The sequence below is a fragment of the Malania oleifera genome, chromosome 12 (assembly GCF_029873635.1).
Source record: "Malania oleifera isolate guangnan ecotype guangnan chromosome 12, ASM2987363v1, whole genome shotgun sequence".
NCBI classification, from domain to species: Eukaryota; Viridiplantae; Streptophyta; class Magnoliopsida; order Santalales; family Ximeniaceae; genus Malania; species Malania oleifera.
The window spans coordinates 64,317,199-64,389,027 of NC_080428.1; the positions used below are offsets into that span (position 1 = coordinate 64,317,199).

General features: G+C 36.3%; 6 protein-coding genes and 1 non-coding gene across 9 annotated transcripts; 4 read left to right on the forward strand and 3 right to left on the reverse strand.

The window, feature by feature from the left end:
• Positions 1-237: 237 nt before the first annotated feature.
• Positions 238-11,519, forward strand: LOC131144413 (probable leucine-rich repeat receptor-like protein kinase At1g35710). Its single transcript, XM_058093048.1, has 11 exons — positions 238-629; positions 984-1,131; positions 1,391-1,462; positions 2,848-2,919; positions 8,636-8,707; positions 8,808-8,951; positions 9,044-9,124; positions 9,208-9,279; positions 9,399-9,470; positions 10,983-11,054; positions 11,149-11,519. Exons 1-11 carry the CDS (start codon positions 542-544, stop codon positions 11,237-11,239), a joined length of 984 nt encoding a protein of 327 aa, XP_057949031.1. The 5' UTR covers positions 238-541; the 3' UTR covers positions 11,240-11,519.
• On the reverse strand, positions 11,476-13,563 carry LOC131144412 (pentatricopeptide repeat-containing protein At2g20540-like). The gene has a single exon (XM_058093047.1). The coding sequence runs from the start codon at positions 13,331-13,333 to the stop codon at positions 11,708-11,710; it is 1,626 nt and encodes a 541-aa protein (XP_057949030.1). The 5' UTR covers positions 13,334-13,563; the 3' UTR covers positions 11,476-11,707.
• Positions 13,564-14,958: 1,395 nt separating this feature from the next.
• Positions 14,959-15,032, forward strand: TRNAT-AGU (transfer RNA threonine (anticodon AGU)). The gene has a single exon. It is a non-coding gene; the product is annotated as a tRNA-Thr (tRNA).
• Positions 15,033-15,163: 131 nt separating this feature from the next.
• Positions 15,164-18,460, forward strand: LOC131144596 (heparanase-like protein 2). 2 transcript variants are annotated; one of them, XM_058093326.1, is made up of 10 exons: positions 15,164-15,224; positions 15,386-15,688; positions 15,774-15,810; positions 16,371-16,554; positions 16,634-16,788; positions 16,887-17,120; positions 17,213-17,402; positions 17,529-17,654; positions 17,748-17,847; positions 17,941-18,460. In XM_058093326.1, exons 2-10 carry the CDS (start codon positions 15,476-15,478, stop codon positions 18,274-18,276), a joined length of 1,575 nt encoding a protein of 524 aa, XP_057949309.1. In that variant the 5' UTR covers positions 15,164-15,224; positions 15,386-15,475; the 3' UTR covers positions 18,277-18,460. The 2 variants fall into 2 exon arrangements, with proteins under 2 accessions (XP_057949309.1, XP_057949310.1); XM_058093327.1 differs by having other exon boundaries at positions 15,164-15,688.
• Positions 18,461-18,961: 501 nt separating this feature from the next.
• Positions 18,962-25,946, reverse strand: LOC131144247 (uncharacterized). Of its 2 annotated transcripts, XM_058092775.1 has the most exons (3): positions 25,613-25,946; positions 24,562-24,618; positions 18,962-19,554 (listed from the first exon to the last, which is right to left on the reverse strand). In XM_058092775.1, exons 1-3 carry the CDS (start codon positions 25,617-25,619, stop codon positions 19,379-19,381), a joined length of 240 nt encoding a protein of 79 aa, XP_057948758.1. In that variant the 5' UTR covers positions 25,620-25,946; the 3' UTR covers positions 18,962-19,378. The 2 variants fall into 2 exon arrangements, with proteins under 2 accessions (XP_057948758.1, XP_057948757.1); XM_058092774.1 differs by lacking the exon at positions 18,962-19,554 and having other exon boundaries at positions 23,111-24,618.
• LOC131144246 (remorin-like) lies at positions 19,264-21,524 on the forward strand. Its single transcript, XM_058092773.1, has 6 exons — positions 19,264-19,541; positions 19,778-19,872; positions 20,097-20,354; positions 20,422-20,731; positions 21,052-21,133; positions 21,219-21,524. Exons 1-6 carry the CDS (start codon positions 19,516-19,518, stop codon positions 21,408-21,410), a joined length of 963 nt encoding a protein of 320 aa, XP_057948756.1. The 5' UTR covers positions 19,264-19,515; the 3' UTR covers positions 21,411-21,524.
• A 23,510-nt stretch (positions 25,947-49,456) lies between the features above and the next one.
• On the reverse strand, positions 49,457-50,354 carry LOC131143719 (nodulin-related protein 1-like). Its single transcript, XM_058091987.1, has one exon. It carries the CDS (start codon positions 50,105-50,107, stop codon positions 49,670-49,672), a length of 438 nt encoding a protein of 145 aa, XP_057947970.1. The 5' UTR covers positions 50,108-50,354; the 3' UTR covers positions 49,457-49,669.
• Between the last annotated feature and the right edge of the window lie 21,475 nt (positions 50,355-71,829).

Sequence of the window (71,829 nt, forward strand, 5' to 3'; positions counted from 1 at the left end):
GAGGAGTAAAGTAGTATTTTTAGGCTCAATCCATTAATTTATATAAAGCTCTTTATATATTTTTAAAGCTTTAGAGAGAGAGTGGACATTATATATCTGAAACCATGTTAACGCAAAAAAAAATAGAAGAAGATGTCGGGTTTCTTACAAATAAAAGGAGATATATATATATATATATATATATATATATATATATATATTTTTATATATATGAGTATCTCGGAAAAGCATTATGAAAAAAATATATTAAAATATACAAAATTTATGAGAAATAAATTTTTCTTCCGCGTCGCGCGTTGGCTCACCCCGACTCCTCTCACCGAAAACCTGAAAGTTGAAACCAGGGAAGGAATTATAAAAAAATAAAATAAAAAACTAATAATAAATAGAACTGGAAGGCAGATCTTTATTCGTCACTCCTCGTCTCCTGATCCCTCCAATGGCTCTGCAGCCTTAAGATCTCAGTTGCTGAAACGAATTTCTCCCTCCCTCCATCAATTCTACCGCCGCCGCACTACCTACCTCATCGCCGCCCCCAAAAATGGCCCGCCAGTCTCTTGCATTTTGTTTCATCCTCGCAGTCTCTCTGTTATCTAACTTGATTCTCTGCAAGACCCTCAAACGAGACGGTAATTTTCTGGCTCCTTAGTCTTGTTCTAAGTGATTTTAGGCTTCAACCGGGCTCAAACTTTTCTGGGTCAGTGTAGATCTGAAATAAGAAAAGAGTACTGGTGTTTTTATTTACTGGGTAATAATCGTGGTTTGGGTAATCAATTACTTGTTGGTATTGTATTTTTTGAAGTTCTTTACTGAATTTGCGTACACTTTTTTTTTTTTCCCGTGATTTGAAAATACTGAGTAAACCGTGTGTTATGTGGCATGTGATGCCGTCTAGCTGGTAAAGTAATGGGTGTAATTTGGATTCTGAGTGACTGGAACACTGTTGGAATTCATAACTGATGGTGATTTGGAACTGATTGCAGTTAAAGCTTTGAATGAAATCAAGGCTTCTCTTGGATGGAGGGTGGTCTATGCGTGGGTTGGAGATGATCCCTGTGGAGATGGTGATCTGCAGCCTTGGTCGGGGGTCACTTGCTCCACACTTGGAGACTATAGAGTTGTTACAGAATTGTAAGCCTTGCAGTTTTTCTTCTCTTTTTCTGTTGTTTGAAGTTCATTTATCAGTCTATTAGTCATGAATTATGAAAGACCCTTTTATGGTTAGTCCTATTTTTTCAGATGCTAGTTGTGCATTTTGTTACTTTTTTTATGTGTTAATACGTCATTTGTAAGTCTTTTAGGGACTAATTTTTTGATTTCGAAATGATTGTTGATAACTGAGGTTTGGTTTAGCATGTATTTACATCGGTTATTTATTAATTCTTGGCAGGGAAGTCTATGCAGTATCAATTGTGGGGCCTTTTCCAACTGCTGTGACCAATCTTTTGGATCTTACTAGGCTGTAAGATATCTCAATTCTTATCATCAAATGAGCTCATTAGTGTAGCAAACCTCCATGCTAGAATATGAGATAATGTGAACATTTGTGCTAAGTAACTTCTAGTTTCAAAATTTCAGTTTCTTTTTTTTTTTAAATGATAGAAAAGGAATGAAAGTAAACTTAATTCAATGCAGTATGCTTAAATGCTCAAAAAGTGTTAGTGGCATCTCCTTTCCCCTATGCGTAAGTTTACGTTTTGTGGTCACTGCCACTGCGTTAGTAATTTGTTTGTTAATAGCCATTGGTTGGTTTTTGTCCTGCATTCATCATGGTATAATTTAATACTGAATTTATGCTGTGAAATCAAGTCTGCTAACTTTTATCCATTGTTATGTGGAAGACATCTGTTCAATTTGTAGATACAGCCTCTCTGCTTGGGGCAAGGCTTGTCTTTGTTTGACACTCCCTAGTTACCTCTTTTGTAAGAGCCTCATGCACTAGGCTGCTTTATCATTGTTACCGTTATTTTTCTGAATCTGATGCTGTGACTGGGATGCATGGCTATGAATGTTTTTAGTTTTAAATAAATTTTTGGGTCACTCCACTAAATTATTATGTAGATTTCATTAATGTATATTGTGGGACAGTTGTATAGGGGTATAGGCTTTTGAGAAATATGTATGCTAATCATTTTGAAAGCAATCATATGTTTTTTTATGTGTTTATTTCATTAATTTTTTTAAAGAAAATTGCGAACATTGTAAATATTTTGGGATGTCTTAGCAAGCTAGCAATATTCTTATAGAACAAAATGCATTCAAAGCTCTCCACACTCTTAAATGAAAGTCTTTCTCTTCTCATTTTGACTATTATTATCTTTTTCATGCATATGATTCCCGGAATTATTGCCGAATTTTGTCACTGGAATTCTTTTATCTTTTTCCTGCAGTATATATCAAATGACCCTGTTTTTTGTGGAGCTGAACGATTCTTGGATCATGAATTTGTTGTTATGATCATGTATTATGTTCTTTTAAGTTTATATGATGACTACATTTTGAGATATCTATGAGGATATGCATTACTCATTCATTGTGCTTTGTCATATTTTGATGTCAGTTATGCAAGTAGAAGTCATTTTCCCATTTATTAGAAGCTGTTTCATTGTACAAAGTATTGTTTGTGGTTGTTTGCCAACAACCATATTCTTCATATAGTGAAAATATTAAGTTGGAACATATGATTGATGACAAATTAATTCATTATAAAATTGCGATGCTAACATTTGTAATTGCCAGTGCAAAGAATAAGTGGAAAATGTTGTTGAGCTGCTGGAAGCTTCTGTTTTAGTGCACTTTTTCCCTTGTCAGATGTTTATAATCTGAATGACTGTGTCCACATGACAGGGATCTTCATAATAACAAGTTGACTGGGCCAATTCCTCCCCAAATTGGACGATTAAAGCGTCTTAAAATACTGTATGGTCCTTTACTCCCTAGTTGATTGATGTATTGATGTTGGTCCTCCTATGTATATCATTTTTAAGTATTTGAATAATGCACATTTGGTTTCTATTCTGTAAATTCAATGTGCATCTAGATTTATGGTAAAGAGAATGCTTGTTTCGGGTTGCACTTTAATGTGGCTAAACTTTTGCTTCTATTTCTGAATTTGAATGATGATTTTCGATGCTGATATTTCAAGTTGTATTTCAAGGTTACTTTGGAATTTCATTTTTACATATTTGTGGTTGCCTGGTTGGCTGGGAATGCTCAAAGAATGTGAGAAGGAGGGTGCATTTAGTATTTCATAAGCAACTTCTGATTGTTGGCTTGAGGTCTAAGAGGCAAATATCTTTTGCGATATCATAGGTGAATGGACACATATTAAAATAAGGAAGATTTCTGGCATATTAATATATAGTAAATTATTTCTAAAAATTTTAATGGGAAAATAGTACATAAGCTATTCTGGTTATGATGCTTCCGGTCTTGGAACAAAGCAATGTTACTTAGGAAACACAGAATGTTTTGATTCATGAAACAGAAACATGAGTGTGGTACAACATTTGCTTTAAAATGTGGTCCACTAGGGTACTTATATGTAAGTGAAGAATGTATTATTAAGAGCTGTGATATATTTAAAAGAGGCAGTTGAAAAATATTTCTAAATTCTGGTCCGGTTATTTTGGCAGATGTTGCTTTCTTTGATATTCGGCGTGATTGGTTGGCTTTGTTAGCCTGAGTTTTATGCTTTCTTATTGTATTTGATTCTTTATTCTTTATTCTTCTTTTTATTTTTCTTCTTCTGTGTTGTCTCCAAGTCCAGGATTTCTCATCCTCCATGCATATTCTTTCAGTTTAATAAATTTCTTTTTCTATCAAAACAATGTTTCTAAATTTAAAAGAGATTTTGTGTTCTAAAGTAGATTAATAATGACTCAGTAGAAAACTATAATGTGATAACACTTGTGGTTGGCGTAATGTCTTCTGTTTTTGTTTTTTTTAAAATCTTTTTTTTTTTTTTTGAATTTTTCTAGGATGATCCTCCTCATTGTACTTCTCTTTTTTCTTAATAAATCGTCTTTTTCTCTAAAAAAAATTGTTATAACAAGCCATTTTCATATATAAAAAATGTATAAGTTCTGGAAAATATTTAGTTAAACTCTGGAATGCTAGGTTTAGTGTTCCAGAGTGAAAATATTCAATATTTTGGAACATTTGTATCAAATTGCAAAGGTATTAGCATTTTTTAGTGACTGGACTGAAATTAAAAACTTGGTTGTTGTAATCATTGTTAGGCATTGAAGAAAAGGCAAAAGTATGCCACTCACCTCCCTCTACTTGTTTGGTTCTCATATTTTTCTTGTTTTTCCTTCTTCTCATATGTTCTGTTTTTGTTCTAAAGGACCTCTCTCCACCCTTTTTGTATTTTTTCCTTACTTTCTAAACTAAAAACGAAACACTGAATGCAGTTATTGTGTTTGGTTTGTACAGGACAAATTAGCTTTACAAAAATTTTGATTTTTGAACAATTTTTTAAAATTATTCAGTGCAAAGAATGCACATCCTGGAAGCATTATTAGTTAGGGGTAACTGAGGTTTTCGGTCTATATTTTATGATGTATATTATTATTTTTTATCTCTTATAATGCTCGTAGTAGTCTAACACTGCTTCAATGGTTTATATAGGTGGGCGGAACTTAGGAGTTTTTGAATCTTGTAGTCTACACTTTACAGCTATATAAGGGCTATATAGTAGCTGTTTTCTTGCTTACATAGAGACATAGGTGAATTATCCATTGTAAAAACTTCCACCAATTGAGACCTATTAATAGTAATCCAGGCTTATAGATATAAACTGTGTTTATTTGTTTTATGTGGAATCATCAATACAATGACATGATAGGATCTCCAAAATTATGTGCTAGAGAATGGAATGAAAGAGACAAAAAGCTTTCTTAAATCTTCTTTAAAGGTGGTAGTTGTGGTTGCTCGCCTCCAAGAATGCATACACATACTGACACGTATGGATGCTCAAATTTTTGACATAAGTACATCAAGGAAAAACCTTGTATGCTTGCAACTTACCCCGTAATTCTTTCAACTCTGGAACCCATTAATTCCAGCTCTAAAGAATTGTAATCACACACCCAACCAAATTCCCTCCCCCATTTTTCCAGGTTGCACTGATAGTAATATTTTAGGAATAGGAAACAGACTCACAAAATGTTGTAAGCATGTAATTTCTCTGCTGGTGATTGTAGTTATTTTGTTTTGCATTTTAAGATGAGGATACCAAGTTTTGCTTTCAGGAGCGGGGGAATGGAAGCAGTACTTTACATAGACTTCGAAAAATTGAGTCACACTTTTGCACCTTGAATTGTTAGACTGCAATAATCCAGTAAAATGGATAATGTCCTGTCAACTGGGAATAGACTTATCTCCTTCTTTCTTCCAGGAACAAAAAGGTATCCATATGAGTTTCTAATGCTGGAGCTATTAATTGTGCCATAGTTGCCTGAAACTCATATAGGGACTCGGATTAAAAAAAAAAAGGGACAGCCTGGAATGCCACATTGAATAATAGTTCAATTTATTTATGTAAATTTTTTTTTTTTTGGATAGAAAAAGAAACTCATTAATAGAGAAGGGAGAAAATTACAAAGAAAGTTGGACAATTTATCATCCTAAAACAAGCAAAAGCAACAAAAAGCAAAAACAATTACATTAAAGCCCCTTTCCAATCCCACTGAAGATCCGACAACCAAATTCCTTGAAAGTAACTCAAGAATGAGCCAAAAAAGAAGCTAGGAAAAATAAATGGTCACTGGTCTCCAAACAAATGATACAATTATCTGGTTTATGGCTTTGTAAGGCCTCTTCACCTGCTGCAAATAATTGGTGTTAAGCCTATTAAGAGCAAAAGTCCACATAAAAGCCCTGATCTTGAAAGGAACCGGAGCCTTCCAAATAAAATATTTCAAAGTAAAAATAAGAAGGGCTTGGAATTTTCAACAAATGGGAAAGAGAAGATTTTTATGGAAAATGAACCAGAAGGATTCCCAATCCAAATCCTCAGATCTCTACCCATTTGAGGAACAAAATACTCCAGCACATGCCACAACATGGTCATATCCTCAACTTGTTGCTCATTATCATTTCTGAAAAAATGAAAATCCTAGGAGAGAGAGCCCCCCTCAAGAATAAGAAACATTAGTTAGAGCATTATGCAAAGAGACAATGTGAAAAGATGATGGAACAAAGATTTGAATGAAATCTCACCCACCCTAACATCCTCCCGAAACTGAATAGGATTCTATTCTCAGCTCAATAAGAGGAAAGAGGATAAAAGAAGTGAGCAACTTGAGAAATAAATTTCCAAGGGCTAGCTGTAGAAACATTACCATACCCTTAGTATCACAACTGTTCGTATGCAAACTGTACTTGCAAAACTAACCGTATGCCATAAGGAATCAACCTCTAGGGCAAATCTCCTTAACCATTTACCATTTGGGGAGATGTTTCTAGAGACCTAGTTCCCGAGGCCTGGACCCCCCCCGTAGACTTAGGTCTTCTAACCTTCTCCTGACTAACATGATGATCTCTCTTCTCTTCTTTGATACCTAACCACAAAAAATCTCTCATAATCCTCCCCAAGGCAGCAGCCACCCCTGTTGGAACTCTAAAAAAGGAAAGAAAATAAATGGAAATAGTGGAGAGAATAACATTGATAAGAGCAATGTGACCCGTAAAGACAAACACACCCTCTTCTAACCTTCCTATCTACTACTCACTCTCTCCACCACTGGCTCCCAAAACATAGTAGAATTTGGATTTCCACCAAGGGGGAGAATTTTGTCAATGTGGCATTCATCCAAGACCAAGAGTGTATTGAGGGAATTAAATGAAAAATGTGGTGGAGAGGATCCCAATCCCTCTTATAGAGGGTTGGAAGCTCACTTCACTTGGACTGTTCAACCATGGTCTTAAATTTCCATGAAATTGTTGAAATTTCTGCCAGAATTTTCCTTCAAAATGGCTGTTAATTCCACTTAAAAAAATTTCTGTTGGAATTTCTACAAATCATCCAAAATATATTGAAATCTTGAAATTTCAGCAAAATTTGTTGAAGTTTTAAATATATAATGAAATTTCCTTGAAATTCAAATTTAAGGTTCAAAACCCAGACTGAAACCCCTCAATTTATCTTCTTTTTTTTCTTCAATTACTTATTGTAATAAGGACAAGAATTATAGCTTTTCAGATTTTTGAAAGTATATAAAAAACTGAACATAGATAAATAGTTTCTAATGTTTCATTAAATAACTCTGTCCTTTACTACTTCTTTCCATCATTTTTTAAAATCAAAACTGAAATTAACACTGGCATCAAAGTTTCCATGGTAATTTCCATATTTTTGAAACATCAAAATTTTAGTCATAATCAAAATTTAAGACCTTGCATCCAACATGCTTCTCCTTACAAAATTTCAAGGAAGCATGCTTCTAAACCACCTAGGGTATGCTCTTTTTTTTTCACTTGATTTCATTCTTCAATTTGTAGATTTTTCTTTGGAAAAATTTGAAGATCTTATTCTCTATATTACTTTGTGCTACTGAGGGTATGAGAAGGTCCTCTTTCTCTTAGCACTATTTGTGAATGATGCTTGTTTACTGGTCACAATAGAAATTGTCACTGATTGATAAGCTAATGATCGTTGGTATTTGCAGACGTGCAACAACAAAAAATTGTTCTTACACTCACATTATGAGCAATATAGTTTATGGGCAGTGTTTTTTTCTGGATTATAGATTTCTTTATAGTTCCGTGTTCCATCGTGTTGCTTGCAAATGCTTTATATGAAACCTAATCCATGTTTCCATCACATTAGCTGCCACTTCCAGCTGATTAATATTGCTCCTTTTTTCTTAGCTTCCTCAATTAGCAATAATTCTCCTTAAAAAGGAAAGAAACTAGAGACTTGTCCTTGTCAGATGGCTTTCTTTGCTCTGTTGCTTGGAAAATTTCAGGCCATCGACCAAGTGTATTAACATATTCATGCATGTTTTATCCCGTGTATCATGATTCTATTATTTTGTGCTGCACTTGGATGTTTCTATGTTGTCCACTCTATATAATGTGCTTCAGCCTATTCAAATGATGTTTTTGCCATGTATGTGGCAGTGTTAAAGTTTAACCTTGAAATGGGCTATATAGGGTGTTATGGATACTATCATAACTATAGCATTTTTGCATGATTTAGCCACTCTTTAATTCTCTAACCTATGGACTTGCAATTTTCAGCCAGAAGTTTAGCATTGTGCCATACAATGCATGGCCTGATTAAACAAGTAGGATTTATTTTATGTTTTTTTAGTCCTAATAAATGGTTGTAACAGTTTTTAGTTGGTCACTGACATCATCTCACGCTCATTGGAAATTTTCTTCCTTTTGTTCCCATGCCAATGTATTTTCTGAGCACACAATGTTTTAAGAGTGCTCTCTTGCTATGTATTTTCAGGAAGCTCCTTTAGGCTATAATGCAAAAGAAAAAAAAAATATTTTTGAACTCATTTTATCTTCCCTCATATTAAATTATAGCGCTCATGACTTATGAAAATCTCATTCATTTTGAAATCTTCAGTTTATTTTCTCGATCATTTGTTGCTCACTGATTTGTGGTGTTCCTCAGCAATTTGAGATGGAATAAGCTACAAGACGTCATTCCTCCTGAAATAGGTGAACTAAAGAAGCTAACGCATCTGTGAGTTATTTCAGTATATGAGATTATTTAATTTTATTTGGATCTATTTCCGCATTATGTATCCATTTAAGTTGAAAGATTATTAATCGGGTGTCTGCAGATACCTGAGTTTCAATAATTTCAAGGGAGAAATTCCAAAGGAGCTTGCAAATCTTCCTGAGCTTCGATATCTCTATCTACATGAAAATCGTTTCACGGGGCGAATTCCGCCAGAATTGGGCACTCTGCAAAACCTTCGTCACTTGTGAGTTGCAACATTCAACCATCATTATGTTGCTAGATTAGCATTTTTCTTCTCATTACTGTTAGATCTTATTATAATACCACATTTTGTAGAGATGTTGGAAACAATCATTTGGTGGGTACTATAAGAGAACTCATACGTATTGAGGGATGCTTTCCATCTCTTCGAAACCTGTAAGTAATCCCAATTGCTGGATTTGCAATTATTCAGTTAAGGGTATGACTAGATGCTAATTCTAAGCAACTCATATGTGTAGTTATCTCAATAATAATTATTTTACGGGAGGCATTCCATCTCAGCTTGCAAATTTGACTTACTTGGAAATCTTGTAAGTATTGTTTATTGATGTAAATAATATGGGAATGTGAATACATTATTTCCTGGCTGGAAATCCTTTTTTATTGTCTGTCATAAATTCAGTGAGGTTGATTGCTTTGTGGGTCACAGGTACCTATCCAACAACAGAATGGCTGGAACAGTCCCATCTGCACTTGCTCATATTCCTAGACTAACTTTCTTGTGAGTTCTATTTCCTACCAATATATTTGTTTCATTTGAAAGGGCATATGCAGCAAGCAGACTGGCAGTCTGGACACATCTTTTTCGTTGGATCATGTCTAAAACTAGCCAATTGACATGTTCTTGTGGATGCTAGGATAGGACAAATGATGAATAAAATGAAATTATATACTAAATTGGATTATTCTAATGCTACCTCTTAGTGCCCTATAGTTTGTGTAGCTGCTAGGCACAGAAGAGTTCCCTTAGTTCTGTACTTCCTAAATTGCATATGTATTCTTGACTTAAACTGCATCTAAGAACAATGCAGTTGCGCTTTGTGTTGTATCTTTAAAACTTCCCCTCATTGTTGTATCTTTAAAACTTCCACTCATTCTTTTCCCCTCTGATATTGTTTGAAGATGATCTATTTTCATCTTTCCTTTGTGGTTAAGTGGTTTGGTTCTGGGTTGTTGTGGATTCCATCTATAACTATAACTTGCTTTGTTTTTCCTCCTGATTCATTGATAGCCAGCCCTACTTGGTGGGACTTAAGGCTTTGTTGTTGTCATTCACTGTTCTCGAGTTCAGATTGGTGAAGAATTTATTAGGAGCATCCAAAATACTGCCATGGGCATATGCATGGATAATCAATGTCTTGTTTGCCATAAGTGAGAAGTGGAACACCAATATGTCACTGTCATTGCTTGTTGAGATATGGGCTTCTCTCCCTCTCTCTCTCTTCTCCTTTTTTTTTTTTTGTTTTTTGTTGGGTCCCGCTGCTGTAGGAAGCCAAGGTTTTTTTTTTAAAAAAAAAATTATTTATTTATTTATTTATGATTTAGACTTGTGAGAGTGCATGAGAAAATAAGAGAAGGGCTGGAGGTTGTGTGTGGGTTAGGGTTGGGAATAGAAGATGTGAAAGTGGATCTCGACTGTTACCCTGCTTTAAATTTTTAAACAATGGGATGCTCAAAGTAAAATGTAAGCATGGGTCAGTGGAATTGATGAACTAAGCCATGCAGATAATCATTAGTCACCTTTTATAAAAACAAAATTATATTTTATGCTTTTCTCCCTGTTCTCTAGATCAAATGGCACCTGTAGCAAATTTAGCTGAACTCACCAAAAAATTCTTGACTTGCTTTAGAACAATACTGTTACCTAAAACCTAAGACCTACTTGTCTTTACTGGCAGATAAATATAAATGCAGATATTTGTCATTTCATGAACAGACAAATTTCTAATCAACATGGAACTTTCTGGAGAAGGTTCTGGGATTTAATAAAATACTCCAATGAACTCCTGCAAATCTTTATTGGCAGGCATTTAGGACCTCATTTTCTCATTATACTATTACGAGTTTATAGTACCTGTACTAGTAAGAAACCATAATTGTATTATTTCTCTGCATTGGTTTTTGTATGCATGAGAAATTTATGAAAATTTTATCATTTCCACACATGTTCTTATTATTATCATTATTTTTAAAAGCTACATATGTTTTTAAGACTTACCTTATTGGATTACAGGTACTTGGATCACAATCAGTTTTCAGGGAGAATTCCTGATGGCTTCTATAAGCACCCTTTCTTGAAAGAAATGTGAGCTTTCTTCATTGATCCATGATACTTACTGTATCTGAAACCATGTGTCATCTGATTAAGAATATTAACAATAAATTGAATGTTGCTGCAGGTACATTGAAGGGAATTCATTCAGACCTGGTGTAAACCCAATTGGTGCTCACAAGGTCCTTGAACTTTCAGACTCAGAGTTCCTGTTTTAATAAGAGATCAGCCCATTCTTTATTTGTTTAGTTGGCATTTTTATGTGCCTATATGGGGGTTCATCTGATTCCCAGGATGGACAAGGAAATCAATTTTTGTTCAGCTCATTTTCTTGTGTTTGTGAGAAGCTGGCTATGATGTGTATAGTTTCACATTATAAAATAGATTTTGTGTTGCTAAATGATTTGTAATGACTTCCACTGTAACTCCAGTATGGATGTAAGAACTCCAGAAATTATGAAAAAAGGAAAATTTATAGCTTATATTCCATATGAAAAATAGTACCTTTTGATGACTTTGTCGAATTCAAATACATAGTACAAATTCAAACTTAGAAACTACAAATCAATTGCAATACAGAATACTTATTCGAAAGAATCAAAACAATGGAGCAAGCATGCTTCCCAAACAATTGCTGGTGCGGGAACATGGAAATGATACAAGATGAGGCAACCAGTTTGGTTATATTATACAACAGCCTGGAGAAATGATGGGACTGAATAATCCAAGTGGTTGTTTATCTTCTCCAATAGTCTATTTATTTCATCCATGTGTGGATGTGTTTTCTCTCCTGCAACAAACTCATGAACAAACCCATTAATCTTGATGGAGCTGCAACCTGGCATCTTATCCACCCCTCTTTTTCTCATCATCTTCCTTATTCTTCGGGCATCATCATGCTTCCCTGCAGCTGCATATAAATTTGCAAGTAGAACATAGACGCCACTATGATTTTCTAACTGCAAGAGTCTCTCAACTGCAACCTCAGCCAAATAGATTTGTCCATGATCACAGCAAGCACTCAGTAATGCTCTCCAAGCTATTGCTTCTTCAGAGAGACTTGAATCGGGTATTATTCTGATGATTTCCTTTGCTTCTTTAAAGAGCCCGGCACGGCCTAGAAAGCCAACTATACACCCGTAGTGTTCACTCTTGGGTTCAATATTGTACACTGCACACATCCTGTTTAACACCCTGAGACCCTCAAATGCCATGCCTGAATAACTACAAGCGGAAAAAATGGCGAGGAAGGTAATGTCGTCTGGCCTCACCCCAGCCTTTTCCATCTTCCAAAACAGCTCGAGGGCACCCTCTCCATCACCATGTGTTGCCATTCCCGAAATCATAGCATTCCAACAAATAGCACCCCTTTGTGGGATTCCATTAAACACCCTCTTGGCCAAATCCAAACTCCCACACTTGGCATACATGTTTGTAAGAGCAGCTCCCAACCGCGAACTCATTGCCAAACCAAGCTGATCTATATGCCTGTGAATCCAAATGCCAACGTCCAGAGCTCCCAAATGTGCACTAGCACAAAGAATGCTCACAAAAATGGGCTCATCAGGAACCAAGCCAGCTGATTGCATCAGACGGAACATGTGCAGACCCTCCTTAAAACAATTATTCTGCACATACCCAGAAATCATGGAACCCCATAATCCTACATCCTTCACAGGCGGCGGTGCTTCATCAAACAGCAGTTTTGCCGCATCAACATTCCCCTGCTTTGCATACCCAGAAATCATGACCGTCCATGCCATAGACGTTTGCTGGGGAATTTCATCAAACACATACCGTGCCAGTTCCATGTCGTCAAATGCAGAATACATGAAAATTAAAGCATTACCCACAAACACATCAAACGAGAGGCCCAGTTTCAAACTGTGCCCATGAATTGCTTCCCCAAGATAAAAACTTCGCAGGCTTGCGCAAGCCTTCAACACATAAGGAAAGGTGTAGTTATCAGGGTCGAGGCCATTTCTTAACATCTGGGTGTAAACGTTCAGGGTCTTGGAGAATTCACCCTCGAGAAAAAAAGCTTTCATCATTGTGTTGCAGATGATAATGGTGGGTAGGTCGATCCGTTGGAAGAGTTTCCAGGCATGATTGAGGCTTCCGTGAATTGGGTCTGAGCAAAATGCCAGAATCCTGCTGAGGGCAAAGCTGTTCGTCCCAAGCCCACATGTGATCACTTGCGCATGAGTTTGCTTCAGCTGCTTCATGCTCTTGCATTTCTCCAGCACTGAGAGGCATCTCACACTGCTTGACATAGGGCACCCACCACCAACTTCTTTCAATTCAAATTGCATGGATCAGCAGGAAATTCCCATTCTGGAGTCTGCAACTAATGGGGAAGATGCATCTCTCAGACTCTTAACATCAAGTTTGCCGTATGGGCGTATTTAATTGGGGTCAATAATGAGTATGAGAGTGGGATATTCAAAATAGACTTCACTCATAACTGCTGATTTCAAAACTCGGCTCGAGATTAATCCATCCCAAATTCGAACTAACTTAGGTGCAAGTCTTAAAACTCAAGTTTGACGATTTGGTTATGCTTTAATATTATATATATATATATATATATATATATATATATATATATATGTATAAAATATATTATCATTAACTTCGACACAATTTTAGAATTGTTTTCTTACTTGGCATTCTCTCACACGACTCATCAACTATGAAATATTATGTTAAGACTTGAACCTAGACCAAAAAAATATATAGTTTGGTATGTATCCTAATGATACGAGACTTATATTATTTTAGTAGATCTAAACATTAATACAACATTGATTAGTTTTAAATTATATATTGAGAAAATATCTCTCATAAATAATTCTTTACCGACTAACAATGATCTAACTAATCTAACTAAGTATTGTCACCCTTTTAACTATTTGATGGATCAAAAGAAGAAATGAAATTAAAAGAAGATTTTTCTCTCTCTTTACGCTTGTTTCTTATATATTTTTTTCATCTTTGAAGCCCCTTTAACAAAACAATAATATTTGAGATAAGCCTATACAATGACTCCTAAAAGATAGGGTTTAAACATATAGCCATATAGGTGTCTTCTCTTTTGGGAGCCATTGTACATGCTTGCCGCTTGGCTCTTCCTTTGTGCCTTTGTGGAGGGCAAGGGAGGTACCATCAAAATGGAAAGTATGACAAAATTGAAAAAAAAAAAAAAAATTAATGTTAAAAGGATGTAAGTTCATGAACATCATAGACCTATGTTATAAAAAATGACTAGATGAAGCAAGTGAGATCTGCACTGCTTCAAGCAATCATCTCATACCGCGTGAAACTAAAATAAGGCTTCTTGATCCATATAGACTAGACATGGCCAAGCCAATCTAGGAGAAGGTGGAGGAAAATCACAAAAAGCAAAAAGAAAAGGCAATCCGAACTCATGTTCTTATCCCATCTATCATAAAATGATAGACCAAACCAGAAAATTTGATAATTATTGCACAAATCTATTTCGATACTATTCAGCTCAATTAGTTTGATAAGATATAGCCCTACAAAAAATAATAAAAATATTCTAAAATTGTGTTTGAAAGTATAAATTTCAAGTTTTAAATTTAAATTTGCATAGATTTAAATGAAATTCGAACTATGTTAGCGGGCATGAATTTTGAGTTTTAGATTTATATTTGGATAAATTTAGATAAATTTTATATTACATCTTATTCAAATTCATTATCTCTTTAAACATAAAATTAGTATAATTTTATATTTTATTTAAATTTACATAATTTAAGTTTAAAATCCAAACCCCAAACTCTTAAATTCAAACGTTATATTCTTAATTCTTTCATCAAATTTTCGTATTGAAGTTTAAAGTCGGATTAAAATATTAGGACCTCTGTTCAAAAATATAATTGATAAAGTGACTGTAAAGAAGGCTACCACAACGGCTTTCGTAGCTCAGTTGGTTAGAGCACCCGTTTAGTAAGCGGGAGGTCTTGAGTTCGACTCTCAACGAAAGCACTTACAGATGAAAACCTTCTCTATTTTGGTGGAAGTTTATCTGTTATATCAATGTAATGTAAAACGGCGCCGTATTATTTTCTAGCACCCAGCCCTCTCTTCATCTACCTGTATCCACCTCCTCCTTTCTCGGAAGACGCAGACTCCCGGCCTGAAACTATAGCACTACAATTCCGGAACGAAGATCAAACTGTTGATTTCTTTTCTTTTTTTTTTTTTAAAAAAAATATGCTCAGCATACAGTTCTTATTCAACCCAGAATCTTCATTCAAGTTTTAAACCCAGAAAAATAGCAGATGAAGTTAAATTTTTTCTAACTGGACTAACTCAGTTCCTTGATTGTCTCATTTCAGCAAAACTCGGTTAATGCATTGTTTATATGAAACCCACATTTCCTCGGTATCTTGCCGCCTGAAAGTGTATCTCCTCAAGGTTGTGGGAAAATGGGTTTTAGAGTGATTCTACTGTTTGTGTGGTGTATCTTTCTGTCATGGTTTTCACTGTCTTTAGCAGAAGATGTAAAGGTCGTTGTTGAAGGAGTCACCTCCATAGCCACCACAGATGATAACTTCGTGTGTGCCACTCTTGATTGGTGGCCCAGTGGAAAATGCGACTACAATCAGTGCCCCTGGGGAAAAGCCGGCATTCTCAATCTGGTAACCTCTCTCTCTCTCTCTCTCCCCCCCCCCCCCCCCTCTTGTATATGGAAACTGAATTTGTGGGGTTTTGTAATTGTTGCAGGATTTAAACAACAAGATTCTTCTGAATGCTATCAAGGGTAAGTTCAGGATATGCAGCTGAGAATGTCATGTCCTCTGCTTAGAAGTTTGTTCACGGGATAAACATCTTGGGCTTAGTTGTTTTTTTACGATGATTTAGGTATTTGCTCATCTGGGTCTGGGGTTTTGATTATTAATTTCATCTTTAATTTAGAGGTGCCCACAGTTGATGGGTATGCCTTGGTTGTGATAAGATTGCTAACTCATTGAAACTATTTATGACTCGTAAACATTATTAAGAAGGAAAAAAATGTTTGAAAAAATCGTATGGCACAACACAAAACAAGTTATTGGAATTGGTATGGTAATAAAAGAGCATGTAAGATTTTCTTGTCTCAGGAGTTTTGTTCGTTAAACTATCCTTGAAAAAGGTACATAAGTCAGGATTGACAGAAAACCTGTGCCTGGAAATTACCGAGTATTTATGGGAATTGAGTATCAAAACAAGCTAAGGTAGATTAGAATCAATGACCTTGTGATCCTAAATTGTTTCTTGTTTCTAATACCATCTTCTTTGGTTTATTAGTTTTAAGGAGCTTAATTGTTCTTTAAATTTCAGCATTTAGCCCCCTTAGAATCAGATTGGGAGGTTCTTTGCAAGATCAGGTTCTGTACAAAGTTGGAACTCAAGTCAGGAAATGCCCTCACTTCAAAAACAGGAAAAATGGCTTGTTTGGATTCAGCGAAGGTTGCCTCTCCATGGAGAGATGGGACCAGATCAATAACTTACTCAACCAAACGGGGTAGCCACTCCCTGCCCACACCCCCTTCTCAATATATGATCAAATTAACAGATAAATTTTTCATGACTTTCTGTTACAGAGCATTATTCACATTTGGATTGAATGCCCTCATTGGGAGGGAAAAGCTTAGCAACAACGATACGCTTTATGTAGGCAACTGGAGTTCACAAAATGCTCGTGACCTCATGAAGTATAGCGTAGCAAAGGAATACAAAATAGATTCGTATGAACTTGGTAAATTAAATTCTTATTCCAAATTGTCAACTAAATATCGGGTATTCTATGATTGTTCTTGTCTATGTTACTGATACTATTGGCTCGTCATTTGACAGGAAATGAGTTATGTGCAGGCGGGGTATCTGCAAGAGTAAAGGCTGATCAGTATGGAAAAGATTTCATTACTCTCAAAGAACTTGTTAAAGAATTGTACCCCGATCCCACCACACAACCGAAGGTATTGGGTCCGGCTGGCTTTTATGATGAGAAATGGTTTAGCACCTTCCTTGAGGTCACAGGACCAAATGTGGTGGATGGAGTAACACACCACACCTACAATCTTGGTGCTGGTATGCACTAAGCTTCTCTCCAAAAAATTCCCCACCTGGTTGGGTTTAAACATTTTGGGTTTTTGGTTTTAACAAAATTCCTATGTGCACAGGTGTTGATCCCACTCTTATCAACAAGGTACAAGATCCATATTTTCTAGACCAGGTAGCTCAGACTTACAAGGATGTCTCAACAACCATCAAGTGGTTTGGGCCATGGTCAGAAGCATGGATTGGCGAAGCTGGTGGAGCTTATAACAGTGGTGGCAGATATGTGTCACATACTTTTGTTGATGGCTTTTGGTCAGGCTCTCTCTCCTCCTTTGTGCCTTCCTCTCTGTCTCCTTCTCTTTGAACATGTATTTATACATATGCATGATGCGTCTAGTATATGTGTAAAAATATAGGTATTAACTAGCAGTGAAACAGGTATTTGGATCAATTAGGAATGGCATCAACTTTCAACCACAAAGTTTTCTGTAGACAAGCACTTATAGGGGGAAATTATGGTCTGCTTAATACTACAACATTTATCCCCAACCCAGATTATTATGGGTCAGTATCTCATAACTTTTAATGCTGTTCAAACGGGTTTAATCACGTTGAGATGTTTTATCAGTTTCACCGTCTCCTTTGCCATTCCAACAGCGCACTTTTGTGGCATCGCTTAATGGGAAAGAACGTACTTTCTGCAACTCACAGGAGCTCCCCTTATTTGCGGGCATATTCTCATTGCTCAAAGGACAGTGTAAGTTAATATGTGAAATTTTGATGGAATTTCTTCTTTCCATGGTCATTTTTCTTTCGAATTTCTATAATGGATGGATATCTCTTTTGTCAGCTGGGCATTACTGTAATTCTGATTAACATGTCGAATTCTACTACCTTCGACATCTCGGTCACTGATGATGTGAATTTGTATCCTGACCGACACGAGCTGACTGAGGAGAATTCTCAAGAGGCACAAAGAAGAGAAGAGTACCATTTAACTCCCAAAGATGGCAACATCCAAAGTGATGTAGTGCTACTAAATGGAACCCCCTTGGTGCTCACAGAATCACTGGGCATTCCCACTTTGAACCCCAAGCTTGTGGATCCTTCAAAACCTATTACTGTTGTGCCTGATTCAATTGTCTTTGCAACCTTGAGGAACTTCAAGGCTCCAACATGTGCTTAGTTGCTCTGTCTCTATTTTCCATGTTGTTTTCTTTGGGAAGGATCCCATTTCGTATATTTGTTTTTTTATTTTTAGTTATGAGCTATTAAGGATGTGGAGATTGTTTTGATTGTAGTTTTAATTTGAGCGTAGGAGTGTGGTAGGAGTTTTCACTTGCAATTTTTTAAAAAGATTTTTCCCTCAATTCTGTTATTAAAATAGGCATGTTCAATGTTTTCTTATTAGTTAATTTAATAATAAATTAATAATAATCCAATGGGTGACAGAAAAACTTGTGTTTTTTGAGATTTATATTGCCCTATTTGCTCATAAAATGTAGGGATATTTTTCAAGAGAATATATAATTGCTGAGATTCTTGTAAGCCCTAAAAAGCATGCTCTGTTTTACACACACACACACACACACAGACAGATATATATATATTCCCCAATTTCTCTAGTCTTTTCTAGGATTTTTTTTCCAAGTGAATGATTCTTCTTTAAAGAAACTATTTTGATTGTCTTCATCATAAGTGAAAAGTTGTTCATTTATCATGATTTGTTCTGTATGAATTTAAAAGTTTAAATTTAGATTTGTGTGAATTTGAACAAAATATAATATAAAAATATATTTTCTTTAAAATTCATACAAATTTATGCTCCCAAGCACTAGATATATGGTCATAAACTCATAAGATTAAAATGCTGCACAGCTAAATATCTTGTTTCATTATTCACATGATGTGTTCAAATATCATTTTCTAAAGAAAAATATGCGTGCCTATGGCAAGCACTTATGAAAGAGTCAAAATAGAACACATTCCCCGCCTGTACTGCTGATTTGGTAAAGCAGTATGAAATGAACCTTTCCATGGTGAATTTGATCAACAGAAAAGCTCAAACTCTATCTAGAATAAGATTCTACACTTTCATGTGCATTTAAAACTGAAACCTTTGAGAAATAATAGTATAAAAAACTGAGTTGGTTGCTTCATTGCAAAAATCCATGCACCAAGGAAAGGAAAGATGCTTTTCTTCAGCTTCAGCAATACTTCATCCAAGATCCACACAGCAAACGGTCCCTGTTTGCAAAGCATATCCAACCTTGCTTGCCCCCCATCCCCTACTGACAACCTGTTATCAACCTTAACAAACCTTCCTTCTCCCGAGGTTTCTCATTCAAATAATCTTTGCTCGGGCTCGTGATGCACGCCAATTCATTCCTCGGGCAAAAGAAGTACAGAACAGACGTCAGCAACGATGGACGCTTTGATAAAGCAAATGGGGTAATTCTCAATCCTGAATTTGGAGAGCAAAAAGGAATATTAATTGCCCGTTCATGTTCATTCCCAAGCAATTCCAACAAATTCTAAGAATTTTAACTTTTATATATTGTAATTACATTACATGTTCTGTTGTGTAGATAATAAACACAGGGCAGTTATAATTATTATTTTCTTTCATTGTATAGTTAGATTTGCATTCTTAGCCTGCCACATATAACTATGGCTGCTTCTTTTAGGTTGAGATATGGTGCAGGGGAGGAAAACAAAGAACAGCCTAGCGTCAACAGGGAGCGAAGCATTCCCCTCCAAAAAACTTTATCCTTCAAAGGAGGTACACCAATAATTTCAAATAAATACTACTTGGTGCAAAAATTATGTCCTATTTGCTTACATGTAGTATAAATGGAAAATCTCACAGTAATCTAAATTATAATGAATAAATAGGGAGAGCAAAAATCTTGGCATGTGCCGAACTTCAAAGGGGTAATATATACTCCTTGCTGGAAAAGGGATGTAAGTACGTAACTAAATCAAACTTCAATTGCTCACTTGCAGAGAAAAAGAAGAACCAAAGCTGGCTCCGCAAATCTTTTTCTCGCCAAAGGGGTCAGGATGATGACAGCAAGGAAATTGAATATGCAACTGCAGTTGCAGCTGCTGCATTTGCCATTAACTCACTTGAAGAATCTGGCATTCCAATTCAGAAAAAGACGAGTGAAGTTCCTGAAACCTCAAAGGCCAAGGTGAAGAGCAAGAAAGAAGATACAGCAATTGCAATCCCAGAACCAGGGAAAGTATCCAGGCGATTCTCAGGTAAGAGGATGCATGACTTGCGAACAATAGTTTTTTGCAAAAAAGCTAATGAAGTGGTCTTTATCAGGTGAAACTTCAATGAGAAGCTCAGAAGGTCCAGATATGATTGTGCCCATCAGTGATGCAGCACTGGAAAAGATGCCTGGGAAGACTGTTGGTCCTGCTCCATCCATCAGAAAAACTCCGACTGTTGATAATCAACTGAAGAACACCAGCAGCCAAAATCAGGAAACAGCAGCACCAAAACCTGAAGCACCGTCTGCCTTACAACAACCAGCATTCCAATCAACTGGAGCCAAAAGGCAGAGTTCAACCAGAATAGGTGGAACAAAAGCAGATGCATGGGAGAAGGCTGAGATGGATAAGATCAAACATTGGTAGTCACTAAACTTGATATTACCAAGGCATCCCAAGCCACTATGTTGTAAATGTAAAACATTTAAAACCAATCCACAGGGTAGGCCAAGTATGGAGATTCAATACACCTCAGCGCCGGAAAAATGAACCAATGTAGAAAAGGCAGAACATCTAAAACATTCAAAACTAAACCATTGAGTCAGTAGGCCAAGAATGCAGAGACCAATACAATTCGGAACTGAAAATAAACTAATAGGTTTAAAAAACCTGTTCCAATTTCCTCGTCATGGGCAACTGGAAATGTATGTTTTATTCTTCCACTAACTGATAGAAATTTCAGGTATGAGAAGCTGAGCAAGACAATTACTTCTTGGGAGGAAAACAAGAAGAAAAAGGCCAGGCGCCGAAAAGATAAGATAGAGGTTTGCACCTTTTCTTTCCTCTAACAAAACCAACATTAGAATGCTACTATTTAGGAACTAATAACAAATTAAATTGGAACTGCAGGGTGAATTGGAGAGGAGAAGGGTAAAAGCCACACAGCGTTACAACAGGGACATGAAAAGCATTGATCAGATTGCAAGGGCAGCAGAATTGAAAGCAAAGGAAAGACGAAGACTTGAAGAGTCCAAGGTTAAAGAAAAAACAGACAAAATCAGAGAAACAGGAAAAGATCCCACCACATGCTCATGCTTCTGACTGAAAAAACTAAGCCTTTGTGAAGTATCAGGGTAAAAACAGTAACCTGTAAAATAACACACATGTATATATTTTTCTGACAATGCCACAGCAAACTGAAAAAAGTTCTTATCACATGATATAAAATTTGGCCTTCTATGCTAAAGAATTCAAAATTTTCAAGTAGCTATTTACCAAACTAACTATTTATCGGAAAAAATAACCACTTAGGTAGGCAGATTTCCATGTAATCTGAAAAACATAAACACAAGATTATACAATTTACAAGTTTTTAGACCATGTTTATTCAATAATGAAAAAACAAACGGATAATATAGTAAATTGTATTTCCCTTAACAGTGCTAAGTTCATGTTGAAGATATTCAGAAGCAATGAAATCTAAGCATTGGAACACTAATGCATAGTCTAACACCTGTCACAGTGGATCTGAACGAGAATCTATTATATGACCATAAGCAGTCAAAAGCCAGAAAATTTTCTTTGGGGGCAGAAAGGGGAGACACAAAAATCACAAATATTATAGGAGTGAATGTAATTTTTTTTTTTAAGAGGGAGCAAGCTCAAGCTCAAGCTCAAGCTCAAGTATCTTAAATTTCAAGGAAGGTGGGGTGCATTAAGATTTCATGTCATAAATATTAAAAAACCAGTAGGCCTATACATGAATTTCCAAAGTCAGGCACTGCAATGGCTACACCCCAAACAACCATGACCATAAGCCTGCGTAGATGCTGCCCTTAGCCAATCCTCCCACACCCCCAACTCCCCTCACACTTCCCCCCACCCCCCACAAGAGAAAAAAAAAATTCATTTCAAATCAACAATTTGTGGAACTAAAACAAACTGAAACTATATTATCAACATTTTTGTGACATTACCATAGCATAAGCATATGGTACAACAAATTACTTATCTATTTCGTGGCACTGCACCTCATGATGCCGTAACCACCATACCCGCTGAACATTTTTTTTATTTTTATAAAAAACAAATTCTTTGGCATATTATCATGGAGGGTGATGAACATAAAGAAAATTCAACTAGTATAATTTAAATTCCTGCAGAAGCTACATTGCACTAAGGGCAAGCTTGCTTGTGCTTTGCATTATAAGTTCTATAACTTTTACAATATTATGCATCAGAAAGCTTGCTTTCTGTATATGATACACAGCGGAAGCACTTTATCAAAACAATAGCTTTCAAACTCTTCTCTGAAGCCATAGCTGCATAAATTGCTTGAAGATGAACATTTATTGCCTTTTCAAAGCCAATGTTAATGAAGGCACAAATGTCAAATAAAGCTGGGATACTAGCAGTCTAGCACCTCCTACAATCTTCGAAGCTGCCTTTAACAGGTAATCAATGTTCAACTCCCTTTTTGTCCCTATTTGTTTTCCAAGAATCATCAGCCCAAAAAAGGCAGCATAATGGGATAAAGGCAGTTGGGGGGTGGATAAAGACTCCCTCAAATGAAATATCTTTTTAAGCACGTATGGTCATGGTAAGGATTAATGCCCAAATAGAAATGGGATCACATCAAATTTTAGGAATACAGTACAGCAGTTCAGCATAAGAACACGAAAGATCTGATTCAAGTAAAAATTTATTTTCTCAACTGTTTTTATTGACCATTTACAAGATACTAATTCTCAAGATTGTTAATCGTTCTAACATAAGGCAGTAACAGTCTAACAGAGCCACCGTTAAAATTAAGCGCATACAAATCAATAATCAAAACTGCATAGCTGTACACGCTAGCCATCACATTGACCTGCATCAGAGCAGTTTATTAATGCTTCAAGCTTTGAAGATGCCCATAAATGCTTCATAGCCAAAAAAAAAAGGCCTTTTAGGCATCAACACTACAAGCACTTGCAAAAGTATATCCCAGGATTATGCTTTTACAACAAACAATAAGAAACTAACAGCAATGCAGTAGAGTTGGCACCAATTACTACAACTGAAAATCTTTACAAATCTAATGGACGAGATGCATCCCCTGGGATTTTGAAACCTCCAACAAACATATTGAATCTGAAAGATTCTAAAGATCAAACCATCAAATTGACGAGAAGCATAATTACTGATCCAAATAAATGTAGTGGGCAAGAGTTGAAAACACAGATGCCATCATCGCACGCTATCACTGGTTTCAGTGTATACAAAAGTCATGTTGGATCTCAAGGTTTATAAACAGATGAACCAATGCCTCAAGCAGTGATTTCTCTCACAAGCCAAACCAAAATAGGATATGTGAAGTACAACACCAGGCAAGACGGTAGTGCAACCAGAACGGTGACTAGCACGTACAGAGCCAACATGGCAGCACTAGCAGGTAGCACACAAAAGACAATCAGAAGAAGAATGAGAACCAATGGAAATTTTGCTGCAAAGTCAATGAAAAGATTCAAAGACTCCTTGAGAGAAAAATGGTGTCTTGCCACATTAGGGAGTTCAGTGATGTGGCTACTATCATCATCGTTTCCCAAATGTCCAGGACAAGGACTGCATGGAACTCTCCGAGAGATGCTACTGTTGCTTGCTTGACTTTCACAAACCAAATTGCTATTCAGAGAGCTAGCTGGTTGATGGTCCACATAAAATGAGGAAAAAGACTTCAATCTATCAGCATTCAAGCTTTCCACCAACCATAGGAGAAAGAAATTCTTGCGAGGAAACTTGAGAACCCCTTTGTAAACCAGCCGGGGGGACAAGAAATGGCACCAAGGGCAAGAAATGAGGAATGGGATCTGGATTTTTTGAGTAGGCAATTTCACAATAGCCCATTGAAGCCCCAAAACGCAATTTTTGCAGAGGGTGTGACCACACCATAACACATAAGGAACATTTTCAACAATATTGAAGGACTCACAGCATATGGGGCATTCCAATCCTTCCTCTCTGCTTATATTCGAACAGATCTCATCATCTAACACTTCTGAACTAGCTCGACTTCGCTTTGATGAGTTTTTATTCAGTCCCATGTTTGCAATAGCATTTGAAGCAAAACACCACATCGTGACAAGCAAGCAAACCAGAGAATACAAGGGGCAATAATTTCTAAAGGAGCATCGTTTAAAACATTAAGTCAATATTACTCATAACTTTGCCCATCAGAAAACCATGAAATGAGTACTTCTGACTGAAAATCAACCTTGAAGATGGCCAGTCACAGCTTCAAGCATCAACAGATTTCCTTCCTCAAATAAACCTGAAAGAATGGTGGGTAGCAAGGACATCAATTGCCAGTTATTAGGTGACTAACAGATAATAAAGCATTCATTGTGTCATTAATGACGAGGAAGATCCAACAAATATGCAGGCCTCATATCATCATATGATATCTGAAGGTATTTTCACTAGACTGCTGCATGCACTCTTCACAAAGCTATAATAATGCTGTTGCATGATAACATGTTCTTTTTGTCTAAAATCACTTCATGCTATAAATATCTCTAATCTAATGTGGAAGAACATGGGTGTCTAAAGTCCAAAAAATCCATTGGGGTGCACTATGAGGTGGATTCCTATCCCATATGCAATTAATAAAAATTATAATTTTCAATGAGATCTTCCCATGGATGTAACACAAAACACAATTATAAATAGAAAAATGAATACACAGGCGCTCAGAGGCAGAGGCTGCCATAAAAATGTTGTTTCAAAACTCAAAAAAAAAAAAAAAATCCCTAACTTGGTTTATTACATTCGAACTGAATGACTAAAAGAGCCTACCACATCACCCTACACTGTAGATTCAATAGGTTGTCTCTTGCTAAGCATGGAAGAGCAATTATGGAAGATGTGAATAAAGGGGGGCACATTCTTGGGCATAAATCATTTGCAGATTCCTTCCTGAACCTCCAGGAAAAAAAATGCCCAAGCGCAGCATGTAATTTGAAATTTTTACAGAAAAATGATCAAGGGGTGCTAGCAATTTGAATAGATTATATTCCTTGACAGTCTAGATACAACAACAAACACTTGGCACGCAAAAATCATCGACGCAACAAACCGAGACAGAGCAGAGAAACCCAACACGAAATCCACATGATCATGAGAAAATACAACCATCCATAAGAAATGAATGCAGATCTAAGAATGTTTTGAAAAGGAAAATCATTCAAGTGATCAAAATGGATCGAAGATTGAGCCATCAAGGAGAATGAAAAGAGAGAAGCAAATAAGACCCAAGAAGCGCTTACCAATCATTAGACGAAATTCAGCAATTTGGAGAGAAGGGTAGAGATGAGATCAAAGGATGAAGAAATCAATCTCTCTCTCTCTCTCTCCCTCTCCCTCGCGCGCTCTCTCTCTCTCTCCCTCTCCCTCGCGCTCTCTCTCTCTTTCTGCACGAAGCTGGAGATCTTCCTGGGGAATAAATTTTAAAGGATTGGCGGACGGCATGGGCGAACGCGAATCGGCCTAACTCAGCGCGACGGCGTCGTTTTGCGCCATTTGGTCAACTGGGGTTTATCGATAACACCCACTCCCGTGATTGCAAAACCGATCAAGCGTCACTCTTAACAGAAACTTTCTAAAATCTAGAAGACTATAATTCTATATGTCCTTTCGATGGTAAAAATATTATTATTTTCTAAAAATAATATAAATATTTACGAAATAACTTTTAATTTAGTTGAAATTATTAAAAATGATATAAAATATATCTCTGCTATCCATTAAAACAAACTTAAATGATTTTCAATTTTTCTTTTGGGGGTATTTACAAGCGCAACTTATACAAATTGTTGTAAAAGAAATTTTCTTTTGGTATTTCTTTAAATGGTTTGCTCATTGCTATTCTTATTTTTTCTACAAATATTTCTCCATATTTTAAAAAATCCCGGATAATAATAATAAATAAAAGTCATATTTCATTTTTTTAGAAGTAGACATATTGTCTTCATAAATAATATAATCATGTAAAATTTTTATAATGTAGGTATTGTTCGTAAGGATGATTTTTTTTATATTTGAATTTAAATTTCAATAATTTTGAAAGAAATTCAATAGAATTTTGTATTACATTTTATTTGAACGCACATAAATTCAAATCTAGGGTTGGAAGTTCAATCTCCCAAATGCATGGTTAATTTTTAGAAATCACATTCTAAAAAATTATCAGTTTAAAATATAAAATGATAAAAAAAATATTTCTATTATTAATTTTCTTCCTAAGCAAAACACCTTCCTTATTCTTTAGATGCAATAGTTATTTAAAAATACTTTTATCATTTCTCATAGGGATGGCAAAACAAGTCGGAATCTGACGAGTGATTTGTGACCCGCCCATTTAAATCGGGTTCGAGTTTAGTAGAAGGTGACCCATTTATAAATGAGTCAACTCGAATATAATCCATTTAATAAACGGATTAGACAGGTTTGAGTTGGGTACCTGCCGAGTGACCTGTTTAATTTGATATATATATTGTAACATCTTGAAAATTCTTGCCTTTATTTTTTTTTTTCCACATAATAATAATAATAGAATTCTAACACCATAAAACATAATCAAAGTCAACCTGACCCAAAGGGGTACCAGGGATCAACCAGTTTATACATACATGTCAACTATGCAGCGGAAACCATAATATACTTAACCTTATATACAATACCAAAGTTTTACTGTAACCAAAATACACATATACATCCCAAAAAGAACCATAAATATCCTAGGGTCATCCCCCCAAAAATCCATCCTGATTTGAACCCAACTACTTACCCTTCAGTCAGGGTAGCATTACCATCCTCCTCTATCTTAGAGCTTGGTCCACTCGTCTATCTGGGTTTCTTGTAATATTTGTATTTCTGGGGTGAGACACCTCTCAGTAAGAGAGATAGACTAATATCAATGTGTGGCAACATGAGTATTATTGTGTTATAAACATATACTATTCATGATAAACTGTATCTAATAAGTAAGGAAAATCTGTACATAGTTTAACTGCATTTGACAAGTCAGGTAAAAATGTTCTGTATAAATCTGAATAAATTGTAAATCAACATAACATACTGTATCATACTAAATTTTTGTATATATATAAATCATCTGCTATATCTGTATATTACTAAAATTATACCCTTGATGGAAGGCTAAATCATGAATTAACCTCGCATGATCGGGTTGTGCGGCCTGAGGGTTAGACTTAACCATGACTAGCCTACCAGGCTAAGTCAAACATGACATAATTACGTACGATTGTCCACCCAACCTAGTCCGCACATCCTACTCTCCGCAACACTTCTCGGATCGTCACACAGTGGGTATCCTGCTCTTCGCAACACTTTGAGGTTAATCGGCCTTCGACCCAACACTTTCTGAATAGTATGGTTGCATTGTTGGCTAGCACCAACCGGGTCCGCCCATCCTACTCTCCGCAACACTTCTCGGGTCGGCACACATGGGTTACACTGTCTGATCTAGTTAGCTAGTTACGGTATCGTGCTCATAACATACTTAGTCCATTAGGATTTTGCTATAATATAATATATTTCATTAATAACTGTAATAATACTGTTTCATGATTTTGTGTAAAATATGTCATAATAATACCATTTCTGAATATCTGTTATAAATATATCTAATCACGGCATCTATGCCGACTGAATATCAAGACATCTGTGCCGACTGAATATTACAATATACTGAAAATATAATTTCTATATTGTTTATAGTTTTTCTAAAAAAACTATCGTCAATTCGTACAATATTCTAAGATACCATTATTTACAGTAAAATTTATACTCATGCCACACACAGGTGAGTATTACTTTGTAATATATTATCTAGCTTGGGAAAACATATTTTGTTGACAAAATCATATTAAATTTGTTTTCAAAGTTTCCTTAGTTCAACATCAGTATTCCAAAAAACTATACTAATTCATATATACCTTTCTCAATCAAATACTGTATATTGAATGATTAATATACTGAAAATACTTGATTTAATCTATCCCCTTACCTATTTCTTGAGAAACCTGCTGAAAACCCTAAACCACGCCTGTGGCATTCAGAATTCCAAACCCTAAAATCGCATTATCCCCAGTTCAATCAATTCAACTCTAGTATATTTATCATCTAATACATTTCCTAGCTCTACATATTCCAAATAATCATTTAAATTCTGAAATAAATCATTTACCTTGATTTTGAGGTGGTGCCCAAGGATTCCAAATCAACAATCCGCTCCGATCAACTTGCAGAGAATCGCCTCTAGATTATCATGGTGGTTCCTCATCATTGAAACGGGGTAAAATCGGGCCGAAAATAAAGAGAGAAGGAGGAAGGGCTGAATTTAGAGAGAGAAAGTGAGGGAGAGAAATGAAATTCTCTTTGAAATCTAATTTAAGCATATATATATAGACTGCTGGCCATGTGGCCTCATTGACGAGATACGTGTACTCGTCGATGAACCACAGAAGGGCGTTCGTCGACGAAGACAATGGGTTCGTCAATGAACCCTTAATGATATGAAATTCCCTGCTCTCAGTATCTCTTCGTCGACGAGCGCAGGGCATTCGTCGACGAGTCCCTACTGATGCCCCTTTTCAATTTTTTTTTTCCTTCTTTTTCTCTTTCTTTTTCCTTTTCCTTTATCATTTTCATTGTTATTATTTTTTTCCGGGCCTCTACATGTGTGTGTGTATATATATATTAAAAATATATTAATTAAAGAGATGTACTATTTTCTATATTTTATGTTTTTTTGTTAAGATATTAATAAATAAAATAAAAGTGTGTTTTTTAAAAAATGTCATTTTATATGAAATGTTTTAAAAAATAAAAAATAAAAATTATATTTTTAAATTGATTCTTAATGGGTATCCATTTATAAAATGGACGAGTTTGGATTAAATGTTATTCATCCATTAGTAAACGGTTAACCCAAATTCGAACTCGTTTAATCTCTATTTGTTTATCTGTTTCACCACCCCTAATTTTTCAGCTCTTTGGAAAATAAAAATATAAACTAAATTTAAGATTTAAAGTTTTAAAGTATCTCCAAACACGTGCCTAACCACTATTCAAGGCAATGCTTTCAGAAAATTAGTCAAATAATCCTCAAGCATTATGACAGAAGGCCATGCTTGAGGCTGATATTACTCTTAAGGATCCAGACACGATTATTCGTTGTAGAGGGATTGCTTATCCTAAGTTAATGATAGAGGAGTTTGAGAAGCAAATTCTAGAATTATTAAAATTAGGACTTATTCGACATAGCCAAAGTTAGCACAGGAGTGTAGCATTTATGGTTATGAATCACGCTGAAAATTTTAGAGGCAAAGCTAGGATGGTGATTGATTATAGGGAGCTTAATAAAGCCACAAAGGATGATGGTTATAATCTCCCAAATCAAGAATCCTTAAGGAACAAGATTCGAAGAGAGCAACCAACGGTATATTCCAAGTTTGATCTTAAGTCAGGATACTGGCAGATTAAGATCAAAGAGGAAGCCATTGGTCTTACGGCCTTTACAACCCCAGTAGGATTGTATGAATGGATAGTTATGCCATTCGAATTAAAGAACGCTCCAGAATTTTCCAAAGAAGAATAGATAGAGCATTCGAAGGGATGTCACATTTTGTAGCAATCTATATCGATGATGTCCTCGTCTTCAGCAGAAATTTAGAGGAGCATTATAAACATCTTAAGCAGGGGGCTGAGGTGTTCATAAGATAAGTAATGGTTCTTTCAAAAAGAAAGACCATATGAGCTAAATCCCAGATGTTGTAAGAACCTGACTCGTGAGATATGGATTAAATAAATAAGAAAAGGGAAAAACAGCAATTTGAGCATGCTTCATTGATGAAGCCAGTGTTTTCGTCAACGAAGGCCCTTCTATTGTTCGGCAACGAAATGCAAAGATTCGTCAACGAGGAGAAGCCGAGAGATTTAGGGAAATCTTGAAATCTCAGGCTTGTCGACGAGGCCACTGCGACATCTACGAATTTCCTTCGCTGGCTCGTCGACAAAGATGCAACCTCGTCGATGAGGTTGGCCGAGTCAAAGGCTCTACAAATACCCATTTCCTTTGCTTCTTGGCTAAGTTATCAAAATTCTCTCTCTCTCACTCTCTCTTCCTCTCTCTCTCTCTCTCTCTCTATATATATATATATATATATATATTTCATCGTCGTTCATTGTTAGAATCAACAATTCGACATTACTGCGAGGATCAAGGAAGGAATATCTACGTGTTCTGTGGAACGGATCTTCGTTTTGAGGTCTTCGGGTTTTGACCCAAAAATCGAGGTAAGGTTCGGTTTCATTTCTGTTTTGGTAGATCTATAGAGAGTAAGATTGTAAATGATTATCGTACTGTGATTTATAGGTTTTGGGAACTTGGTTTGCTGTTTAGGAGCCGTAGAGTTCATGTTTGTACTTTTGGGGAAAGGTAAGGAGATTTTGTTTATATCAGTTATTTTTGAAATCGGATTCGGTAGAATTGTGGTTCACGATCCTGTGAAGGTTTTGGCTAGTTATTTGGGGAAATCTAATGGGTAAAAATTATGAGGTTTTCACATTACAGTTTTGGGGAAAAAGGGGGCGTTGGGTTGCATCTCTGGTTTTGTTGAAAAATCATGGATAGATTATTGAGTATATTGTGTTATGGAGATGGTCGTGCCTTGACTTGTTTTAAATTGTATTCTGAAAATTATGATTTTGTGATTACCGAATAAGTGTGGAATGAACTATTATATGAATATGCATTGAGTTGTGATATGCTGAAATGAGATATAGGAACGTGTGTTCCGAATTGTTCCAGGTTGTGAAAGAGTGTCCGGCTCAATATACGAGGGTATGAAATATCACCTGCTAGTGATAAAAGTGTCCGGCTCTATATCCGAGGGCGTGAAATATCGCCTTTTACCGAATGATTACTGAAGGGTGTGGATCCACCAGATGTACTAGTTCGATGTCATGGGAGCTTGGGGCTACACTATATGTCAGGGACACCGTGTAATGCAGGTCGGCTTCATGTCGAAGAGTGTGACGACACTGGGTTGTGTTGGCATAATAAGGCTTACAATTCTTATTTTGATGATAACAAATCAAATGATATATTTAATATGTTTCAAGTAAAAGTGTTCAGGAAAATAACAGAGCTCAAGTGTATAAGAAAGTTCATGGATTACAAAGAGCATGAAGAATGAACTCATATTGTGAAAAGCTCAATGGAAAGAATGCAACTACAAAGATGGTGGAAGAACAAGTTTTAAAGACTAGATTATACTTTTAAGGATATTCTCAAATGTAAGTACTTCAAAGTAAATCTTAAGTATAAAGAAATTTGAAGCTCATAAAAATTCAAAAATATGTTTTTATATATATATTCTAAAGAATATTTCTTAAATCTATAAAAATGAAGGGTTTAAGAAAAGAAAATTTTTTGAAATAATGAAGTTTTTAAACATATTTATTTCAAAATATTTGAAAAATCAAAAATATTTTTTTAAACATATATACTCTAAAAAGTATTTTTTTTAATAAATAAAAAGGGCTTAAAAAGAGAAGATTTTTAAAACCATGTTTTTAAACATATTTATTTCAAAATATTTGGAAATGAATTTTAGGAATCTTTGGGAGTAATGGATGATTTCAAAAAACTCTATAAATAGTTCTAAACTCAAACATTTTAAATTAGAGAAAAGAAAGTACAAAGAAAGAGAGAAAGAACTTTGATGAAATATTCAAAAGAATTTTGAAATTGAGAAATCCTCTAAAGTTTCCAGATCAAGTGCTTTTCAACAACTTTTCTGATCCAGAAATATTCAAAGGCTTTTAGATCAAAGTAATATTTTTTTTAAAGGTTTTAGATGAACTAATCTTCAAGTATTCAAAATTTTGTTTTCAAAGGATCTAAAATTCTTTTAAGATAAACTCTCTGATCTGAAATTGATTTACATTCTGAAATTAAGTTTTCCAACGATCAAATTTTTTATCTTCTTTGGAAAATTATTTGATAATCCATACCAAGTAATTGAACTTGAAATTTCTTATATTTAAATTACTTTGAGGTATAAAGTGAGCTGATTGGTGTATTAATTCACTCTACTGTGAGAGTTCTCTTTTGTACACATATTCCTTCGTTATCTTTCTTAAACGATTATGAGTTGTTGAATTATTGAACCAAATAAGGGGTTGTTATTTGGAGAGGCGGGCTCTAGCCTAATTGAAGGAGTGCATTGTAAGTTGGTATTGTTCCACCAGGTAAAGGAACTGAGATAGTGAAATCCTTTGGTGTTTTTGCCAAAGGCGAGGACGTAAGCTGTGTTGAAGCCGAACCTCGTAAAAACTCGTCTCCTTCTCTCTACTTTAATTTACATACTTTATTCGCTTTTGTTATAAAATTTATGAGTGCAGGTTGCAGAATTTAAATTAAGTTCTTGATCAATAGAAAGTACGTTTTGATTAATCTTTTGCGGAAACCCAAAAGGGGAGTATGTTGATTAATTTGCGAAAATCTTAATCAAGTAAAGTGAATAATAAAAGGTTACAGGGAAAGCAACGACAGCCTAAATGTTATTGATTGATTGATTATATTGATTGAATTATTATTTTACAGTTTTCTTAAGTGTTGTTATATATTGTAATTTGCTGGGTTATTAAAATTAGAAAACTTAAACATCAAATAAAATTAAAAGATTTCCAATTCACCCCCCCCTCTTGGGAAGCTATTCTTCATTTCATTTGGTATTAGAGCCTAGTTATAGAAATTCCTAACGAGAAACTATAAAAAGATCAAATGGCAAATATCGGAGTAGCACCCTTTGGTGAAGGACAATCCTCAACCCGTCCACCAATTTTTTGTGGACACAATTATACTTTTTGGAAAAAAAGGATGGAAATATATCTCCAACACATGGATTGGAATGCTTGGGAAGTTGTCATGAATGGAAATCTTATACCTTCTAAGTTAGTTGATGGAAAACATATTCCAAAAGAAAAGAACGACATGACTGACTCAGATTATAAAATGTTTCAAATTAATGCAAGCGCTATAAACGCATTATATTGTGCACTTGATGCAAATGAGTTTAATCGAGTCATGGCCTGCAAAACCGCTAAGGAAATTTGGGATAAACTAGAGGTAACTTATGAAGGAACGGTTGATGTTAGAGACAATAGGATAGACATGCTGACAAGTGAATACGAAGCTTTTAAAATGAATTCTGAAGAAATAATATCAAGCATGTATACCAGATTTACCCACATAATAAACTCTCTAAGTGCCTTAAGAAAAACATATACTACATACGAAATGATCAGGAAAATTCTAAGAGGTCTACCTCTTATTTGGGAACCAAAAGCCACAGCCATCACGGAAGGCAGAAATCTTAAGACTACTTCTTTAGATGATCTTATAGGCTCACTTCTTACGTATGAAATGACACTGAAAGAAAGGAATCCTGAACCTAAAAATAAAAAATCCCTAGCTCTAAAAGCATCTAACCATAGTTCTAGTGAAGAAGAAAGTGAAATAAGTGACCTTGATCAAGATGAATTGGCATTCATTACTAAAAGATTAGGAAAATTCTATAGAAGAAATAAAAGGTTTCCTAGAAAATTTTATAAAAAGAAAACTGAAAAAGGAGAAACAAGTAGGAAAGAAAATAAAGGTAAGAATGAACCAATTTGTTATCATTGCAAAAATAAAGGTAAGAATGAACCAATTTGTTATCATTGCAAAAAGCCAGGGCATATTAAACCAGAGTGTCCACTACTCAAGAAAGACAAGAAGAAAAAGAAGGAAGCAAAGAAAGCTACTTGGGATGATTCAAGCTCTAGTGAAACTGAAACTGAATCAAGTGAGCAAGAGATGGCAAATATATGTTTCATGGCAAACGATGAAGAGATAAATTCATATTACTCTTCAACAAAATCTCAAAATGTGTCTTGTGATGAATCATGTGACAGTTTGCCTCCTTATAAGGAATTACAAATTATTTTACTACATAAAAGGTTTATAAAAGTGTCTAAAAGAAATATAACTTTGAAGAATCAGAATCAAGAACTAGTAAAACAACTAGAATCATTCAAAGTTATTGAAGAAGAAAGAAATATTTATATTAAGAAGCTGGAAGATGAAATAAAACAAGAATTAGATAAAACTCATACAGATGGGTTGAATAAGAAAGATTTAGAAATAAATTAACTCAAAAAGATAGTTGAGGACAAAAAAAAAGATTATCTATAACTTTACTAGAGGTAAAGAGAACTTTGAAAAAATGATCGGACAGCAAAGACTTCATGGAAACAAAGAAGGAATAGGCTACAATGGTAAAACAAATAAAAAGAATAAAAAGCTATACATGGGATACTTTAACAAGGAAGCTATGTTCTATGCTAGCACTTCATCAAATAACAAACATGAACACACCACTTGCTATATGTGTAAGACTAAAGGTCATATAATGTTTAATTGTCCATTAAAGAGAAAATATGTTAAAGTCCAAGGAGAATGGAAGAAAAATAGTGGAACTAATAGTAAAACAATAAAAGTCAAAAGAATTTGGGTTCCAAAAACTAACACTTAGTGTCCCTTATTATAAGTTTGCCTTAGGACAACAACGACAACAGACAAATGGTACTTGGATAGCGGATGCTCAAGGCATATGACTGGTGACAAGACTAAGTTTACAACCTTAACACAAAGAGATGGGGGATACGTCACCTTCGGCGACAATGCCAAAGGTAAAATTGTTGGTATAGGTAAAATTGGTAAGGAACCTTCACTTATTATAGATAATGTGTTATTAGTAGAAGGACTAAAACATAATCTTTTAAGTATTAGTCAATTAAGTGATAAAGGGTTCGAAGTAATATTCATGAAAGAAAAATGTGTCATCAAGAATCCCAAAAATAAAGAAACCGTGTTTATGACTCATAGAATAAATAATGTTTATTGTGTAAATCTTGAGAAAATAACAAATCAAAACGTAACTTGTTTAGCGATTATGAATTAAGTAAGTTGGTTATGGCATAGAAAACTAGGACATGTTAGCATGGACCTACTATCTAAATTAACTAAGAAAAACCTTGTAAAAGGATTACCAAATATTAAGTATGTAAAAGACAAGATATGTGATGCTTGTCAAAAGGGAAAACAAGTAAAAACAAGTTTTAAAAAGAAAAAATTAATATCCACCAAAAGACCCCTAGAACTCCTACACTTAGACTTATTTGGTCCAACTAGAACCTTAAGCTTAGGTGGAAAACAATATGCTTTTGTAATAGTAGATGATTTTTTAAGATTTACTTGGGTAATATTTTTAGCAAACAAAGATGAAGCTTGCAATAAACTAATAACCTTATGCAAGAAACTACAAAATGAGAAAGGATATAATGTAAAAAGCTTTAGAAGTGACCAAGGAAGAGAGTTTAAAAATAAAGAAATAGAAAAATTTTGTAATGAACATGGAATAACTCACAATTTTTCAGCATCTAGAACTCCACAGCAAAATGGAGTTGTTGAAAGGAAAAATAGAACTTTACAAGAAATGGCAAGAACAATACTCAATGAAAATAGTTTACCTAAATATTTTTGGGCAGAAGCTGTAAATACAGCATGTTATATTGTAAATAGGGTATCTATAAGATCGAAAATAGATAAAACACCATATGAAATTTGGAAAGATAGAAAACCAAATATATCCTACTTTCATGTATTCGGTTGCAAATGTTTTATTTTAAATACTAAAGATGACCTAGGAAAATTTGATGCAAAGTCAGATGAAGGTATTTTTTTAGGCTATTCTACAAATAGTAAAGCCTATAGGATTTATAATAAAAGAACTTGTACAATTATGGAATCAATTCATATAACCTTTGATGAATCAAATTATTATAATATAAAAAATATGAATGATGCAAAAGAAGTTACTTCACAAAAAGAAGAAGTTCTTGAAATAAAGGAAGAAAAGGATAATGATACATTAAATGAAAACCTTTTAGAAAAACTTAAACTTCCTAAAGAGTGGAAATATGACAAAAATCACTCAAAAGAACAAATTTTAGGTGAAACATCAAAAGGAATAACTACTAGAGCCTCACTAAAAAATATTTGCAATCATTGTGCCTTCTTATCCCAATATGAACCAAAAAATATTGAAGATGCATTAAATGATAACTCTTGGATTATTGCTATGTAAGAGGAATTAAATCAATTCGAAAGAAGTCAAGTATAGGAACTAATACCAAAACCCAAAGATAAATCGATTATAGGAACAAAATGGGTCTTTAGAAATAAGAAAGATAAAAACGGAATTGTTGTAAGAAATAAAGCCAGGTTAGTGGCACTAGGATATAATCAAGAAGAGGGAATAGATTATGATGAAACTTTTGCACCTGTAGCAAGAATGGAAGCTATTAGGATGCTCTTAGCCTATGCTGCCTATAAGGACTTTAAGTTATATCAAATGGATGTGAAGAGTGCATTTCTTAATGGATATATAAACGAAGAAGTATATGTCAAACAACCCCCAGGGTTTGAAAATTCTAAACATCCAAACCATGTATTCAAATTGACAAAAGCTCTTTATGGTTTGAAACAAGCTCCAAGAGCTTGGTATGAGAGATTAAGTAAGTTCTTACTCAAAAATGAATTTACAAGAGGAAAAGTTGATAGTACCTTATTCATTAAAACTAAAAACAAAGACTTGTTACTAGTTCAAATATATGTGGATGATATTATATTTGGAGCAACAAATAAAGATCTATGTAAAGAATTTGCCACATGTATGCAAAAAGAGTTTGAGATGAGTATGATGGGAGAATTAAATTACTTTCTTGGATTACAAATCAAACAAGAAAGAAATGGAATCTTTATAAATCAAACTAAATACATTAAAGACATGTTAAAAAAGTTTAATATGGAAGAAAGTAAACCCATAGGAACTCCTATGAGTACTTCAACTAGTCTTAAAAGAGATGAAAAAGGGAAACAAGTTGATACAAAGCATTATCGAGGAATGATAGGAAGCCTACTCTATTTAACAGCAAGTAGACCACATATTATGTTCAGCATATGTATGTGTGCAAGATTTCAGTCAGCCCCAAAAGAATCACATCAAATAGCAATAAAAAGAATTCTTAGGTATCTCCTAGGTACACTTGAACTAGGTTTATGGTATCCAAAGGAATCTGGATTTGAAATGATTAGTTATTCAGATGAAGACTTTGCTGGATGTAAAATAGATAGAAAAAGCACAAGTGGAACATGTCATTTTCTAGGACATTCTTTAGTTTCATGGTCTTCAAAGAAACAAAATTCTGAAGCATTATCCACAGCAGAAGCAGAATACATTGCTGCAGGAATCTGTTGTGCTCAAACATTATTTATGAAACAACAGTTAAAAGATTTTCAAATACAATATCAAACTATCCCTATCAAATGTGATAACACAAGTGCTATTTATATCTCAAAAAATCCAGTATCCCACTCAAGAACAAAGCACATTGATATAAGACATCATTTTTTGAGAGATCATGTACAAAATGAAGATATAGTACTGGAGTTTGTGAATATGCATGATCAATTAGCAGATATTTTCACAAAACCTTTGTCAGAAGAAAGATTTATATCTATAAGAAGAGAATTGGGCATGCTTCATAATCGGGAAGTTATTTAGGAGTTGTTCTGGTTGGCAGGCGACTGCCTGGCCACTGTCTTTTAAAATTCCACAAAGACAAGCGCCTGCCACATTGAAGCAGGCGATTGCCTCGCGGCGGGTTGGGTTCTAAAACCCTATTCTAAGTCATTTTAAAACCCTCCAAGCGCCTGACCATTCATTTTCCTTCAGAAACCCTTCGTCTCCATCACTTTTTATACAAAAATCTTGCTAAAAAACATTTAGAAATCTAGCATCAAATCCTTTTACACACAAAAACTGAGCATTAGCTTCGAGTTTCCTTGATTTTCTTCTTCATCTAACCATGCCTAGAACAAAATCCGTTGGTGTTAAAAGATCTTCCTCTTCCACAAGAATCAATAACAATGAAGTGGAGAAATGGTTGGTCACTCCACACGCCAAGCACCTTTACTGATATCAAATTGCTTCAGCAAAACCAATATTAGGTAAGGTACTCGACGTAACGTTCTTTCATTCAGATTTTCCCGAAATCTTGGAACTCTTCAAAGATATTGGATGGGATGGGTTCATCACCTACCAAGCTAAAGGGTATTATCCTAATGTTGTACGTATTTTCTATGCAAATATGGAGCGATGTGAAAATGGAATCAAAACAAATATGCTTGGGAAAGAGATTCAACTAAATTCCATATCTTTGGGAAAGATCCTTCGAATTAAGTCAGGGGATTTCGAGATTCATATCATTGAGAAGCAATGGATTATGACTCAAGGTTTTACACCACAAGAATTTTTGCCACTAGTTATGACTGATTTTTCTTGTGTTTCTATGTATTCAAGTTTTTATCGGCTATGCAACTTTTGGTGTTCTAGAACTAGCACTTTGACTTGAAGTATTATCTCTGTTTTTCTCCTTCCCTCCTTTTTGATAGATGTCCAAAGGGGGAGAGAAAGTTGTAGTGCAAAAATATGAAGTATGTTTGTATGTTAAAGTATGTTTGTGACTTTTAATGAAGTTTTTTTTCTATAAAGTATACCATGCTTTTTAATAGGGGGAATCATGAAAATATACCATACTTATTGATAAAGGGGGCCATGAATTTTAAAAGCTTATTATTTTTGCTCTCGATTTGTCATCATCAAAAAGGGGGAGAATGTTGGGAAGCTATTAAAATTAGAAAACTTAAAAATCAAATAAAATTAAAAGATTTTCAATTCACCCCCCCTCTTGGGAAGCTATTCTTCATTTTAGGTTGATTGATCATGTGTGTGTTGAGAACTATACTGGAACTGTTTTGTGGAAATACTGGAATTGAACTGTGTATGTTTTATTTCATGATAACACTCATATGTCACACACCGATATAACCTGAATTTGCCTTACTGAGATGTATCTCACCCCTATCATACGTATGTGTTTTCAAGTCCTTCGAATAACTAGAACTAGCCTCCTAGTCTTGGGAGCATGGTGGTCAGTTTACTACATAGAGTACTTGTGTAAGTACTTTGACTGTAATAGGGTTGTCGTTTTGGGTATTGTTGGCTCCTTGGGTTATGTTTTGTAATATGGAGGTTGAACTCTATTTTTATAGACTCCGGTATGGTACGATGTATGTATGGAATGAACTTTTTCGTTGTGTATATGTCGTGTATGTGAATGTGTATAGGGTGTACGGGAACTCCACAGGGTCGGACCCTCATTCATTATAGTATCATGTGTGTTTTGTATGATACATGAATTGGTTAGGTTACTACATCACACCTTGGGGCCCATTGTTGAGTTTGGGGCATGACAACTTGGTGTCAGAGCTAATCAAGTTGTTAGGTCTTGTAGACTTGGTTAGGTGTTAATGTGTGTACATACCAGAGCATAGGATATCGTGAATGGGTAGAGTAGGTCAAGGGTTGTCTTGTAGCTAGACAAGGATATGTTGATTGTATTCTGTGTTTTCCCCTGTAATGACGATTTCAGTAAAACCACGGCAAACCATTGATGGTTTCATGTCCATGTGATAGGACAGACCTGGACCCATAAGATTGGTAGTTTACATAATTAGATGTCAATGATTGTGTAAACTGTAAATGGCGTAGGAATTCTAACTAATTCCTATTCTATTTTCTGAATGGAACCCAAGGATAACAACTTGGATAGTGGCTCTAGGGGGACTGCGAGTGATAAGTCTCCTTCTATGTCTCGAGGGTTGACGAGGCAGGTTATACGGGAGATAAAGCGGAGTGTTAGGAGAGGTGAACGTTCTCCTACTGCTGCGGGGTATACCATCGAGAGGTTCACACGTATGCACCCTCCGACATTTTTAGGAGGACCCGATCCGATAATAGCGGAGGACTAGATCGAGAAGACCGAAAGGATTCTAGAGGTCCTACACTATAGAGATAAGAAGAAAGTCCTCTAAGCTTCCTTCCAGCTGTCTGGGAAGGCTGGGCGATGGTGTAGTCGTTTTAAGGAAGTGTTCTTTGAGAGATACTTCCCGGCCTCCACACGCGATGCTAAGGCAGATGAGTTCTCTATTCTGACATAGGGAGATATGACGGTGCAAGGGTATGCTGCTCAGTAAATAGAGCTATCCAGTTTCACGCCGTGCTTGATCTCGAACGAGTACGAGAAGACTCGGAGGTTCGAGAAGGGCCTGAGGAAAGACATCCACAAATTAGTGGGTATGTTGCAAATCTGTGCGTTTTTAGTTTTGGTGGATAAGGCCACTATGATTGAGACCGGCATCTGGGAGGATGAGGTGGATCAAGAATCAAAGAAGAGGCCAGTGCCATATGGTTCTCGTTAGGGATTATGGAAGAAGAGGAACAATGGCTCGGGCTACCGCTAGAATACTGAGTGTCAGGGTTCTCAAGTGCATTAGTCGCGCAATCGTTGTATCAGGTGCCACAGATGGCATAAAGGTGAGTGCCAGTCATTTGGAAGTAACTGTTACAGCTGTGCCAAATCAGGCCACATGGCTCATGACTGCTGCGCACCAAAGAGAGACACGCCTGCATCCAGTGTGAACTGAGGTCGCAATTAGATACCTCAGGGAACCATCCAAGTGAACATAGCTCCGGCAAGGGTATATTCTCTTACTCCAGGGCTGCTGACCGTGCGGGGAATGTAGTGATAGGTACCGTATTATTGCTTTCAAATAGAGTTGTTGTTTTATTTGATTCAGGTGCAACCCATTCTTTTGTATCTGTGAGCTTCATAAAGTTGTGTGGGGTTGAGACCCAAGTTATGAATAAGGGGTTATCTGTAGCTACACCATCTGGGAGTGTAACATCCTGTAGAAGGATGTTAGAAGACAGCCCAGAGGAAATTCAGGGAAGGCTGCTACTGGTGAATCTTGTGGTGTACGATATGTCTGGTTTTGACGTCATACCGGGGATGGATTGGTTATCCTCCAATTATACTGTGATCGACTGTCGAGGAAAGGTAATAGTGTTCAGACCTCTTGGGGAGCAAGAGTATGAGTTTGTAGGATCCTGTGCACGTTCGACGCCACAGATTCTATCGGCATTACAGACGAGGAGGTTACTCTTGGACGGATGTCAGGGGTACCTATCTTGCATAAAGGAACCACCATAGGATGAGTTGAAGCTCGAGGATATTCGAGTGGTTAACGAGTTCCCGGATGTGTTTCTAAAAGACTTACCTAGTTTACCTCCAGATCGTGAGGTGGAGTTTGCAATAGAGTTGCTGCTTGGCAAGACACCGATCTCTAAAGTTTTTTATTAGATGGCTTCAGCAGAACTTCAGGAGTTGAAGGAGCAGTTGTAGGAATTACTGGACAAGAGCTTTATCCGATCTAGTGTTTTGCCCTGGGGAGCTCCAATTTTGTTCGTGAAGAAGAAGGACGGGTTGATGCGCATATGCATTGATTATTGTGAGATCAACAAGGTGACTATAATGAACCGTTACCCGTTGCCTCATATTGATGATCTCTTTGACTAGCTACAAGGGATGTAGATCTTTTCGAAGATCGATCTATGATCAGGGTATTATTAGGTGAGGGTTAGATTTGAGGATATTGTGAAAACTTCTTTCCGAACGAGATACAGCCACTACAAGTTCTTAGTCATGCCTTTTGGGTTGACTAATGCTCCGGTAGTGTTCATGGATCTGATGAATAGGGTTTTCCATGAGTACCTGGACCAGTTTGTAGTGGTGTTTATCAATGACATTTTGGTATACTCGAGGAGTCTGGAAGAGCATGAAAACCATCTGAGGTTGGTGCTACAGACTCTGCGAGAGAGGAAGTTGTATGACAAGCTGAAGAAATGTGGGTTTTGGTTAAATTAGGTCGCGTTTTTAGGTTATGTGGTGTCTAAGGGCGGTATCTCAATTGATCCTAGTAAGATTGAAGCTATAGTCGAGTGGGTGAGACCGAAGAGTGTGTAGGAGGTTCGAAGTTTCCTAGGACTAGCGGGTTATTATCGTCGGTTCACGGAGGGATTCTCTAAGTTGTCTGAGCCTCTGACACGATTGATTAGGAAGGGGGTGAAGTTTGATTGGACCAATGATTGCGAGTAGTGTTTCTAAGAGTTGAAACACTAACCAGTTACTGCTCCGGTCTTGACCATTCCTTCTGGGGATGACAGTTTTATGATCTATAACGACGCATCTCTGAAGGGTTTAGGATGTGTGCTTATATAATGGGTTAAGGTAATAGCTTATGCTTCTCAGCAACTCAAGGAATACGAGAAGAATTACCCTATGCATGATCTGGAATTGGCTGCGGTAGTTTATGCACTGAATATCTAGCGACACTACATGTATGGTGTTTAGTGCGAGATTTTCACTAACCACAAAAGTCTCAAGTACTTTTTCACACAGAAAGAGTTGAACATAAGGCAGAGACGGTGCCTTAAGCTGATCAAAGACTACGATTGCACCATCAGTTATCACCCGGGGAAAGCTAATGTGGTAGCTGATGTATTGAGTCAGAAGTCGAAGCATGCTGCATTATATACAGTTGTAGCTCAACATCATATCAGATGGGATCTGGACAGCCTTGGCATAGAGTTGGTGGCCGGAGATCATGAGGCTTTCGTTGCTAGCTTGGTGATTTAACCAACTTTGTTTGAACGTATTAAAAGCGCGCAGGCTAGTGATGCGGAGTTAGTTGGGACTGTGGAGAAAGTGCAGCAGGGGTTGGCTGCTGATTTTAACATCTTTGAGGGAGGTGTGTTGAGGTTTGGAATCAGGTTGTGTGTTCCAAACGATGACGAGATCAGAAGGACGATTCTAGAAGAAGCGCATCGTTCTTTGTATACGTACATCCTGGTAGCACAAAGATGTATCAGGATTTGCACAAGTCCTTCTGGTGGAGTGGGATGAAAAGTGAGATTGCTCAGTTTGTGGAGCAGTGTCTAATGTGTCAACAGGTGAAAGCTAAACATCAAAATCCGGTAGGGCTGTTACAACCCTTAGCTATTCCAGAGTGGAAATGGGAGCATATTTCCATGAACTTTATTATCGGATTGCAGCCAGCACTTCACGGGCATAATGCCATTTGGGTAATCGTGGATAGGTTGACGAAATCTGCTCACTTTGTACCAATGAAGGTTAGTTACCCTTTGAGTAGGCTAGCAGACTTGTACGTACTTAAGATAGTCAGAATGCACGGGGAACCAGTGTCCATTGTGTCAGATTGAGACCCGAGGTTTACCTCTCAATTCTAGAAGAGCTTGTAGGAAGCATTGGGGACGAAACTTACTTTTAGTACAACGTTTCACCCCAACACTGATGGACAGCAGGAGAGAACAATACAGATCTTGAAGGATATGTTACGGGCTTGCGTGTTAGACTTCGGTGGTGGTTGGATGCAGTTTTTGCCACTAGTAGAGTTTGCCTATAACAATAGCTTCTAGGCTAGTTTTAGAATGGCACCATTTGAGGCTTTGTATGGTCGGAGGTGTCGGTCTCCTCTGTATTGGGATGAGGTTGGTGAACGTCAGGTTTTAGGACCTGAGCTTGTGCAGCAGGCGTCTAAGAAGGTGGGTTTGATCCAAGATAGGATTAAATCAGCTCAAAATTGATAGAAAAGTTACGCGGATGTTCGTCGCCATGAGTTGGAATTCAAGGTGGGGGGTAAGATATTCTTGAGAATCGCTTCGATAAAAGGGTGATGAGATTCCAAAAGAATGGCAAGTTGTGCCCGAGGTATATCGGACCATTTGAGGTTCTTGAGTGAGTGGGTCCAGTAGCCTACAGGATTGCACTATCCCTAGCGCTTTCGAGGATCCACGATGTGTTCCCCGTATCCATGTTGAGAAGGTACGTGTCAGATCCATTACATGTTATTAGTTACGAGAACTTAGAAATTAGGGATGCTTTAGCATATGAGGAGGTACCCGTTCAAGTTCTAGACTGTAAAGTTCAGAAGCTACGTACCAAGGATATACCGTTAGTGAAGGTATTGTGACGGAATCACGAGGTTGAGGAAGTTTCTTGGGAATTAGAAGCGGAGATACACCGGAAGTATCCACATTTGTTCTAAGAGGTAGTTTGGATAGTAGAGTTAGTTGAGTACATGTGAACAATGTTGTTATTGTATTGTGATAGGTGGTTAGTCTCTAGGAGTATGTGTTATTGTGAACTCCCAAGACGGTATATGTATGTAACCACGGTATTCCTCCGCCATAAGCGAGGTTATGTATGTATTGTGACGGGGCTGCGTTGTAAGTGGCCACCGGCTCTTCCTAGAGTCAGGTATATGTATCCGGTTATGTGGATGAGTTCGTAAATGAGAGATTACAAATTTCGAGGACAAAATTTTTGTAAAGAGGGGAAGTTGTAAAAACCCGACCCGTGAGATATGGATTAAATAAATAAGAAAAGGGAAAAACAGTAATTTGAGCATGCTTCATTGACAAAGCCAGCGTTTTCGTTGACGAAGACCCTTCTATTGTTTGGTGGCGAAATGCAGAGGTTCGTCGACAAGGAGAAGCCAAAAGATTTTGGGAAATCTTGAAATCTCAAGCTCGTCGACGAGGCCACCGCGATGTCGATGAATTTCCTTCGTTGGCTCATCAATGAAGACGTTGCCTTATCGATGAGGTTGGCTAGGTCAAAGGCTCTATAAATACCCATTTCCTTTGCTTCTTGGCTAAGTTATCAAAATTCTCTCTCTCTCTCTCTCTAGATTTCTTCGCCGTTCGTCATTAGAATCAACGATTCGACGTTACTGTGAGGATCAGGGAAGGAATCTCTACGTGTTCTGTGGAACGAATCTTCGTTTTGAGGTCTTCGGGTTTTGACCTAAAAATTGAGGTAAGGTTTGGTTTCATTTCTGTTTCAGTAGATCTGTAGAAAGTAAGATTGTAAGTGATTATTGTACTGTGATTTATAGGTTTTGGGAACTTGGTTCGCTGTTTAGGAGTTGTAGAGTTCGTGTTTGGATTTTCGGGGAAAGGTAAGGAGATTCTGTTTATATCGATTATTTTTGAAATCAGATTCGGTAGAATTGTGGTTCACGATCCTGTGTATGTTTTGGCTAGTTATTTGAGAAAATCTAACGGATAAAAATTACGAGGTTTTCACATTACAGTTTTGGGGGAAAAAGGGGCGTTGGGTTGCATCTCTAGTTTCGTTAGAAAATCGTGGATAGATTGTTGAGTATATTGTGTTATGGAGATGGTCGTGACTTGACTTGTTTTAAACTGTATTATGAAAATCATGATTTTGTGATTACCAAATAAGTGTGGAATGAACTGTTATATGAATATGCATTGAGCTATGATATGCTGAAATAAGATATAGGAATGTGTGTTCCGAATTGTTCTAGATTGTGAAAGAGTGTCCGGCTCAATATCCGAGGGTGTGAAATATCACCTGCCAGTGATAAAAGTGTCCGGCTCTATATCCGAGGGCGTGAAATATCACTTCTTACCAGATGATCATCGAAGGGTGTGGATCCACCAGATGTACTGGTACGATGTCATGGGAGCCTGGGGTTACGCTATGTGTCGGGGACGCCATGTAATGCGGGCCGGCTTTATGCCGAAGAGTGTGACAACACTAGGTTGATTGATCATGTGTGTGTTGAGAACTATACTGGAACTGTTTTGTAGAAATATTGGAACTGAACTGTGTATGTTTTATGTCATGATAACACTTATGTGCCACACACCGATATAACCTGAATTTGCCTTACTGAGATGTTCCTCACCTTATCATACGTATGTGTTTTCAGGTCCTTCGAGTAATCGGAACTAGCATCCTAGTGTTGGGAGCCTTGTGATCGGTTTACTTCGTAGAGTACTTGTGTAAGTACTGGGACTGTAATAGGGTTGTCATTTTGGGTATTGCTGGCTCCCTGAGTTATGTTTTGTAATATGGAGCTTGGACTCTGTGTACGATGTATGTATGGAATGAACTTTTACACTGCATATATGTCGTGTATGTGAATGTGTATAGGTTGTACGAGAACTCCATGGGGTCGGACCTTCATTCATTATAGTATCATGTGTGTTTTATATGATACATGAATAGGTTAGGTTACTACATCCCACCTTGGGGCCCATTGTCGGGTTTGGGGCGTGACATGACTTCTTAGAATTAAAAATCCAAAGAAGTGGAGAGAAGCTCCAGCCACATATAGCAGAAACGCTATTGCAGTTTCCAGATGAACTCTCAGATAAAAAGTAGTGCCAGAGCTTTTTGGGAGTTCTAAATTATGCAAGAAGGTTTATCCAGAATCTTTCAGAAAAATTGTATCCCATACAAAAAAAGGTTTCTAGTAAGAAGCCATGGAAATGGGAGAAGGAGGACACTGAAGTAATCAGAACCCTCAAAAAGGACATTTGGGATCTTCTAAGATTGGAAAACCCATATGGGACTGAATAAAAAATTATCTTAGAACAGATGTATCCAATATAGCTTGGGGATGTGTTTTAAAAATAAAAAAGATTAATAAAACATAACATCTTAGTAGATATTAGAGTAGATGTTTTAGTAGTGCAGAAGTAAATTATCCAGTACACGAGAAAGAACTTCTCGTTGTAGTTAAAAGCATTTGTTGCAATGAATTATTTCTAAGAAAGCATTTTATCGTCAGGACGGATAGTTCCTATGTTAAGAATTTCATGGAAATTAAACTGAGATGATTCACGCGAGCTAGACTAGTTAGATGAAGATATAAATTGTAATATTACTCTTTTTCAATAGAATACATAAAGGGTGAAGAAATTATTATTGCAGATTGTCTAACGAGATATCTCAATGCTTGTAGACTCAATGGCCAGCAATAGCAGCCAGATTAGGTGCATTCTTTGTCAGCAAATCCACAAACCAGCAGATTGTCCGGTTATAAAGTTTGTTGAAGAAAAGAAGTATCTTCCTTCATCTTGCAGGAGGGAAAAAAGGAGAAGAGGAAGAGATAGTAAGCCAATCCCAGTTTGTGATACCAAAAGTAGAACTGCAAGAAGTAGTAAATCAATTCACAAAGTTGCAGGGAGCAGCAAGGAGGTGAAGAAAGATAAAAGTTATACTCAGTATTTTAATCTGCAACCAGTATGGGCATTACAGTACGCAATGTTCCAAGAACCCTAAAGTTAGAAAAACTAAAAAGGAGGAAGTCGTGGCAATTAGAGAAAAACATGAATATAATTTAATCAGTGAAGATGAAGACTACTTAGAAACCAACAATGTTAAAGAAGTAGATCTATGCATTGAAGACTTTCTACGAAGGACTCTAGAAATTTCAAGCGATAAGAGAAGATTGTTAGAAGGATTACTAAAGAAACCAGTAAACCCAGCAAACGATGAATTCTCTATCAGATTTAAGGAGGTAGTTGAAATAATTGAAGAATTTGAGACAATTGTTTCAGATAACTACAGAGTAATTAACAGAGAAAATGCTCCTGCTTTTATTCACCAACAGATTAAGGTAAAGGTAGAAATTGATATAACGCTTAAAAAATATAAATTTACTATTAGAGCAAGAATAAGAATTTCAGAGTACCCGGAATTAAAACAATATTGGATGAAAAGTAGACTATGTATTCTAAAATTGCACATTCCTAGAAACATCAACCCTGAGAAGCTAATGGCAATACAGAAAGCTCTTAAGACCAGAGAAGTCCAATTCTTTGAGTTCAGTAAAACAAGAGAAACCTTTAATTTTCTTCCAATATTGGTAAAACATGTACTTAATTTCACTAATCTAGGAAGGTTATGTTAGACAAGGTACATAGAACTAATATAATTAAAGACAGGGAAGGTATTGCTTTGGAACTTTTTTCCAGAGGACTGGAAGGATGAACAAGTTTCAGACTTCAAAGAAGAAGAACCAGATTGGGAAGATTTCCAAAAGCACACGAAGTTTTATAAATTAGTTCAAAATTTGTAAGGAATTTATCTTCTTGAGGTGAGATTTGCATTAGATTGTGTTATGTTTGTAGATTATGAAACCCTTATTTCAGTTGAAAGAAAGTTTCTCCAATCTTCTGAAGAGGCTAGTTTATCAGACTTTGTTATTGAAGCAAAGAAAGTAGTAAGCCAAATCAGAAATTGAGAATGTCATCTTCTATTAACACAAGCCATGAAAAGTGATCTTCGGTTAGTGTTAGCAGAGCTTGTTAGAAAAGATGATGATATCATCGAAGCCCTAAAAGATTTTTGAAGATAGTCAGGATCTTTGCCAGATGTACAGTCCAAATGATAATCCAGAATTTCATCATATTCCAAGTCAGACTGAGCGGACTAATCAGTAATATCATATCAGACGCTCATCTAGAATCGCATCATATCCCAGACTTTGTCGAAAGGGTGATTTGACAAATCATATCAATTTTTATTAAAGTAGATTCCACTTATTTTGTTTTTTACAAAATAAGTAAGTAAAATTTGATATACTGTCCTTTTGTTTTTATTTCTATTTTTTCTTTTTTATAGTAGCTTTTACTTTATTAAAGAAGAAATCTTTATTTATTACTTTTATTACTTTTGCTTTGTATCTTTGAGAAAGCAATATTGTGTTTATCGTGGAAGTAGTCTATATAGTGGGATCTCCGACCCATTGTTTGGGAAGAAAAATCAGTGAAAAAATTAATAGAAGTTTTAATTGTTCAAAGTCTCTCTCAAATATTTTTCTTTCTAAATAAACATTGTATTGTGGCTAAAATCCTATCTCACCTGAAAGTGCTTGATAGAGAGGCACCATAGGCACCAGTATAACAGTTGAAAATTACCTTCTACAGTTTCTTGGAGATCCAAGAAGAGAAGAAGGAAAAACATGTATCGATCTTTTATTAATTTAGTTTCCCTTCCCCCATTCTTAATGGATCTAATCACTGAGTCCGTTTAATTTAGTAAGAATTAAGAGGCTCCCAGAAATTGGTAATAACAGAAGTTTATCGTCTACAATTGCAGACGCGACGAGGTCGATGCTTCCCAAAGCTTTAAATTCACTCAATGAAAAAAATACACAAATTAGAGATCGGAAATGAAACAAGTATCCATCAAATTTCACACAAACCCAAATACAACGATTCAGTCTTACATTCTTACCAGTTACAAATTCAAGGGATACATGATGGGTTCCTTGTAGAACCCTAAATCTACAGACACTCACAATTCACAAAACAAATTACAAACTTTGAGAAAATACACGACGGAAATATCATCAGAACAGATTGCCCAAATACCAATGGTTGGATTCAATGCTTCTTCATGAAACCTTGAGCCATCTTAATGTAGTCTCCGTACCCACTTCCCGAATGCCCGCCGCCGTCACCCTGCGGCGGCGATTGGCCAGCCGTATGAGTCGTGGTGGTGGTGGTTGTGGTGTAGCCGGAACCATCGGCGACGGTGGTGGAATGGGAAGTGTGGTACTGGTGGAGGTAATTCCCCGCCTTGTCGACGTACGTGCCGAAGCCCTTCTCATCGAGCTTGCCGTAGTGGGAGGCAGCGTCAAGGATGTCGGCGGCGGCGCCGGCAACCCTGCCCTTGTCGAGCTTGTCGGTGTCGTGGCGGAGGGCGGACTTGGCTGCGTCCGCCACCAGTTTGGCGCTGCTGAGGAGCTCGGAGCTCGACGGCTGGTGGTGCTTCTCGGGGCGACCGCCGTGTTTCTTGTGATCGGGAGAGGTTGACTCCATGGATGCGACGATATGAAGATCGAGAATCGGAGCAAGTTCGTGAAGATTTGTGGTGTTTCAGAAAGATTTGACGAGGGAAATTAGAAAGTGGAGATTAGAAATTAGTGGATAGGGATGGATTTGATGGATTTGAGGAGATGTATAAATAGGATGGGTGGCGGTTCGCAGCGGGGAAGGTTCCTGCGCGGTGTTGGGAGCGCGTTGCATTCGCGTGGGACAGGAGCTACTCGCCAAACGTGGGGAATTGATAGCCACGCGTTTTTTCTCGTGACCAGTCGTCTTGTCACGTGTAGCCAATGTGAAAAAAAAATATTTTGGGCGTAGTTTGTATAAAATTTGAATAAAATTAATATAACTTTATATAAGTATTTTTTTTTTAATTTAAATTCTCAAACTTAGGCCTATTTTAATGAAAAAATATATATATTTTTATGTTTTAATCCTACAATAAAGATATTTGAAATAAAATTTTATTAGACTTATTTTTTAATTAATTTATCATTCTTATAAAGGTCACAATTTGTTAAATTATTGATCATTATTAAATGTATATTCATTTATTAATTTTCATTTATTCATAAATAATTTTTAAAAAATATATTTGGAACATATATGTAGAGACCTGGAAAATAGAAATAATAAGAAAAACAAAGGAAAGAGGAAAAATGATTTGGTGTAGACCAAATCGTCGACGGTTTGGTGGGGGCACAAAAAACCATCGACGATTTTGTGTTACTGCGGCCAGGTAAAGGTGAAGCGATAAAAATCGTTTGGTTAAAAATCTAAACCGTCGACAATTGTTTTGCCTGGCAGTAGTCTCTATATAAGAATCCTGCGACTCGTTTTTTAAGAAATTAAAATCTCTCTCTCTCTCTCTCTCTCTCTCTCTCTCTCTCTCTCTCTCTTTTCATTTTCTCCCTCAAAACTCGCCCAAATCGTCAATTGGACACCACTACGGGGTTCTAAGGTCGATCCTTATCAATTTAATCAGAGCAATTTTGTGTTTTGAGGATCCTGTGCACCACTAAAAAAGTTAGGGTAAGGGAGTTGATTTTAAGTTTAATTAGTTATTGAGATTGTGTGGATTTAGGATGATAGGATGATATGCATTCTGGGGTTGAGTTGATTAAACTAGGGTTTGTGGTATACAAGATTTTGTGCGAACGCCGTAAGCATGGATTTAGGATCCCTGCGAGCATTTCCTTAGGAAATAGGCAAGGAGAATAAATTATGTCAGAACTCTTTAGAAATTATTGATTAATTCAAAGTATTATATGAACATATTATATGTAACTTTCTGACTTATCAGATATATGAAAATAATGGCTTTGGTTGATCACATGTTTTTCTGGACGAATACTATGTTATGAAATATTACTGAAAAACTATGTGACATAAGGAATGGTTTTGATTACTGTAAAATAAGTATATGAAAATATTATATGATGAAATAGCAAGATTTATACAGATATGTTGATATGAGATATGTATAGATATGTTTTACACATATGTAATGATATGAGTTATATATATACAGATATGTTTTAAACAGGTGTGATGAAATGAGATTTATATAGACATGTTTTTATCAGATATGATGATATGTGATATACACAGATGCGATGGTTTTATACTAACAAATATTATGAACAACCATGAGTTACAGACGAGATGTGTTACATGCACGTGGATACTCTTGAGCTTGAGCATGCTTATGAGAAATGAAAGCTTTTGGAAATATATTATAATGTATATTGAGTGGTGGAAATGAGAACCTAGTTGATTAATGATATGAGAGCACAATACCGTTGCTAGTGATTGAGTTAGTACAACCACAGAGCTCAGAAAATGTTGGTATTGGAAGTCGATTAAGCCTTTGAAGAGATGTTGACTGTCCCTAGGTCCGAACCAGGCAGCGGTGGGCCAATCGTACTATAGACGAGGTATTTTGACTTAACTTGGTAGGCCAGTCAGGGTTAAGTCCCGCCTTCGAGCCGCATAATTTGGTAATGTGGGGTTATTACATAACGGCGATATGAATGAGTTCCTCATTATAGACGCAATACACTCATATGATTGTATTTTGGAAGAAATGTTATTTTGTACATAGAGATATTTACTAAGCATGATCACATTTTCGAGAGATATATATATATATATATATATATATATGTATGTATGTATGTATGTATATAGATATGAGTACAACTACTATGAATTCTCAGATAAATTAATATTTATATGAACATGATATGATTCACCAAAACTCATATGCTACACACTGATAATAATTTATTCCCACTTACTGAGAGGTGCCTCACCCCAAAGATCTTAAATATCTCAGGAAATTCGGGTCCCCAGGCGGAGCGAGCTATGAGATAGAGGAGGAGTAGATTACTAGAGTAAGGGTATGTTTTTATTTTGGGACTGGGGGTTTGTATGTATATTTTTGGAGTTTTTAGTACTCTAGCATTGTATATAAACTATAGGTGTATTATATTTTTCGCTGCACAACTAGAATGTGAATATGGACAGGTGGATCCTCGGTACCCCACCTTGGGCCCAGGTTGTCTGGTTGATTATTAATTGGGAATCAGAGGTATATGAATATTTTAAAAAGAGAAAAAAAAAACAACAAAAGCAGGGCGTCATAGTTTGGTATAAAAGGTTAGGTTGTTAGGTTCTGCAGACTTTAGTGGATAGTAATACCAAAGTAAGAATGGATCTTGATAAGGGTAGGAAATGAGTAGACTAGGAATTTAGCAAGTCATTATTGGAAGTTAATTTAGATTCTTGGGTTTTGGTTTTGAAGCCTGGAAGTGGAAATCCATTGACGGTCTTCTGTGATTTTCCTGCAACTATGGTTTTAGGAAAATTACAGCAAACCATTGACGGTTTTGCTTCTGAGCAGAGAGACTAAGACTTGGGATGTTAGTGGGTGGGAAAAAAAAGGCCGAAAATTTTGTGGATGTTAAATTGTTTCCTTAGATTGATGATAGTGCTCCTCACGATAAGAAATTAGAATTCTAAAATTCCTTTTGTTCTATTTTTAGGATGGACCCTAGAAATAGCAATGCTCATGCTGGAGGTGGTGATGATGCGGGGCCTTCTAGTATGGGTAGCAGCGATTCTGATGCAGTCTTGCGTAGTGTTGCTTAGCAAGTGATGGCCGAGATAGCTCAGAGTTCTAGGGAGCAGGGTCACTTGTAAGTGGATTAGGGTTGCACTATAGAGCAGTTCACCTGGACGAATCCTCCGACCTTTTTAGGAAGTGCAGACCCGATTATGGCAGAGAATTGGATACAAGAAACTAAAAAATCTTGACAGTACTACGCTGCATCGACGAGCAGAGAGTTTTGTATGCCACGTTCAAGCTGACAAAGGAGGGTGAGCGTTGGTGGTTTGTAGTGAGGCTCCTAGAGGAGCAGAGACATGTACCAGTAGCGCTGACTTGGGGAAGGTTTAAGGAGATTTTTTTTTACCGCTATTTTCCCACCTCCGTCAGAGATGCAAAAATGGAGGAGTTTTTGAATTTGACTTAGGGTCATCTGACAGTGCCACAATATGCTGCTAAATTTGTGGAGCTATCTCGTTTCACCCCATTCATGATACCAGATGATTTCAAGAAGGCTCAAAGATTCGAGAGAGGGCTAAGATAGGAGGTATATGAGTAGGTGGTGGTTTTACAAATACGAGATTTTTTTGAGTTGGTGGGTAAAGCCATCGTAGCCGAAGCCAATCGACAAAGGGGTATGGGAGGACAGAGTCAGAGGAAGAGGCCTGTGCCTCCTAGTTTTCAGGCGAGCACTAGTCAGGGCTAATGGAGGAGACATGATGTGGGCCAGCGACAGGTAGGGGGACACTGAGTTCCTTGAGGCAATCCAGCACGTCCTACTTGCCCTCGATGCTATAGGAGACATTCAGGAGAGTGTCAAGAGGTGTGGGATTGTAGTGCACCCCCGAACTATGTACCTGCTCCTAGACTGTACCATGGAAATTACCCAGCACCCCGAGGTGACTAGAAGAGGAATACTGCCCCGGCGCGGGGTCTATGCACTAACCCTAGGAGACGCAAAGACAACAGGTGACGTGGTGATAGGTATGATTTATATTATGTCATATAAAGCTACTATTTTGTTTGATTCAGTGGCGACACATTCATTTGTGGCTTGGGAGTTTGTTAAGTTATGTGGGATAGAAACTCAACCACTGGATGTTAGTCTATCAGTGGCTACACTGATAGGGACCATAGCAGTGTGTATAAGGGTACTTAGAAATTTTTCGATTAGTATTCAGGGGAGGTCACTGCCTGCTAATCTGGTGGTTCTCAATATGCATGGGTTTGACATGATTTTGGGGATAAACTGATTAGCTGCCAACAATGCCAGTATTGACTGCCATAAGAAAGAGGTATTCTTCAAACCTCTAGGGGAGCAGGAGTATTGATACATAGGGACGCGTGTGCACTCCTCACCGCAGATGTTATCAGCCATTCAGGCAAGGAAATTGCTCCTAGAGGGATTCTAGGGTACCTGGCTTGTGTGCAAGAAGCACCGATAGGGGAGTTAAAGTTAGAAGATATCCCAATAGTAAGGGATTTTCCTGATGTGTTTGCAGAGGATTAGCCGGGATTGCCTCCCGATCGAGAATTTGAGTTTGTGATTGGTTTACCTCCAGGGATGGGGACGATCTCTAAGGCTTTGTACAGAATGGCCCTGACGAAATTGAAAGAATTAAAAGAATAGTTACAAGATTTGCTAGACAGGGGATTTATCAGGCCTAGTGTGTCACCCTAGGGAGCATCAGTACTCTTTGTGAAAAATAAAGATGTGACGATGAGGATGTGTATTGACTATAGGGAGATAAATAAAGTAATAATTAAGAATAAGTACCCTCTTCACCATATAGATGATCTGTTTGACCAGCTCTAGGGAACAAAAGTATTCTCTAAGATTGATCTTCGATCCAGGTAACATCAGGTGAAGGTCAAGGCAGAAGATGTTTCGAAGACAGCATTCCATACTTGGTATGACCATTACAAGTTCCTAGTTATGCCGTTCAGACCGACAAATGCACTTGCGGTATTCATGGACCTGATGAATAAGGTTTTCTACCAGGATCTGGATCAGTTTGTTGTAGTTCTAATTGATGACATTCTAGTATATTCAAGGAGCCCTGAGGAGCACAAGGATCATTTGAGGACAGTTCTTCAGATACTGAGAGAAAGAAGAATGTATGTTAAATTCAAGAAGTGTGAATTCTGGTTGGAACAAGTTACATTCCTTGGACATGTTATATCTAGAGGTAGTATTTCTATGGATCCGAGTAAGATAAAAGCAGTAGTGGACTGGGAAAGAGTGAAAAATGTTCACGAGATCAGGAGTTTCTTGGGATTGGCAAGATATTATCGTCGTTTTGAAGAGGAATTTTCTAAATTGTTAGGCCCTTTGACCAGATTGACCAGGAAGAATGCAAAGTATAAATGGATAGATGAGTGTGAGCAAAGCTTCGATAAATTGAAGTAGCGGCTTATTACTGCACCACTACTGACAATTCCCTCGGGAGAAGGGAGCTTTGTAATTTATAGTGATGCATCTCAGAGGGGCCTTGGATGTGTGTTGATGCTATAGGGTAAAGTGGTGGCGTATGCTTCCTGAAAACTTGAAGAATATGAGAAGAATTACCCTACCCATGATTTGGAGTTAGCTGCAGTGGTGTATGCATTGAAAATTTGGAGACATTATTTGTATGACAGAAAATGTGAAATCTATACTGATTATAAAAGTTTGAAGTATTTCTTCACATAGAAGGAGTTAAATATGAGGCAGAGGAGGTGGCTGGAGTTGATTTAAGATTATGATTGTATCATCAGTTACCACCTAAGGAAGGCTAATGTGGTAGCTGATGCTTTGAGCCGGAAATCAGGGAATGCCTCAGTGTCAACAATAGTAATTCAGCATCTTATCAAGATGGATTTAGAAAGACTTGGTGTGGATCTAGTAGAGGGAAATCACCAGGCATTTAGATGAAAATGTGGAATTGGTAAAGATTATGGATAAAGTGCAAAATGGTCAGCGAACAAATTTTAATATCTCAGATGATGGAAATTTGAAGTTTCGTACCAGACTTTGTGTGCCCGCTGATGTTGAGATTAAAAGAACTATACTGGAAGGGACGCATCGATCCATTTATATAGTGCATCTTGGAAGTACTAAAATGTACAAGGATCTATGAGAGTCTTTTTGGTGGAGTAATATGAAGAAAGAAATCGATGAATATGTAGAGCAGTGTTTGACATGCCAGCAGGTGAAAGTTAAGCATCAGAGACCAGTGGGATCATTGCAACCACTTCACATTCCCGAATGGAAGTCGGAGCATATTTCGATGGATTTTGTTACAAGGTTACCACCAGCACTTCATGGACAGGACGCCATCTAGGTGTTCGTTGACCAATTGTCGAAGACTGCCCATTTCTTTCCAATCAAAGTTAACTATTCCATGAGTAGATTGGCAAAGTTGTACACACGGGAGATAGTTAGATTGCATGGCGTGCCAGTGTCCATTTTATCTGACCGAAACCCACGGTTCACATCATAGTTTTGGAAGAGTTTGCTGAGAGCCATAGGCTCACAGCTGACGTTTAGCACAACGTTTCATCCTCATACCGATGGACAGACAAAGAGTACCATACAAATACTGGAGGATATGTTGCGAGTCTGTGTGCTAGACTTTGGAGGTAGTTGGATACATTTTTTACCATTGGTCGAATTTGCTTATAATAATAGTTAACAGGCCAATATTGGGATGACACCATATGAAGCGTTGTATGGCCGGAGGTGCCGATCCCCGTTATATTGGGATGAAATTGGTGAAATATAGGTTTTGGGGCCAAAGATAATTCAGCAGACTTTAGAAAACATTAGACTCATCCGAGACAGAATCAAAATAGTCCAAAGTCGACAAAAAAGTTATGCTGACACCCACCGACGAGAGATGGAGTTTGGTTCGGGGGATAATATATTCTTGAAAGTTGCACCGATAAAAGGAATTATAAGATTTGAGAAAAAAGGTAAGTTGAGCCCTAAGTTTATTAGACCATTTGAGATATTGGAAAGAGTGGGTCAAGTTGCCTACAGGTTAGCATTACCTCCAGTGCCATCTAAAATCCATGTCATATTCCATGTATCTATGTTGAGGAAGTACGTCCTAGATCCATCTCATGTAATAAGCTGTGAGGTACTGGAGCTTAAAGATATCTTGTCATATGAAGAAGTGTCAATGTAGATTCTGGATTAGAAGGAACAGGAATTATGCACCAAAAAGATCCCACTAGTAAAAGTACTCTGGTACAATCACATAGTTGAGGAGGTTTTGTGGGAATTATAAAAGAAAATGCATCAGAAATATCCACACTTGTTCAGTGGGGCCCAGAGTTGAGTTAGATTGTTTTTTTTTTTTATTGATTTGTACAGTGTAGGGTAGTTAGTGTTTTTGTAACAACCTGGAAAATTTTGACTATTTAGAATAGTAAGAAAGATATTAAAAGGAAAAAGGGAAAATAGGAGAAAAGGGAAAAGAAATATTAAAGGGAAATAAACAGGCGCTTGTCGACGAGTTGGACTTTCTTGTCGACGAGCAACCTACAGGGCCTCGTCATCGAGTATGCTTGTCTTGTCGACAAGGGTTTACTGGGAGAGGATTTTGAATACTTGAATTTCATCGATGAGATCATGGTCTCATCTATGAGTGGTGTTCTCAGGCTCATCAACGAGTCCAAACATCTCGTCAATGAGGCCACGTGGCAAATTGCTTATAAATAGGGAGAAATCAAATTTTCAACGAGAATTTTATTTCTCCTTCACTTTATCTCTCTAAGCCAAGGCTCCTCTATCTTCTCTCTTCGATTCCGGGCCGGATTTAACTCAGTTCGATGATCAGAAGCTACCACGAGACTCCTAGGAAGATTTTCTACAATATAGGTGGAGAGGATTTCGATTTAAGAAGTTTGGGAAACATCCCAAAACTAGGGTAAGTGAAATAATTTAAGATTTTATTATTATTTTGAGGTATTTGAAGCCTAGGAAGTATTATAAGGTTATTTTTATGAGATTTGAGGAAATTAAAATTTTTGAAATACAGGGTCTTGTTTTGTTGATTTTAGACAAGAATCTCGAGGAGCAGGTAAAGGGAAATATTTTATAATAGCTTTTTAACAATTTTAAGAGATTAATTTCAGGTATAATTTTCTACATATTTAGGTATAATTTTTTTGAAACATGCTGGTATTGAAAATACTGATTATATATATTATATTGGGAAAAATCGTGCGGTTGAAACCATTTTTGTTAATTAAATGATTGTGAGCATTGTGGAATGATGAATCATTGAGATTGCGAATATTGTTTGGCTGTGATTTCTGCCTAGGTGAATATACGGGTTGATTGCGGATACTGATGTTGTGTATACCGTGGTAGAATTGTAGATGTGTTGAATGATTGGTTTGTTGTTGACTTGTGTTGTGGTTCATGTAAATTGCGATACAACATTGGCAGTGGTATGAGGAGGTCATTATATCGTACCTGGTATAACCGTCATATAACGTTGGCAGTGGTATGAGGAGGTCGTTATATGGGTGTTTATATTGGGAGGTAAACATTGGCAGTGGTATAAGGAGGTTGTTTACCTATTTACCATGAACGGGGTATTTGTTTTGTAACCTGTGTGGTTTGATTAGTCCTTTGTGGGCCAGTTCTGTGTGGACATGTATGTTGTGTGATTGGTTTGTCTTGTGTGGACCGTGTAATCTTTGTGATTGGTTTGTCCTGTGTGGACCGTGTGATTGGTTAGTCATGTGTGGACTAGTCCTATTTGGACATGCATGTGGAAATTGACAGTCCTGTGTGGACCAATCCTGTGTGGACGTGTATGATGTGTGTGTTAGAGTCCTTTGTGGATGAATACAAATTGTGTGGATGTAGACCCTGTGTGGGTATAATTGAGGATTGTATGATTATCTTGTGTGGATTGATTGTGATATGCATATATGTGTGGAGTTCTATGAAACGAATATTGTTGGCTACGTGCGACTTTAATTAATTAAGTATTTAGGGTAAAGTAGATTACTCCACCTGAGGGCTTACTGAGGAAGGCGGGTACTCTGGTAATTATTTGTGGATACCAGAGTATAGGGAAGCCACTTGTATGGGCAGGTGACCTTCCCTATTCTCAGTGACTTTACCTGGATACATAAACTGAGAGCTTACTGAGAAAGGTGGGTGCCCTAGTGTTAGCACTAGAACAGAGGGAATCTACTTGTATGGGTGAGTAGACTTCCCTATTCTCAAGAATTATCAGTAAAATATCTATGTATGTGAGCATGTGACTAGATGATAGAGAAATTGACCTAGTGTGATTTGACGTGTTATTTCAGCTGCTACTGGATTATGAATGCATTTGTATGGATATTTTAATTATATATTAAACACTTCAGCCACACACTGCTATAAATTATTTCTTCCTTACTAAGAGGTGTCTCACCCCATTGATGATTTAATCTTTTCAAGTTATCTAGGTGATCGAGCTTAGATAGCTCCAGGGCGAGGTAGTTTTGTGAGTGGTAGCAGGACGGTTACGTTTTTAGTTTTTTTTTTTTTTTTATGTTTAATATATTTTATTCAGGTTTTTTGTAATTTGAAGAATGAGGATGTAATTATTATGGATTCACATGTGTAGAAATAAAACTCTGGTATATTTTGTTGAGGTTATTTTATTATTTTCCACTGCGTGAATGGTATCAGAGACGCATGTTGGTCTCATAACACTCCGAGCCCCACGTGGCAGGTCTAGGGCATTACAATCGGTATCAGAGCATAACGGTCTTGCAGACTTAGGAGGATTAATACCAGAGTATAGGTTTGAGTTGAATAAGGGTAGGAATGGGTAGATTAGGGTGTTGATAGGAGTTTAAGTTTGTTTCATAGCTTGGAGGCAGAAATCCCTTGACAGACTTCTATGATTTTCTGAATTAGTTGACAGTTTTAGAAAACTGCGGTAAATCCATCGACGATGATGTTTCCGAGCGGAGGAACTAGAATTTGGAATTTGAATTTGAAGGTTAATATGGTTGTAGACAATTGGATGTCGGATGTTAATGGTGGATATGGATATTAAAATGATTACTTGTTATATGATTTTGTCAGGTATATTATGATGTGGAGATTCTAAAATTGCCTCTGTTATATATATTTATATTCAGGGATGGATCCTAGAGGCAAAGGCATGGATGAAGGAGGAGGAAGCAAAATGGGGGCTTCCAGCGGGGACGAGATTGACACCTCCCGACTGTTACGAGGAATAGCTCGTCAGGTTAGGGAAGAAATAAGACGGGACTTCGAGGGAACAAACTACCCACCAGTGCACCAGGGTTGCACGATTGATCAATTCACCCTTCTAAAAACCTTCATATTTTGAGGGTGGTACTAACCCGATTAAGGCTGAGATGTGGATGCAAGAGATAGAAAAGATACTTGCTATGTTGAACTGTACCGAGGAGCAGAAGGTTCTTTTCGCCACCTTCAAACTGACTGAAGAAGCTGAACAGTGGTGGCATGCAATGAAATTGTTGGTGGAATAGTGAGCGGTACCTATAGCGATGACTTGGGGTCGCTTCAAACAGTTCTTCTACGACTGATATTTTCCCGTCAACACCAAAAATGCGAAGGCAAAGGAATTTTTCAGCTTGACTCAGGGGCGCCTCACTGTTCAGCAATATGCTACTAAATTTTTGGAGCTATCTTGTTTTGCACCTTTTGTGGTTCCAAATGAATATCAAAAGGCGAGGTTGTTTGAAAGGGGCCTGAATCAGAGGATTCATGAGCATATGGCGTGTCTGCAGATTCAGGATTTCACGAAGTTGGTGGAGAAAGCTACTATTGCAGAGTCGAGCCTGTAGAGGGGTATAGAGGCATCAGAACGAAGGAAAAGGGCTGATTCGTCACGCCCCCACTACCCTAGGTATAATCAACGGCATTAGGGAGAATGACGGAGTAGGGGTGTCGTATGCTGCAGATGCGGCAAACATGGTCACATAGCCTAGGAATGTCGAGAACCACTGAATAATACACCAGCTCCAAACCAGAACCAGAGGAATAACCTGGTGCCTCGCGGTGGCGGTGCACTGGAATGAGTCTATATGTTGGGTACACGTAAGGAGGGAAACACTAAAGGCCCAGGTAATATGTTTTTGTTAGCATGTGTATTCATTTTGTATAACTTTGTATGATTCGGTGCTATATATATTTGGATTGGCTGGAATTTATGAATGTGTGTAGTTAACTTTTTGATTGTGAAAATGGTGATTAACGAATTTCAAGGACGAAATTCTTTTAAGGAGGGGAGAATGTAACGACTTGGAAAATTTTGACTATTTAGAGTAGTAAGAAAGATAATAGAAGGAAAAAGGGAAAATAGGAGAAAAGGGAAAAGAAATATTAAAGGGAAATAAATAGGTGCTTGTCAACGAGTTGGAATTTCTTGTCGACGAGCAACCAACAAAGCCTTGTCGTCGAGTATGCTTGCCTCGTTGACGAGTGTTTGCCGAGAGAGGGTTTTGAATACTTGAATTTCGTCGATGAGATCACGCTCGTCCACGAGTGGTGTTCTCGGGCTCGTCAACAATTCTAGACGTCTCGTCGATGAGTTGCTTATAAATAGGGAGAAATCAGATTTTTCAGTGAGAATTTTATTTCTCCTTTACTTTCTCTCTCTAAGCCACAGCTCCTCTACCTTTTCTCTTTGATTCCGGGTCAGATTTAACTCAGTTCGACGATTGGAAGCTACCACGTGACTCTTGGGAAGATTCTCTACAATGTAGGCGGAGCAGATTTTCGATTTGAGAAGTTTGAGAAGCATCCCAAAACCAGGGTAAGTGAAATAATTTAAGATTTTACTATTATTTTGAGGTATTTGGAGCCTAAGAAGTATTATAAGGGTATTTTTCTGAGATTTGAGGAAATTGAAATTTTTGGAATACAGGGTCTCGTTTTGTTGATTTTAGGCAGGAATCCCGAGGAGCAGGTAAGGGGAAATATTTTATAATAGATTTTTAACAATTTTAAAAGACTAATTTCGGGTATAATTTTCTACATATTTAGGTATAATTTTTTTGAAACATGCTGGTATTGAAAATACTGATTATATATATATTATCTTAGGAAAAATCATGTGGTTGAAACCATATTTGTTAATTGAATGATTGTGTGCATTGTTGAATGATGAATCATTGAGACTGTGAATATTGTTTGGCTGTGATTTCTACCTGGGTGAATATACGGGTTGATTGCGGATACTGATGTTGTGTATATCGTGGTAGAACTGTGGATGTGTTAAATGATTAGTTTGCTGTTGACTTGTGTTGTGGTTCATGTAAATTGCGATATAGCATTGGCAGTGGTATAAGGAGGTCATTATATCATACCTGGTATAACCGTCATATAACATTGGCAGTGGTATAAGGAGGTCGTTATATGGGCGTTTATATTGGGAGGTAAACATTGGCAATGGTATGAGGAGGTTGTTTACCTATTTACCATGAACGAGGTATTTGTTTTGTAACCTGTGTGGTTTGATTAGTCCTATGTGCACATGTATATTGTGTGATTGGTTTGTCCTGTGTAGACCGTGTAATCTTTGTGATTGGTTTGTCCTGTGTGGACCGTGTAATTGGTTAGTCCTGTGTCGACATGCATGTCGTAATTGACAGTCCTATGTGGACCAATCCTGTGTGGACGTGTATAATGTGTGTGTTAGAGTTCTGTGTGGATGAATACAAATTGTGTGGATGTAGACCCTGTGTGGGTATTATTGAAGACTGTATAATTATCCTGTGTGGATTGATAGTGATATGCATATATGTGTGGAGTTCTGTGAAACGAATATTGTTGGCTATGTGTAACTTTAATTAATTAAGTATTTAGGGTAAAGTAGATTACTCCACCCGAGGGCTTGCTGAGGAAGGCAAGTACTCTGGTAATTATTTGTGGATACCAGAGTATAGGGAAGCCACTTGTATGGGTGGGTAACCTTCCCTATTCTCAGTGACTTTACCTGGGTACATAACCTGAGGGATTACTGAGAAAGGTGGGTGCCTTAGTGTTAACACTAGAGCAGAGGGAATCTACTTGTATGAGTGGGTAGACTTCCCTATTCTCGAGAATTATCAGTAAAATATCTATGTATGTGAGCATGTGATTGGATGACAGAGAAATTGACCTGGTGTGATTTGACGTGTTATTTCAGTTGCTATTGGATTATGAATGGGTTTGTATGGATATTTTAATTATATATTAAACACTTCAGCCACACACTGCTATACATTATTTCTTCCTTACTGAGAAATGTCTCACCCCGTCAATGATTTAATCTTTTCAGGTTATATATCCAGGTGATCGAGCTTAGGTAGCTCCAGGGTGGGATAGTTTTGTGAGTGGTACCAGAACGGTTACGTTTTTAGTTTTTTTTTTTTTTTATGTTTAATATATTTTATTCAGGTTTTTGTAATTTGAAGAATGAGGATGTAATTATTATGGATCCGCATGTGTAAAATAGAACTCTGGTATATTTTGTTGAGGTTATTTTATTACTGCGTGAATGGTATTAGAGACATGTGTTGGTCTTATAACACTTCGGGCCCCACATGGCGGGTCTAGGACGTTATAGTTTTGGTTTTGGTTATGAATGGTTTTGGGAGAGTATTTTTTTTTTTTCATGTGAATGATTGTAATCTCCCTGGACCCTCTGTTGTAATCATGGTATTCCTCCACCATAAGTGAGGGTAATTAATAAAATTTCAGCGTTTTCTTGAAGGTTGGTGTAAGTGAATAGTAACAAATTTCGAGGACGAAATTTTCATAAGGAGGGGAGAATGTAGAGGTCCGGAAAATAGAAATAATAAGAAAAACAAAGGAAAGAGGGAAAATGGTTTGGTGTAGACCAAACCATCAGGTTTGGTGGGGGCGTAGAGAACTGTTGATGGTTGTGTGTTACTGTGGCCAAGTAAGGGTGAAATGGTAATAATGGTTTGGTTAAAAAGCCAAATCGTCGACAGTTTCAGTGAAACCGTCGACGGTTTTGTCTGGCAATAGTCTCTATATAAGAATCCTACAGCTTATTTTTTAAGAAATTAAAATCTCTCTCTCTCTCTCTCTCTCTCTCTCTCTCTCTCTCTCTCTCTCTCTCTCTCTCTCTCTCTCTCTCTCTTTATTTTCCCCCTCAAAACTCACCCAAATCGATGATCGGACACCATTACGGGGTTCTAGGGTCGATCCTTGTCAATTTAATCGGAGCAGTTTTGTGTTTTAAGGATCTTGGGCACCACTCCAAAGTTAGGGTAAGGGAGTTGTTTTTAAGTTTAATTAGTCATTGGGATTGTGTGGATTTAGGAATGATAGGATGATATGCATTCTGGGGTTGAGCTGATTAAATTAGGGTTCATGGTATATAGGATTTTATGCGAACGCCGCAAGCATAGATTTAGGATCCCTGCGAGCATTTCCTCAAGAAATAGGTAAGGTGAATAGATTATGTTAAGACTCTTTGGAAATTAATTGATTAATTCAAAGTATGATATGAATATATTATACGTAACTTTTTAACTTATCAAGTATATGAAAATAATGGCTTTGATTGATCATATGTTTTCTGGACAAAGACTATGTTATGAAATATTATTGAAAAACTGTGTGGCATGAGGAATGGTTTTAATTACTGCAAAATAAATATGTGATAATATTATATGATGAAATAGCAAGATTTATATAGATATGTTGATACACAAATATGATAGTTATATATATATATATACAAATATGTTTTAAACAGATGTGATGAAATGAGATTTATACAGACATGTTTTTATCAGATATGATGATATGTAATATACACAGACGTGATGGTTTTATGCTAACAGATATGATGAACAACCATGAGTTACAGACGAGATGTGTTACTTACACGTGGATACTAATGAGCTTGAGCATGTTTATGAGAAATGAAAGCTTTTGGAAATATATTATTATGTATATTGATTGGTGGAAATGAGAACTTGATTGATTAATGATATGAGAGCACAATATTGTTGCTAATGATTAAGTTAGTGCAACCACACATCTCGAGGAGCGTGTTGGTACTGGAAATCGATTGAGCCTTCCGAGAGATGTTGACTGCCCCTAGGTCCGAACTAGGCTACGATGGGTCAATCGTACTACAGACGAGGTATTTTGACTTAGCCTAGTAAGCCAGCCAGGGTTAAGTCCCACCTTTGGGCCACATAACTCGGTCATGTGGGGTTATTACATGATGGTGATATGAATGGGTTCTTCATTACAGACGCGATACACTTATATGATTGTACTTTGGCAGATATGTTATTTTGTGCATAGAGATATTTACTGAACATGATCACATTTTCAAGAATATATATATATATATATATATATATATGTATGTATGTATATAGATATGAGTACAACTATTATGAATTATCAGTTAAATTAATATTTATATGAACATCATATGATTCACCAAAACTTATATGCCACACACCGATAATAATTTATTCCCACTTAAGGAGAGGTATCTCACCCCAAAGATCTTAAACATTTCAGGAAATCTGAGTCACTAGGCGGAATGAGCTTCGAGATAGAGGAGGGAGTAGATTACTATAGTCGGCGTATGTTTTTATTTTGGGACTGGGAGTTTGTATGTATATTTTTGGAATTTTTAGTACTCTGGTATTATATATAAAGTCTAGGTGTATTATGTTTTCCGCTGCACAGTTAGAATGTAAATATGGACAGGTGGATCCCCGGTACGCCACCTTGAGCCCGAATTGTCTAGTTGATTATTAATAGGGTATCAGAGATATATGACTATTTTAAAAAGAGAAAAAACAAAAAAACAAAAATAGGGCGTCACATATACGTGTATCTATTTCTTGCAAGTAATTTCATATTTATGAGTTCATATACTAAAAAGGGTCATGTAAATTTATGGATAGTAGAACCAACATTAGGGCTTCATATCAATTCTCACTTCACCACAACTTTTCACATAATTTAAATCTTAGGATGTTTGATTATTAAGAAACTTATTTCTTTTGTAGAGATTTGAACCCTTTTATTTGTGTAAAATGAAAATTCTATATTGTGAGTAAGACAAGCCAATAGATTGTTTGCTTCATTAGTCTATGCATTAACCATAAAATATAGAGAATTGAATCTATTTAAAACTAATGAAAATTTTTTATTCCCAACTCAATGGTATTTGTGTTTCTTCTCTTATTTATTTATTTATTAATATTTGAGAGTCAACAATCCATATTTACTAAATCACTTGTATATATTTGACAATAAAATATTTGATACACCGAATGTATACATGGAATCAATATTCACCATGTGTTTATATTTTTAATTAATTTAGAAAATTATAATTATTTTTTTACACATAATGAAATCATATTAACTTTGTTGTATGTACCCAATGTACCTAATAATTTCTTACATTTGACACCCGTGTTGCTGGTTTGATTTTTCTTACCGTATTGGCATTGCAACAAATGTTTAAGTTATGATAGTTTGGGTGAGGTCATTAAGTAGTTTGGAACTAATTAATTTGTTAATTTATTAAGAAATAATCATTGTACCATGTTTGGTTTGGTTTAGAAATTTTTTTTCTTGTAATTAAGAAATAAGACTTTCGTATTTGAAAGTTTCGGATTCTTAGCTTATTGATTTAGAATGAGAAATGAACAATTCTCCTTTATGTAACTTGTTGATGTCTCAAAGGAGACATTTTAGCAATTAATACATAAAATTTTCTTAAGTTTGAATCATTTAGAAGAAGCAGAGGGGTATTTTATGGAAGATGGGTTGCCTCTTACCGTATAGCTGAAGCTCAGTATAAGCTTCTAATATGTAAAAATAAAAAAAGAGGAAAAAAAACCCTTTCATGCATTTCTTTTGAAATCCATCCTATGCAAAGTCTTATTGGAGCAACTTCATGATCATGTCTAGATTACCTGTCAATCATCCTAATATATACTCAAATATATAAATATTCAAAGGCTCAATAAAGTACTTAAAATAAACTTGAACCATTCTCTATGAAAGAGTGTGGGAAGATGAATCACATTACCTAAGGTCAAATTCATGAAACTAAAAGGCTCTCTCCAAAAAAAAAATAAAATAAAATGAGAAGACATTTGGAACAACTCAATGAGCTTGTTTTTTCATATTGTCATATGTTTATTTCTTTCATGTTATACATATGTGTTGACAGGTTCTATATATGTCTCATATGAATGATAGATGTCCCATATGATAAGGGTAATGAATGGATATATTTATGGATTAACTAAAGAGATTGGCTTTTAAATGCTATGAGAGTTAATGGTTGGAAGTTGAAAGGTTTTCCTATGTAGCTACTGTTATGGGGAGTAGTTGAATGTGAATCATAAAAATGGTAACAAAATGAAAGGAATGTAGGAATTATCCTCTCTCTAACTTTACTCTCTTATCATTAGCCCTACTCCCATAAAATTTGGTGAAGTACAGAAAGAGATCAGGGTGAAGCGAGAGAAACGATTTCTTCGAGTATTCTTTGTGATTGATATATATCATGAACGATCATGGTATGTGAATTTATAGTTTTTTTTTTGTTTTTCCACATCAAAGGTAATATATAAAGGATATATATATATATATATATATATATATATATATATATATATATTTGTGTGTGTGTGTGTGTGTGAAGATCATGATAATTAAACATCCTTTTTATTTCAATAAATTACAGTAGAATATTATATTAAATTCTTACATGTGGTATCAGAGCATGAAATTATTATGATCTTCCTGTCAATATGAAGATCGTTTCCGTTAACCCTTTCGATATCGTTACTATTTCATATGTAAAGTTTGTGTTCATGATAGTTTTTCGAAATCATACGGAAACTTTATATGATGTTTGCTGGATTTATTGGGATTATATTGGTTTGGAATATCATGGTTATGAAGTTGTGTTTTCGCTACCTAAACAAAACTGTCAATGGAATAAAATATCGAGAGCATATTTTTGAGTTTCAGAAAAACCGTCGATGGATTTTCTGAAGTCGTCGATGGTTTTTCCCATGATGCAAATTCTGAATTGAACCATTAAACGTAATGCAAGCAAACCATTTTATTGTTTGACGAAGTATGGGGCACTCACATGTTTTACAATAGTAAATTGATAATGGTGGCAATGTTATGGATCCATTTGTATTGGGTGAATAATTGTAATTATGCATGCATGGGTTACTGAATTTTACACAAAAGTAAGCAAGTAAAAATCTCATTGTGGGAAATTGGTTATCTACTTTGAACTTGGACAATTTTTTTGCTGAGTAAGGTATCAATCAATGTTTATGTTGTGGTTAGCATGTTGTCACCAAAGTGATCTTGCTAAGAAAAGTTATAAATTTTGAATTGAAATATGATTTTGCAAAAATTATTACTGAATGATTATTTGATTATTATGGTTGACCCAAAGGTGCACCAACTTTCAAGTAATCATTAAATTGATCAGGATAATTGATAAAATGGTAGTGAGATTGGAATGGATGCCCAAAGGTGACAGACCAATCGAACTTTAAAGGGTTATCAATTATGCTTAGGTGGATGAAAATCACCATTAAATGTGAATGTTAGTATATTGCATAAGTTAATCCAAAGATTGAACGCAATTTATTAATGGAAATGTTTTTTTCAAAGCATTAATGTTGTGATCATTTTATTGCAGTGTTAGTTCCTGTTTTACTTCATTCACTAGCTTCTTTTGTTCTGATCTTTAATGGAACAAATTTCTTTGACTGGCATGAACAGATTCAATTTCACCTTGATATTCTAGATCTTGACTTAGCATGTGAATTGATAAATCGACTGCTATTATTGAAATAAGCAGTTCGGAGCAGCATGCTTTGTCTAGGTCATGGGAAAGATTGAATAGATTAAGCATTATGTTCATACGAATGTGTATTGCAAACAATATTAAGTCAACGTTTCCTCAAATTGAAAATGCAAAGGAATTTCTTAAGGCTGTGGAAGATTGGTTTCTTTCAGCAGACAAATCCTATGCAGGGAGATTAATGGCTGAACTTACCACCATGAAGTTTGATGGTAGCCGAGGAATGAATGAACATGTCCTTGATATGATTAATCTAGCTGCCCGACTCAAAACTTTGGGTATGAATGTTGATGAAAGTTTCCTTATTCAATTTATTTTGAATTCTTTTCCTCGGTATGGGCCATTTTATATCCACTATAACACTATTAAGGAAAAGTGGAATGTGAATGAATTGGCGAGTATGTTAATTCAAGAAGAGGCAAGGCTTAGACAACAAGGACAACATTCAATTAATGTCATGAGTCATGGAGTTGGAAGTAAAAGAAAGAAATCAAAGAAGAGTTTCAAGAAAGATCCATTGAAGGTTGTGGGACCTTCTTGTGGCAATGAGGCTCGCAAAAAGGAACATAATGGACCAAAATGTTATTTCTGTCGTGGCTATGAGCATTTAAAGAAAAATTGCCTAAAACGTAAAGTTTGGTTTAAAAAGAAAGGTACGCTATTAGCTTATGTATGTTTCGATCAAATATGACACAAGTTCCTTCTAATAGATGGTGGATTGACTTTGGTTCTACTATTAGTCAAGCCATTGTTTGGACCTATTTGATACTTTTTATGTTCCAACTATTTTTAGGAATTTAATTTCCATGTCCAGACTTGATAATGATGGTTATGGTTCATATTTTGAACATAAAGGTTTTCATTTGTTGAAAAATGATTTATGTGTTGGTTCTGGTGTTTTATTTGAGCGGTTATATAAATTTAATCTTAATGAAAATATTGTTGAAACACTCCTCACCTTGCATCATAATGTTGGAACTAAACATAGTAGAGTTAATAAAAAATCCTCTTTCTTGTGGCATAAAAGATTGAGTCAAATATTTAGAGAAAGAATGGAGAGATTATTAAAGAATGGAGGATCTTTCTATCCACGCCATGCTTTTCCCCATGGTCAAGGTTGTGCGGCCCAAAAGCTGGATCTAACCGAGGTTGGCCGACCTGGTTAGATTAAATATCATATCACATATCACGTTAGTACGACTGGCTGGCCTATAACCCTGATCCGGACTCAGAGGGCCCAACAACCCTACAAAATGGCTCAGTCGACTATCACGTCACACGCTCCAAGAGTCCGTTTGGTTTCACTAATACCACTAGTAATGGTACCGTGCTCAATATCATAACCATCCATCAGGGTTCACTACCACATACCTGCAATCATTATGCGGTATTGACATTTCATCAATCATATTCCAGTATATCACAATTCAGTTCAATATAAATATTCTCATCATTTTCTATGCACATTTTATCATCTCGTAATAACATATATCATATTTCACGTATTTTTCATATTTTCCCAAAATACTCATATTAATAATTTGTACAAACTCATTTCTCATGCAAATAATTTCTACTCACAAATAAATGCCACATTTCATTATTTTCCACTAATCATATCAATCATTTTCATTTTAATATTTTCTCAGAAAATTTCCATCGTTATATTTCACATTTTTCAACACATGTCATGTGCCACACAATTTTCATCTAATATTCATAACATATTATTTTCACACTCCAAAATATCACAATTTAAAATCACTCAAATGCCACACAATTTATCTGATATTTATATCGTAATAATTTCCAGAAAAAATACCATAAGCACATTTTCACATATTAATTTAAACAGTAATTCTAAAAATACTGCTATAATTTATTCCCCTTACCTGACTTACTGAGAGACTCGTTAACACCCAAATTCTATGCCCTTAGCGTTCGTAATTCAACTCTTGAAATTTACATTTTTCCCAGATTAATTAACTAATTTCCCCCAAAACAATACTAAACTAATCTTCCCTAGGCTCCATATACCACAAATTAATATTTAAACTAACATTTAATAGCCCCACTTAATTTTTTGAATTTTACCTGCGAGTCCCAAAATTACACCCGCAGCGCTCACCCGGGCCCTAAATTTCAGAAATCTTACTTTAATATCAGATGCTCAATATTTTAGCATTTCTAAATTAATATTAATTAATTAAAAATAAGCCCCTTAATAACCCTCGTACCCCAATTTGGGGTTTTGCCCACGACGACCCCATGAGAATTTTCTCCTACTAGACTTGTAGAGAATCATCCCTAGATTCTCATGGTGGTGTCTATTCATCGATTAGGCTTATAATTTGTAAGAAATTAAAGAAAAAGGGAAAATTGGCTTACCCCAGGAGATACGTCTACGCCGCTCCTACCATCGATCCGCTCCGGTAGAAATGACGGTAACGAAAAATGGAGTCCAACGGTATCTTTCGATCTTCGATCGGGCGAAAATCTGTCACGAAATCGAGGAAAGAGGGAGAGAGAATGAGAGGAGAGAGAAAATGTCTACGTGCAAGCAGAAAAGAAAAAGAAAGAAGAAGAAAAGAAGAAGAAACAAAAACAACAAAACAATAATAATAATAATAATAATAATAATTTTAATTAATATTAATAATAATATATTTTGTTAATAAAAATAAAAATAAATTTGAATTATTTTTTTTCCTTATTTT

Bases quoted from the DNA above. Each gene is read 5' to 3' on its own strand.
- LOC131144246 (XM_058092773.1), top strand. From the start codon at position 19,516: ATGGACGCTTTGATAAAGCAAATGGG. The intron at 19,542-19,777 runs GTAATTCTCAAT...TGCTTCTTTTAG, and splicing joins GCTTTGATAAAGCAAATGGG to GTTGAGATATGGTGCAGGGG. The intron at 20,732-21,051 runs GTAGTCACTAAA...TAGAAATTTCAG, and splicing joins ATGGATAAGATCAAACATTG to GTATGAGAAGCTGAGCAAGA.
- LOC131144412 (XM_058093047.1), bottom strand. From the start codon at position 13,333: ATGCAATTTGAATTGAAAGAAGTTGGTGGTGGGTGCCCTATGTCAAGC.
- LOC131144596 (XM_058093327.1), top strand. From the start codon at position 15,476: ATGGGTTTTAGAGTGATTCTACTGTTTGTGTGGTGTATCTTTCTGTCA. The intron at 15,689-15,773 runs GTAACCTCTCTC...TAATTGTTGCAG, and splicing joins AAGCCGGCATTCTCAATCTG to GATTTAAACAACAAGATTCT. The intron at 17,403-17,528 runs GTCAGGCTCTCT...GCAGTGAAACAG, and splicing joins ACTTTTGTTGATGGCTTTTG to GTATTTGGATCAATTAGGAA.
- LOC131143719 (XM_058091987.1), bottom strand. From the start codon at position 50,107: ATGGAGTCAACCTCTCCCGATCACAAGAAACACGGCGGTCGCCCCGAG.
- LOC131144247 (XM_058092774.1), bottom strand. From the start codon at position 24,424: ATGTGGTGTTTTGCTTCAAATGCTATTGCAAACATGGGACTGAATAAA.
- LOC131144413 (XM_058093048.1), top strand. From the start codon at position 542: ATGGCCCGCCAGTCTCTTGCATTTTGTTTCATCCTCGCAGTCTCTCTG. The intron at 9,125-9,207 runs GTAAGTAATCCC...TCATATGTGTAG, and splicing joins TTTCCATCTCTTCGAAACCT to TTATCTCAATAATAATTATT. The intron at 9,280-9,398 runs GTAAGTATTGTT...TGTGGGTCACAG, and splicing joins TTGACTTACTTGGAAATCTT to GTACCTATCCAACAACAGAA.